The 64,216-nt window shown below is 51.8% G+C and overlaps 3 protein-coding genes across 4 annotated transcripts in view; all 3 read right to left on the bottom strand.

Moving 5' to 3' along the window:
* Positions 1-3,786: 3,786 nt before the first annotated feature.
* On the bottom strand, positions 3,787-5,792 carry Chst14 (carbohydrate sulfotransferase 14). The gene has a single exon (XM_021193578.2). The coding sequence runs from the start codon at positions 5,654-5,656 to the stop codon at positions 4,526-4,528; it is 1,131 nt and encodes a 376-aa protein (XP_021049237.1). The 5' UTR covers positions 5,657-5,792; the 3' UTR covers positions 3,787-4,525.
* Positions 5,793-7,831: 2,039 nt separating this feature from the next.
* Bahd1 (bromo adjacent homology domain containing 1) lies at positions 7,832-30,541 on the bottom strand. 2 transcript variants are annotated; one of them, XM_021194334.1, is made up of 7 exons: positions 30,237-30,541; positions 15,024-16,445; positions 12,772-13,154; positions 11,897-12,056; positions 11,421-11,497; positions 10,595-10,695; positions 7,832-9,954 (listed from the first exon to the last, which is right to left on the bottom strand). In XM_021194334.1, the coding sequence occupies exons 2-7, from the start codon at positions 16,429-16,431 to the stop codon at positions 9,765-9,767; spliced, it is 2,319 nt and encodes a 772-aa protein (XP_021049993.1). In that variant the 5' UTR covers positions 16,432-16,445; positions 30,237-30,541; the 3' UTR covers positions 7,832-9,764. The 2 variants fall into 2 exon arrangements, with proteins under 2 accessions (XP_021049993.1, XP_021049994.1); XM_021194335.2 differs by having other exon boundaries at positions 7,840-9,954; positions 10,595-10,686; positions 30,237-30,401.
* Positions 30,542-50,348: 19,807 nt separating this feature from the next.
* The window catches only part of Ivd (isovaleryl-CoA dehydrogenase), a 20,528-nt gene continuing 6,660 nt past the window's right edge, over positions 50,349-64,216 (bottom strand). The window contains exons 3-12 of the mRNA XM_021193373.2: positions 64,125-64,176; positions 59,728-59,897; positions 58,423-58,516; positions 58,101-58,237; positions 56,585-56,681; positions 54,907-55,000; positions 54,357-54,438; positions 53,812-53,916; positions 53,633-53,705; positions 50,349-51,247 (exon numbers count right to left, since the gene is read on the bottom strand). Of these exons, the coding sequence (XP_021049032.1) occupies positions 51,114-51,247; positions 53,633-53,705; positions 53,812-53,916; positions 54,357-54,438; positions 54,907-55,000; positions 56,585-56,681; positions 58,101-58,237; positions 58,423-58,516; positions 59,728-59,897; positions 64,125-64,176 (1,038 nt within the window). The 3' untranslated portion in view covers positions 50,349-51,113. The remainder of the gene's footprint in view (positions 51,248-53,632; positions 53,706-53,811; positions 53,917-54,356; positions 54,439-54,906; positions 55,001-56,584; positions 56,682-58,100; positions 58,238-58,422; positions 58,517-59,727; positions 59,898-64,124; positions 64,177-64,216) is intronic.

The raw sequence follows: 64,216 nt of genomic DNA, 5'->3' as shown, positions 1-64,216 counted from the left end.
TCTTGTTATGGCAGCATAGATCCACACCTCACACACACAAATCTCTCTCTCTCTCTCTCTCTCTCTCTCTCTCTCTCTCTCTCTCTCTCTCTCTCCTTAACTGAATTAAATATTTACAAAGCAAAGGCTGCAAAGGCTTGGTCGGGATGCAGCTCACTGGTAGAGTGGCTGCCTAGCATGAGCAAGACCTCGGGTCAACACCCAGCACTGCTAAGCAAAACGATGTCAACCGGCATGGTGGAGTACCAACACTATCCCATAGGGATTGCCTTCTAATGGGATTTCCCTTACAGTTCTGCCATAGTGGATTCAGGATTCCTTCTGGCTTTTCATCTCACAGGTGTAGGCTCTTCCTGACTCCCTGTTCCTTACCTGGCTGTATATACATCAGCCTGGTTCAAAATCACAGCAGTGTGCTGGGATCATGAGCTACCATGCCTAGCATGTTTTCCTTTGTTTCTCTCCCCTCTGTCCCTCCCTTTCTTTTTAAACCCAGATCTTAGGAAATCCTTCTGTCTCAGTCTCCCAAGTACTGGGAGTGCAGGCTTACCTACAATGTCTAAGTATTTTCCGTAAATTTCTAATTTCTTGCACATCAAATTCTTCTTTATTTGTTTTTTTTGTTTGTTTGTTTTGTTTTTTTTTTTGAGACAGGGTTTCTCTGCGTAACCCTGGCTGTCCTGGAAGTCACTCTGTAGACCAAGCTGGCCTACAGAGTGAACTCAGAGATCCACCTGCCTCTGCCTCCCTAATTGTGGAATTAAAGTAGTACATCATCACTGCCCGGCACATCAAATTCTATATTCACAACTACTTGAAAAATCTGAACAGATTGCATTCATGGTCTGAGGCTAGCAGCAGCCAGAAAGTTGACCTTTAGGGTGGGCAAGCCTGGGGAACTTTGTCAGATTTGGAGAAGCCCATGGATAGACTCAATTGTACAGTGTTAGAAGACTGGAAAGAGTCACAAAAACTCAGGAGAAAACAACTGAGCACCTGCTCACAGCACACACAATGGACTGGGTCACCTACAGTGCTCACAGACTAACTCTCAGGAGGCAGACACTGAACAGAGCTAGGTTTGAATTCTCAGGCTTGCCCCCTCCTCCTCTCTAGCACAGAATCAGGGCTTCTCTAACTGAAGCAAGGATGGCAAAGGATACATATCACACACTAGTCAGGCTCTCACGCCTTAGAGCAGCCATTGTTACCACTGTTTTTAGAATCTCAAAAGCAGGTCAGGTAGAAGCTGGCTTGAGAAAGAAAGGCTCTGGGGTCCATCCTAGGAGTGGGCTTGGGAGTCTGGGCCCTCTGGTGATTGGATCCCCTAGGAGAAGCGGGTGAGGGTTCTGTGCTCTCCCAGAGAGGTGAGTAGGCAGCTCTTCTGCCCTTATGGCTTTCTGCGGGGTCCTGAATGGTGTGGCCTCCTGCAGGGATGGGAGTTTCTGTACTGCTGCCTCAGACAGACAGAGAAACAAGCACAGGAGCTTAGAAATGGAATCAGAGTCCATACTCAGAGAACCAGACCCCATGGGGCCTTTCCCCCTTTCCTCTGTCCTTGGCCCCCAACTGTCACAGGAGTTAAACAATGCTTAAACAGCTTCCTGCTGTGTCGGGGGACCTGAGTTGTCCTGGGTAGAGCTACTTGTAAAGGGGCCCCTAATCTCCTAGGGGCCAGCCTAGAGCACAGGGTTTGACTGAGTGGGAATCACAGCTGACCCTGGGAAGGAAAGGCAGGAATTCTCAGAAGACTTCTCTTCAGATCCAGCCCTTAGAAGTCCCTTCTCCTGGTGATCCAGAGCCCGTAGCACCCCCACTCTGGCCTGGACATGGAGGGAAGGTCAGTCCCCACTAGGATCAGCTGGGCCCCACAACCCTCTGTCACTTCCCTGTGGACCTTTTTCAGAAGTTCATTTCCTGGAAAGAAAACTTAAGTAAAAAGGCCCAGCAGTGCCTTTGTCTTGTTCTCTCTCTGTTCGTCCCTTCATTTCCCCTACATCACTGCTGTCCACCTCTGGCCAGCAGGACGCTCTGTGGTCCAGCATCCCCTTTCCTGCTAGGTGGACAAGAACCAATGCATCAATCAAGGACTTCTTTTGCCCCTCCCCCTTTCCCTTTGGAGTAGTGTCCAGGGCCAACCAGTTAGGCTGGGTTCAGTGCTTTCCAAATCAAAGAGTGGAGACATTTTGCAAAAGGCCTCTGCCCACAGGCCCTTCAGTAAGTCCAGCTTTCTCATCCTTGTCTGTCTACTCCCACTTTCCACAAACCTTCTCGATCCCCAGTGTGGTCAGCTGGCCCATCTGTCTGTGTGTCTGTCCTTTTCTTTTTCCCTCCTACGTGAGAGGCGCGTACACCTGGGGTGGACTCTTTGGATGGCTCCTCACCCTCTCTGGGCTGATTCCCACCTGTGTAAGACAGGATGCCACACTGGGGAACAGAACTCCTCAGTATTAAGTGGAATGGGCCTCACATTCTTGGGACCTCCTAGGTTGCCTCTGCACTAGTGGCACCTTCGAGGGCACCCTTGGCTGATACAGGTTTGGAATTGCTATAAGCCCCAGGTAAGAAACAAAGAGCAAGGGGTGGGCTAAGAATGGAGGACTCCTGAAGTCCTTGAGGCTCACGGGACTTGTTGACAGTCTCTTTTTGTAATTTTCAATTCTCCCCTTGCTCACAAAGCAATTCCTTTTTTGTTGTTGTTTGAAAATATTGGCCTGGGGTGTGTGTGTGTGGGGGGGGGTTCCTCGATTAAAAGGTATTCCTAGCTGGCACAATGATAGTCACCTATAATTCCAGAGGCTAAGGCAGTTGGATTGTACGTTTAAGTCTAGCCTAGGTATAGTAAGACCTCCCTCCCCATTGCATCTCAAAAAATACAGTGAGGCCACCTTACCTTTAAAAAAAAAAAAAAATTAGTCAGGCATGGTGGCTCATGCCTTTAATCCCGGCACTAGAGAGATAGAGGTAGGTGGAGTTTGAGGCCAGCCTGGTGTACATATCACATTCTAGGGCAGCCAAGGCTACGCAGAGTCAAGACTCTATCTCAAAAAAACCAAACCAAACCAACCAACCCACCCCCCAAAACCAAAACCAAACCAAGAAAAAAATCAACCTGTTCCTGCCTAATCTAAGATACCAAAGAGCCCATGCCTCCTAGCCATTCCCTTGGGTGCCACTCTTCTTTTAATCATGTGTAAATGTGTACATCTGTGTGAGTGTATACCACGTGTGTATGGGTACCCACAGAGGTCAGAGCCACTAGATCTCCTGGAGCTAGAGTTATGGGGGCAGCTGTGAGCCACCTGAGGTGGGGGCTGGGAATTGAACTCGGGTCCTTCTGAACTTAACACTAAGCCACCTCTCCAGCCCTCATTCCCTTTAAGGACTAATCCACTTAGGTGTGCTATGTGCCTGATGCCACATTGTGTATCCCTCTGGTCTGGAACTCCCTGTATGTACCAGGCTGGACTCAAAAGCACAGAGACTGGATTAAAGGTACGCACACTCTCTTCCCCTGGCTGGTGCCATTCTTGACAGGCCTTGCCTTTTAAATGGCATCTTAGAAACTGAGTCTGTGAGCATATTAGAAGCCCCAAAGGACTTCATGGTGTGACAGGGGCCACTGGACCTGTTTAAGCAGGTTTAGTTACACTGTCTTATTGCAAGCTTTCTCTTTTGACCTGGGAAAACAAGCATCTAGAAGTCTCCCAGCACCAGTGGGAACTGCAGGGAATTACAGAGATGCTCATTTTGTATATGAAAAAGCTTTATTAAAAGTCAGCCCTTACAAGGATCCTATCATTAGACAAGTGACAGCCAGATATATGGGCCATGCACAGTCCCACATAGTCTCAAACGGTGTGTAGGGAAGGGAGGCCTATTGAAGATGCTCCAGGAGCCCTAGGAAGAGGTCAGGCCCAGGTGTCTCTGGACGCTTGAGGGGCGGGCTTTAGAGTTTTGAGGTAAGGGCCCCACTTCCGTTTCTCTTTCCTTAGAAAGATGATTCAGACCTAGCAAGAGGAGGAAATGTAAAAGTCTGGAGTAGAAATGCACACATTTCATTTCTAAGGCGCCGCAGCTCACTCCAGTCCTGAGGTCTATGGGATGGGTGAATGGGGGTCACAGCCATTGGTCCTAGGCATGATCATGTGCTTGGCTAGTGTCATATTTGGGATTTGGCCACAGGATAAATTACAACGGACCATGTGAACTGCATAGACCCAGCAGCCAGGGCCCTGGAGTCAGTCTTTAGATCAAACATATGGCTTTAATAACCACTGGTGCCCTGCAGACAAGGATGCCACAGGCCCCTAAGAGAGTCAGTTCACCAGTGAAAGCAGCAGGCCTCCTTTCTAGCTCTGTCCTCTGAGTCACTGCGGACAAGGACCTCCAAGGGCAGTCCTTACCACTGAGATATGGAGACACCTAGAGAAACCAGGAAGACACCCAGAGCCAGGTGTTTCTCTGAAAGACATCCCAAAGCTGGTATCATTAAACCCAAACTCTAAAAGGTGCTGGGTCACTGTCACTGGTGACAGGCTTCCTTGGTGACATTGGGCAGTGGGTAAGCAAAGAGGGAGAAGTCCAGGATATACTTAGGTAGTACATCTTGAAGCAGGGCCCGTGGGGCATTGCACAAGTGGTAATGCAGACTTTCTGGGCTGGCTGGCCGGTACCAGGCCTGGCGAGCTGGGAACCGGACATGGGGTGGGGCCCGCACCCACTCCAGCACCTGGTTGGCATCAGCCTCCAGCCTCTCATAGGAACCCACAAAGTCGTAGTGCACAGCACATGGTTGGCACAAGTGGTACACAGGCATCCAATGCTCATTCATATGTTCAGGATCCTCATCCACCAGATATCTCAGGAACTCTGGGAAGGTGACATCGTCCCCTGCAGGACTGGGGCCAGCTCCAGCCCTGTAGCGCCTGACAATTTCGGCTCCATAGCGCTGCTGGTACTCTCGGATCTCTCCAAACTTGTTGCGGTAAGCAGACAGGAGGCGTTCCAAGGGGTCTCGCACAAACAGGAACTTGAAGTAGTGCTGCAGACGGTAGCGAATCTCCTCAGGCCGCAGGTCTGCCAGAAACACCAAGTCACTACGGTGGTCCATCTTGAGGCGGACATCCACATTGTTCAGGACGCCCGCCAGCACCTTCAGCACGCGTTTCCAGTTAGAGCAGGCCACTTTGGGGACGTAGCAGTAGAGGAAGCGGTAGCGGTCACTTACGAGGATGTGGCGCAGCAGGGTGCGCCGCTGTCCCACCGGCAAGTCCCAGGGGTCCCGGGGCATGCCTGGTTGTCCGCACACGGCCCTCAAGGTCCGGTTTCGGATATCCTCCCTCACTTGCAAGTCCGAGTCCCCAGCATCCAAGGATAGGCCTCTAGGCTTAGGATCTGTCCCGCTCCAGGCCGCGCCTTTGTGGCTGGGAGGGTGCAGGGGAAGGGGTTTCATCTCCGATAGAATGCCTCGCTCGATCATGAGCAGCAGTCCGCTGGAGGCCACGATTACTGCGAACATCAGCATGGACGGCAGCAGCAGGGGCGGCCCCCCGAGCCCAGTCCGGGCCCGGCCCAATGGGGCCCGCCTCGGCGTGCGGCCCAGGGTCTCAGCGCTTTTCGGGGCAGCCAGTGGGGTCAGAGGGCGGGGAAACATGGTGCTGCGGCCAGACCTCGCCGACCTCGAGGCTGCAGGGGAGTTGACTGCAGCAGGGGCTGGAGGTCTCGGGAGGGGAGGGATAGAGGGTGGCCGGCTCCCGGGGTGCAGGCAGGGACCAGGGCCGGATGTCCCGCCCGGCCGCTCTCCTCTCCCCGCCCCTCCCTGATACAGGCGCGAGGGCGGGCCCACGTCGTGGGGCGGGGAGAGGGGCGGGTGCCCGAGTACCAGGAGCTGGTTGCGGGAGGCCGCAGACGGACCCTAGCCCGGGAGAGGACTCATGAGCCTGGGCCACTCCAGACAAAATGAGACCTGGAAAGCGGGAGCTACTGAGGTCCCGTGTCTCTTTAACACGTGTCCTCTTGGTGCTGGGTTTAAGATGTGCTCCCTCCATCCTGCTTTAAACTACTCTAGAACCGCTGTCCCTCCAGCTGTGACATGAATGCAGGACAACCCACCACTCAGTGGGTCTAGACATAAAGGAGATCTGTCCTGATTGGAAGCATGGTCCTTAGCCGCCTGTACCGGTCCCAGTCCAGGGCAGGGCCACTCTGTCAAGCTCTGGCTAATGTCTCCATGGCGACATTTTGCTTTAGTAATTCCTAAGGACTAGTGCTTATCTACTGAGCAATGTTGATCTGTCTGTAAAAGGAATCTCCCCTCCCAAGTCAGAAGCAGTAGGCTAACTGGGACACTCTGATCAGCAGAGGACAAGTACCTCGGGACCACGTATGGCCAATATATACTGCAGGGCAACCTACAAGTATAAGGCAGCAACCACAGAAAGCCTCTGCTTGGAGCCGATATACCCAGTGGCACCAGATTGGCCAGAGTACTTTGAACAGCAGCATACAACCAATCCCTAAGCACTACAGCTTGACTTCGTGTGGGGGCCCCCCACAAGGCTAGGGGACAACAGGATTGGGGAACAAATCTACAAGGTTTGTTTTCTTGTTTTTTTTTTTTACTACTTCCTTTAGTCATCAACCACTTGACAGTAGATTCTGTGGATGTTCACATTGTGTGGACTCGGCGGTTGCTGTGACTGCGGGGTTCTTGTTTTGCTCTTAGGTATGGGTTTCACTGCATAGCCAAGGCTGATTTTCAGACCCATCTCATTCCCGAGTGCCTAGGTTATACGCATGTTCCACCATGTGCATCTCTGGCGATCTTATGCTGAAACAATTCCTAGTCATGACAGCACACTAGATGGGAGGAGGGAGAACTGAATTCGGGACAGGTTATGCCCAGAGGATGATGCAAGGATCGGGTGGGAACGGTGAGGCTATGAAGCTGATTAGGCAGATGAGGGGGTCTGAGGGATAAAATGAAATGTGTATGTGTGTTGTTGTTCAGAGAGCCTCCAAACCAAGCACACAGAAAACACAGGGTAAGGGTCTGAACGGGGGGGGGGGGGNGTTCAGTGGCTTTAAAATTGGATGCTGGGTGCATCTAAGGCCACTTCTTTCCAGTCAGTGTATAGATTTCTGGTGATGGGACTGCTTGGACCATCTGTCTGTAGAGTGACACCTCTTAGAACTCTTATGGGCAGCACACTGATGACTGTCCATACCATGGGATAGCCTACCCATGCCATGAAAAGAAGCATTGGGGACAAACTCTGCCCTCACCATCACTTTTCTTCCGCCATGGATTTGGACCGAGCTAGCAGGTGGGGGGACCGCAGCATCCCAGAATGAGAGGGCTCTAAAGAGGTCCATGTTAGTCCACCAGTCAAATCCTGAAACTCAAGATGCAGTCCTATCCCACACCACAAATGGAGTGCCAGCTGCAAGAAACTAAAACAGAAGTTTCTACCCAGCCCCAAGGTTATGATAGCACTGTCTTCATGCATCTAGATTAACTGCCTCCCACTTAGCTCACTGGCCAAGCTAGTGCTGGCCACCTAAGAACTTCACAAACCCAGACGTTAGCTGTGGCCACCTTGACGTTACTTCATGCTCCCATTTCCTGTCTCTTTTCCCTTGCTCTTTTTCTGGTTTCGCACCTTCATCAGCCTTAATAAGCACTTCTGCTGCAAGGAGTAATTAACCAGGACTCCTGACACAAGACCAGTGAGCCCCTCCATATTTACACACTAAATACAAACCAAATCCCCAATATAAAAGCACCAAGCCAAACCCAAAACAAGACACACAGAAAATAATTCTTTTCTAAATCAATACAATTTCTCAAATTTATTTATTTTTCTTAAAGAAGTACTTCTAATCTCTGTCAAAAGGGAGGTTAGGGGAGGGACCCCTCCCTTGTAAACACTGAAATACAGATCTGGGAAACCAGGATCGACACACACAAAAAGTGCATTTTACAAAATATCAACTAAAATATATTTTACATGGATTATACTTCCATTGAAATTCTACCAGCTGCATTTTCATGTTCGAAAAAATATTTCCACATCTAAAGAGATTTCAAAAGCATTTAACATCTGGGCAGCAGCCCCCTGCCTCCTAGGAGGGCCTTTGCTCCTCTCCCGTGGGTGAGGCTGGGCTCCTTGGTAGCACCCTAGAATGAGCAGGCTCCAAAGGGTCCATCTCCACTATTGACAACTTCTTTCTCATGCCCTGCTCTTTCAGACTGATGACTTCCTCCAAAGAGCTTATTCAATGTGAAGTCTTCCCTTTGGGTTTAGGACAGGGCTTCCAAAACTAAAAATTAACCTGCGAAGCCTTCAGGCCTACCCAGCCTAATTACCCATCAGGAAGTTTATCTTCTAAGGATCAGGGTCTGGACCTGGGGTTGCCGGGTCTTTGCCTTCAGGGTTCACTTCCACCTCCCAATGCAGCCTGCATCAGACTATCCTCACCCCAGTGCTGTGAACCCAGACTGGTGGACCCATGTTTCCCCTCTCTAGGGGACCCAGTGCCATCTTCCACAGTGCATGCCCCCCCTCCCCGGAACATGCTCTTGTAGAAGTGCCTGGGTGGCAGGTGGGGCAGGGCCCCAAGCACACCACACTTCCCAGCACTGCACCCTCCCTGATCCCATGCTCCTCTTTGGTACAAACAAGGTACAAATAACCAGGCTTCAGCCCCTCAGCCTAGGCCAGCAGGGGACTGAGCCTTTTGATCAATCACTGGTGGGGAGCATGAGGCTACAACAATCTCTGGGCATCAGGAACGAACTGAAAATGCAGGGCCTTGCCCCTAGAGGAAGTGGCTGCAGCTCAGGTCTGTGGTCTGATACAGTGTTGATTCTCACTGGGATGTAAATTAGTGCAATCTACGAAAGACTAGGGTAAGGGGCGGCAGGGCAAGAGGAGCCACAACTCTCCTTTGGTTTGATTTCAGGTGGGTGTGGCTTGAAGAGTCACGTGTGAAGTTCTGCAAGAGGTTTCCCAGAACCTCCAAGAATAAGGCAAGAGGAAAAATCTTCAGCGAATCAGGTAGCAATTTTCCTTGTCCCCTGCCCCCACCCTCTCTCCCAGACATGATAAACTCCATGTTGACCAGTATTCTGGGAAGCCAGACCTGCTGGGTGACCCTTAATGGCAAGCTGACATGGGTGGGCAGGGTCAACTTGTGCCAGCACCAGAGGCTACTGCAGCGGTGAAGAAAGAAAGCCAGGGAAAAGCCTCGAGTCCAGGAAGAGGAAGTCAAAGCTTGGCTCTCTTATTCACTGGAACAAGCCAGAGCTGTGCTAGAATCTGCAGAGCCTGGTCCCAGGCTGACAGGGAAGCAGAGGGTCACAGTGGGTGAGGTAAAGCTGGCTCCTGCTCCCCTTGGAAGGCCTTGGGGAGGCTAGAAAAGGGCCTGGTAGGCCTGGTTCTGGAAGGACCTTACCCCTTCTACTTGTCCCTGCCCTTCCTTGGCCATGTCCCTCAGGCCTGGCCCAACCTCAGGGAAGACAGAATCTTCGGGAGTCTCCACCCTGGGGTGCACAGATGGGCACCCCAAGCCAAGCTGAGGGTTTAGATACCTTTCTCATATCCTGGCCTCCCTTTCTCCATAGGGCCCCTGCCCCCCCTCCCCCCAAGAGAACCACAGGCCAGCAACCCAGGGCTCCTGACCAAGTGCTGTGCTTCAAGCAGTGCCCCTGCCCCAGGCCCCACTCTCCCGAAGGCAGCCCCACTGTGAGCATCAAGAGGCTACTGGGGGTTCTTCAGGATGCGGCCATGGCGGAAGTCATAGACATGGCGGCAAAGGAACACCAGCTCAGGGTCCGTGTCCTCCGGCACTGTGCGGTGTGGTGGGGTGGAATAGTCTGCAGACGGGGGCACCAGTGCTGTCTTGCGGCTGGGAAGGCCCTCACCCCGACGCTTGGCCATGGCACAGAATCTGCAGTGACACACCACAACTGCCTTTAGCACAGACACTTTTTCAAGGAAACCAATTTCTTCCCCACCCTAACACTGAGCTGGAACTGAGAGCTGACCAGAGGCCGCCCGCGCGTACTCTGCCAACTTCCAGGTGACTTCAGCCCCTGGACACACACCTTCCAGGTGACTTCAGCCCCTGGACACACACCTTCCAGGGCTTTCTCTCTTAAATACATCTCATCTTCCTAGACTTCTCTCAGAACAGCAGTGGGCCACAACATGATCATGAGGGTTGGGTTAAGCTGTGCTCTCTAGTTACCTCAGCAAGGGGTAATTCTACTAATGAAAAAAAATAATCCTAGCCAGGTGTGGTGGCACACGCCTTTTATCCTAGCACTTGGGAGGCAGAGGCAGGAGGATCGCTCTAAGTTCAAGGCCAGCCTGGTCTATAAAGTGAGTTCCAGGACAGCAGTCTCAACCAAACCAAACCACAACAATAAAAAAGGTATTAAAGGAAGGTTTTAGAAAAGAGCACTCTGAGTCTGTAAGACTCTGGACCTAGAGCATGGTTATTTCCTTGAAACTCCATGCAGTTCCCCCAAATCACTCTAGCCAAATCTGAGGGAAGAGGCCAGGTACTGGTGCAGGGTACTACCTACCTGCAGTACTCAGCAAAGGTTAGCACATAGCACTTCTCTTCAATGCAGGCCACACTGTTCTGGTCCTGATGTCTTGATGCAAAAACTTCATTCTGCAAAGGCTCAAAGAGAGACAGGAGCAGCTTAGTTGGTTATGGGAGCTAGAAAGAGGCACCTAACTCTAGGAACCTGCTGGCTTTAGCCACCTTCAGCAAGTGAGGGAGTCAGTGTAGTCTACGCCTTGACCTGACTGCCCACGCCGGCCCTAAGAGAAAAAGAAGCTGACCCCTTTCTCCCCCATGAAATGAAAGGTCCCACCGATGGGGCAGTGCACTGGTGTATGCCTTTAATCCTGGCGGTGGTATCTCTGTGAGTTCAAGGACAACTTGGCCTACCCTATCGAGTTCAGGCTAGCCAGAGCTATATGGTGAGACCCTGTCTCAAAAACAAGCAAAGCAAAGCAAAGCAAAGCGAACAAAAAAGAAAGGAAAGGAAAAAAAAGAAAAGAAAAAGAAAAGTCCTTGCAAAAGGGAAGGGAATGAAAGGCATGCTCAGCTTGCCCTCAGCCTGTAGGGCTTCAGCTCTGAGAGTCTGCGTGCTGCAGGTACTAAAGGAGCTGGGTGAGTGAGCTACCTCACCATCCTGTGGTTAGAATCCAACTGTTCACTCCCATTTCAAAGCTCCTGGCCCTCAAGGGTCATTTATTCCCATTTGGAACATAAGTTGAGACAGTGTTTGGGAGAGGCTAAACCCCAGGGGATTTGGCTGCCTGCTAGCTGTCTCCTCCCCGTGCGTGTTTTAATGCCACAAACTCTTGTTCTGCCCCTTCCCCTGTCAGGCAACTCACCTCATGCATGCTGGGGCTGCGGCCTCCCTGTAAGTGCTCAGGCCTGTAATACCACAGGAGGCTCATCATCAGTTCTCCTAGGGGACAAGAGAGGAGGTCGTGGCTGGAGCTGGCCACCTGCCCGAGAGGTCTGTCCAACCTTTGCTACTGGCCCAATCCTACAGGCTCTGGCCACCTGTGTCCCCTGACCAAGGCCAAGCATTCAGCAGCCTGGAATGCTGTTAGACGTGGGGAGATGGGAAGAAGGCTCTGGCAGATGAGGTATGTGGCAAGTGCTCAGGCTCTGGTGGCTAACAGAGTGAGTGCACAGATTCAACCACAAGTTACAAGGTCGCTACAGCCTCCACAGGAGACAGACCCCAAATGAAGGGTAGGCAGACCCTGCCAAGAATGGTAGTCTTGTGCCAGGCCAAACTCTAGACAGGGGCCAACTGAGGGCAGCTGTTCCTTTGGTTCCCAGTCTGAGGAACAGGTACCTGACTCAGGGTTCTCCCAGAGGGCAGAGATCTTGGCCACATAAGGTGTAGACGTCTTTCTTGGGCCTGACTTGAGGAGGACAGTGTCTCGGACCCGGATTGTCTCTCCATGTCGCTCGACTGCCTGGTAACTCTTTCGGATGGCAGGTTCTGGCTCATCCTGGGTGACAAACCAATGACACAAGTAAGTCTTCAGTGTCACACTCAGAGTGAGAATGGAGGGAAGCAGGAAATAAAATCCACTCTCTTCCATCAAGGCAGTCAGGTCAGTAAGCACAGCACAGGCTGGGGCCTCCTCCCCTAGCCTGGCTTCTGGGAGGACTGAGGGTGGGGAAAAAAGTGACTCTGGTGGCAATGTAGCTGGCTCTCTGAGCATCTGCACTGATGGTGCAGTCTGAATTTGAACCCTTAATCATTTACATGGCAAAGCCTTGGTCAGGTTATCTAAGCCTCAGTTTCCTTCTCTATGGAAGAGACCGTGGAGGAACACACGACACATGGTAGTGGTGAGGACTACAGAGCACAGGGCATGCCAAGTGCTTAGCTCAAACGTCAAATTTCAGAAGTGCTCAACACATTTGGCTGATATTGCTTCTACCTACCTCAGTGTTCCATCATCTAACTTTCTGGGTCTACCAACTCCTCCAAAAGATCCCCATTTTAGTGTAGGGCGGAAGGTGGATTGAACAGGGATAAGAGGCTGAAGACTTAAGTGACAAACAGAAACCACCAGGGCACATGGTACAGGACTGGGGGAGGGGAGCTGGGAGCAACATGATTGGTCCCTGAAGTGAACCGAGTAGCCAGACCGGCTTATTACACGTCCTGTGTCCTATGGCCCCACCTGTTCCCGTCAGCTAAGAGCTGTCACTCACCAGGACATACACTGCCTTCTCACAGGCAGCACCTACAGGCACCCAGCCATTAGTGCGGCGGCGCCGGCGGCGGCGAGGACGTGGGCGCTGGGCACGCGGCTGTTTGGGGTGGCTGGGCCTGCGGGCAGCCTTGCTCCTCACAGTGTGCCGGCAGCTGGAGCCTGTGCGCAGACCTGACTTGGAGCCACTCGGAGGCTTGGCGCTCTGAGGGCACGCCCGGGCTACTGTCTGGGGCTCCGAGATGGGCGTTTGAAGATGGGGGATAGGCTCTGCAGCAGGTGGCACACTGGGCACAGGGCATCCCAGGAGGGGGTGAGCAGGTGAGGCTGGGTGGCCAGCTTCTGGGAGAGGAAATTCCAATTGGCCGAGCGACCTGCAGCCTTCTAGAAATAGGAGAAGTGGGTCAAGGCAGGCAGGTAGGATGAGCAGTGACCCTCTACAATCTGCTTTCAGGTCTCAAGCCTCACTTAGTTTCAAGGTGCAACTCAAAGGCCAGAGGTGGCAGATGGGACAGGGCCCTTTCTTCATCTTGGAAACTAGACTGCAGACACTTATGTGTCCCTTTCTAAATGGACCAAGTGACAGCCAAAATATCTTCATTAGCTCTGACTTAAGCTTCTCTAGGGGTTCACAGTACTAAGGAGCAGGGCTTCTGGAGTCAGACAGACTGGAAGATGAGTCCCACACCTACCACTCACCAGCCATGCGACCTCAGGCAAGTCACTCTGGCCCCTCTGAGAAATGTTAAGTAGTGCTTTCAAGTATGATGCAGAATTTCCTGACTGTTTTCCTTATTTACATATTAACTCATTTCATCTTTTCAACATCCCTGAGGTAGGTACCATTACTACCACTTTACAATGAAGGAAACAGACAGAGCAGTCACTGGCCTATCCAATGGTCATGAGGAGGGGGGCACACATTTCAGTTCAGGGAGTCTGGCTGAGTCTGCCTTGAGAGCTGTGTGTCGAGCACTGAGAACAGCTCTTGGCATACAGGGCTTACTGGCGGTCTTACTTACCAGGGTGAGGGTCTAAGAAGAAAAGCCAGGAAGCAGCCTGCTCTTGTTCGTTAAGACTCCAGTTCATGCTAGAACCTGACAGAGCCGGTCTGGCCAGAGCCAAGTGGTTTATAAAGTTGTTTTATAGACCCCTACATGAAGGGGTGTGGGGAGAGGGAGGAAGAACGTAGAGAAGGCCCAGCCCTCACCCCTCACACAGGGCAGACCTGCTGGTCAGGATGGCTTTAGACTCCTCATTTTGACCCAGAGGCTGGAGAAAACACCCTGGAGAGACAGGTGTGGACCACCTTTCCAGTCTGATGCTGTTCGTGCTGGGCATGAACCATTCCGGTGTCTGCGCCCACTGTGACCACAGCAGAGAACACTGTTGCTCTCTTCTCATATGCCCAGCTACCCTGTCTACACACAACTATCCACACATGCCATGTCTGTGCACCTTGTCTACTAGAGCAAAACTCCCACTACCCCCGGTATAGCTTCCTGAGCCCATAACCTTCCCATGAAGGCTAAACTCAGCCAGCATGTAGACGGTCTGGACTCCTGGAACAAAAAGAATGGCAGCTTTCCAAGGGGAGAGGGAAAGCCTAGGTCAGAAGAAGGCTCAAAGGAATGGCTTGGTTCACCTTAGTTTGATTCTTTCTCCACCAGGACTGGGGGTTGAACCCCATGCATAGACACTAAGTTGACATTCCTATCATGGCTAAGCCCCAAGCCTTTTTCTATTTTTGTTAGAGACGGGGTCTCTTTCTGTAACCCTAGCTGGCCTTGAAGCGTGACTCAGCCTTCTGCGTAGCTGAGCTTATAGACTTGTACCACAGGGCTTACAAAAGGCCCTAACTCCTATGCCTAGGGGTCTAAGGGGAATTCCAATATGAGAGGAAAGACCTTCTTGTCCTATTCCACGGCAATGTTATCAACATCCAAGCTGAGAAATCTCACTGACAGTCTAGGCAAAGCAGGCCCTAAGAGCTAACCAAGGGACACTCTCCTGGGACTATTCCTAGGCAGAGAACAATGCCCAAATGAGTAGAGACCTCCCTCCTCCGAGGTCCCTGCCTCCCAGGTAGTACATAGATCCAACAGAACCTCCTGGGATGCCATGTCTTGCCCCCTCCCCCCCCCCCCGGGGCCCCGCCCCCCAGGGTGTAAAAAGACCCAACAGAACCCCCGGGGGTGCCATGTTTTCCCCCCCCCCCCCCCCCAGTGTACCATGTGTCCCCACAAGGCTTACCTGCGGTAAAAGGCATTTTGTATGGGCAGCCACCACAAGTAGTGCCAATGTGTGTGAGAGACAGAGGCAACACTCCACAGATGCTGTAGCCGTTCGCTCCAGTGTCCTCACTGGAGCAGTAGCGAGGTGCGCTCCAAGGAGGGTGCTGGAAAGGGACGCTGGAGGGCACTGAACTGGGGGCCATGAGCAGCCCCTCATTGGGGGCTGCCACCGGGGACAGCTTGCCTTCTGGGAGCATGGGGCAAGGGGAGTAAGCCCCACATTGCAGCCCATCTTGGCCACAGTACAGGTAGAAGCTGCCCAGTGCCGTGAGCTCAGGCCCTCCACACGGACCACTGTAGTCGGCTGGGTTGCCAGGCAGCGGCAGCGGAGACAGCTGAGGCGCAGGGAAGGAGGGCTGATGTAGTTCCTGCTTGGGGGCAGGTGACTCCTCGCCTGGACGCCCAGGCTCTGGCTTCAGGGCTGCTTGCCCACCCATCAGCAGCGGCAGGTTGGGGCGCAACGGGTTCTCCAGAGTCTTGCCTGGGGCCTGGTGAGAAGGCTGGGTGGATGGCCCATGAGGAGGATCAGATGGCCAATGCTCATCGGGCTGCTCTTGCCAGTTGGGGAGCCCTGTAGCCTCCCCAGAGCCAGCCCCTTGCCGAGCCTTGGGACAGTTCTTGCCGTTGACCTTCGGCCGCAGGATCCTGGGTGCCAGGGGCTCGGTGGAGCGCCCATCTGCTTCTGCTTGGGCACGAGAAGGTCGAAGAGGTAGCTCCCGCTCCTGGCTGAGTTTTAAGAAGGCAGCGGCGTTTAAGCTAGCCAGTCTCTTGGGAGCCGGGTCTCCATCTCGACGGGCACCTTCATCTGGAGCTAGCTCTGGGGACAGGTCCCTACTTCCTTCTCCAAGATCTCCCAGCCTAGGTCGCTTCTTGGAGAAAGACCAGGACCCCGTGGCCCGGTCCCGGCTACGGTGAGGGTCCCCGCCTCTGCTTCGGCGGGCACCTGCCAGGCTGCTGCTGTCCTCCCTCTCCAGCAGCAGATTATTAAGGGCCTCTGCGTTAAGGGAGGCAAGGCGCCGCTTGCGGGGCTGCACGAGACCAGCATCCTCACTGGATGGGGTTGGACTCGGGGGCTTGGGCAGGTCGGGGGGCAGCTCATCAGCCTCATCTGCACTTCGCGGGCCAGCCACATTTTCCAGGCGAGTCAGCAGCACTTTGCAGGCTTTGGGCTTCTCCGGAACCAGTGAACGTTTGCGCAATGGGTAGTTCTTGCGGCGCCCCGTGAGGTGCCCAGGGCTCTCAGGCATGCCCGGCTCCACGTCTTCAGTCCCCTGCTCCATATTGCTGTCTTCCATCTGCAGGGGCTCCCCTCGGCCAGTAGGGCCAGAACTCAGCATAGGAAGGGACTTCCTCCGAGTGTGTGTCATGGAATCCCTCCAAGCTGCAGGACAGAAGGCAGGCAATGAGAATACCTGGTCACTGCCCCCTCTTCCTCCACTGCGGCCCGCCCACCCACCCACCTCTATCCAAAGTTTCTCTGGCTCACTTCACTCCTGCTCTTGTCCTCCAGCTAGTAATTTCCTAGGACCAGCCTTCCAGAGGCACACAGACTCTCAGTAGCTGTTCAAGGACTGGCTCTGCTTCTCTCCTTCTAGCATAGAGTTGCCATGAATTAAGTCCCTACCAGCCTGAGAAGTGCTGCAAGTAGCAGTGCCAAGGCACAGGAGGAGGAAAGTGACAACCAGACCTCTCCTTTCTCTCCACTAGACACTCAAGAAGAGGGGCTCTGAGAACACAGCCAGAACGGGGTTAGGTGGTAAGAGCATTTCAGAAACACGACCAAAGAAAGTACTAACCAACTCCTCCCTCAACCCTGGGCTTCTGAGACTAGCCACGGGAGGAAAAAGAGACAGGCAGAGAGGTGTTGAGTCGGAGAACCTGCCTGCAGGGTAGGGGAAGGGCAAATCCATTCTCTCATGATACTTTACGTGACACATAAAGCAGGAGGGCCATAACTGAATCTTTCTAGAAATGTCCTAAGAAAGGGGAGGCCTAAGTGTGCCCTAGGAGGCAGCCCCCAATAATTTGGTTCAGATTCTAGGAAAAGGCAGCTCAGAACGCCACTATAGGTACAGAACATTAGGCTAGGATCAAAGCCAGCAAGGAGACAAAGCATTGGTCCTCCTAAGGTTTGCCCTGTTCCTCAGCTTTCCTTGATAGGCTTCCTTGTCAGGTAGTGGGCAGAGGGCGAGGGGGTGACCCAGGAAGCCTGAGGGTACCCATCACCAGGCACGATCCCTTAACTTCGGCTCTATAGATGTCCCCTGTACACATGTGGGGCAGACTGATCCCAAGTTCTAAGTGACAAAGGCCAGAAAGAGCTGCCTGAGCTGTGCACACTTGTATGTGAAGACAATGCACAACTGCAGGGGTGAGGGAGGGTGGCCAGACTACAGAGCCGTTCACTTCCCATCTAGTATCCAAAGCACAAAGGCTGCCAAGCGAGGTGCCAGACAGTGCGCTCCTCCTCAGGCACCTCAGGAGCCTTCCCCACCCTGCAGGCTAGGCTTTTCAGCTCAGTTTCCCCACTGTAGTCATTCATTCTGGGAGAAGTCCTTGATGGGCCGAGGCTTAGAAAACCCAAGCCTGGGGATTTCCCCGCTTTGCCAAGTTTTTCCCAGTTACTTCTGTGGTCTTAGGCTAGTGGCGGGGCTCATTAGGTGCCTTCTCTGGACAGACACAATGCACTAGCATAGAAAGGAAGCTGAGAAAACTCAGCTGACAGTGCAGCGTAGACAACCCTCAAGGAGAAAGCACTGGGAAGACCAATGGCCATGCATGGGGACCTGCCACTGTCCAAACCCAGGCCCCAGGGACTGGGAGCACAGGAAGCAAATCCTTTCATTCCTAAATGGCAGAGCTCCGAACAACCACAGGCTGCATGAGGCTCTCTCTTCTGCTTTGAATCAGCGAGCACAGTCGTCTGCTCAGCACACTACCAGCACGTCCCTTTCACTCTCCAAAGCACCCGAGCGCAGACAACCCAGACTCTTCTCAAACCAGGGCGCCCTGAACCGGCGCTGGGTCAGCCAAGAGCAAGCGCCACCACCACAACCATATCTGTGTTCCCGGGCAAAGCCAAGTCCTATGTCCCCATCCCCAGGAGCTTAGAGATGAAGGATGAGTGCTCAGACAATACAGCTAAACATGGGCTGAAGCCCCTCAACTGGCCCCGTGTTGCCAGAGCAGCTGGGCCTGGGAATGGCTGGGGGCCAAGGGTGAGGTCACCTGGTCCTGTGGCCTTTGAACACAGGATCCCAAGTACAGAGCATAGGGGGGTGGGAAAGGGCACGAGGCTGAGCAGCCTGGCTAGTGGAAGGGCTGTGGGCGGGGAGGAGCCCGGCTGCCTGCTTCATGCTGGTTGCACCGGTGTGCTGACTGTCCTCGGATATCTGTTAGTACTCCCGTCTTTCCCTCTTAGCACCCCTAAAGGTTCCAAGCAGAGTGGTGGGAAGAAAAAGCAGCAGCCACTTTCAGGAAGCTATGCCTAGACTGTGTGATCCTGGCAGACATGGTTTCACTTTTATCCTCCCATTCAGCACTCAGAGAGCCTCTGCTCCTCCCTTTCCCCCCAGGGCTGGATATCAGGGAGCAAGTCGTTTTTTAAGCCAAGCACAGGAGCCTCCTGCTAGCCTCCTCTGCATCTGCCAAGCCTCCTGTCACTGGCTAAAGGCTGCCAGGGCCATCAAAGCACATTGTGCAAGAACCTCCTCTTTCATGCGGTGCCTCAGTGGCTGTCTTGTGGAGAGGCTGGGGTCTCTACTGCCAGCTCCTGCTGCACTTGGATACTGGAGAGCTTGTGTGAGTCATGTTCTGAGGCACCTGTGAGAACCTCAGCAGCAGCTTTTCCCTGCCTGGGGTGGGGCTGGGTGGAGGGGCCTGCAGCTTTCAGAGGAGGGGGGCTCCAACCTGAGGGAAGAAAATCCCAGACTTGCAGTAGGCCTGACCCCCCACCCCCATTCCAGGAGGACAGATGTCCTGGTGGCCCTCTCATTTACACTAATTCAACCAGGAACTTTCTACTGCTGACAAGTGGTGAGGCGGGGTGGGGGTGGGGGGACACAGACGGATGGGGTACTTGAGCACTGCTCTTCTGCTCTCTGGAACAGCCTACCCTTGTTCAATGATGCTGGCCCCTTGAGAGGAGGGCCTGGGAAGGAAGCCCCAGGGCGATTACCTTTTACTGAGCTGGTATCAAGCGAGTTCCCACTGGGGAAAACCAGTCTGACAGTCATCAGCTCTCAACAGCTTCCCTAAAGGACAGTGGCTGGCCAGAGGGCTTCCAGGTCAAAGACCCCACAAGCTGAATCCAAAATCCCCAGGAGTATACACAACGCTGGCAAGCCAGTGATTTCCAGTCTAGGTCCATCAAAGGCTCCACACAGAGGGGATCTGAAGTAAGGGTGAGTGAGTGCGGCTAGGCTTCGGTGTGACTCAGATCTGCCTGGGGCTGGCAGAAGCCATCCCCCAGAAGCAGAAATGCCAAGACATTCTGTCTCTCCTGTATAGATCACCACACACTATCCCCCCATCAACAGAGGTAGTGTGCACGAAAAGTGCTACGTGTCCAGCTGAAGGCTCCAGCAGCAAAGGAGGTCAGGGGCCTGGGCTGAGGTCATATGAATTACTCCCATAAACTAAATCTGCCCCTGGGTAGGAAGAGATCCTTAGAGCTGACTCCTGCTCCCCTTACTACAGTGCCCCAGGTCTCAGCCTTGGGGCCAGAGCTGCTCCACCCATGAAAGGAGTAACCAGTCAGAAACACTGGCTTTCTGGAATCTTCTTACTGGAGAAGAGCAGTAACGGCACAAAGGCAGAGTCTCCCTCCCAAGTACCTGTGTGGTGGCACCTAGGCAAGCAGACACCTCTGCTGGGCCACCTATGGTAAAGCCAGGCAAAGGCGGCTCCAAGACTGCTTGAACCTCTGGTCAAAGACAGCCAGAGCGCCTACAGAAGGTAGACCCCACTCTGAGACTGGGACGCAGCTCCACAGTAGAAGGCTTGTCTAACCAAGTATGAGCTCCTGGGTCCTACTTTCAACTTTTGCAAAACAAAACCTGGTTCTGTCCCAAATGCATACCTCGCCTAACCGTCTCTGAACTGGAGGTTCCTTGTCTGAAATGGACATAGCAAATTAAACCTTACTTCCCAGCGTTGATAAGGATGGCAAGGCATTGTGGAGAACAGAAGTTTTCCTCTCCCTCCCAGCCACAGGCAAAGAGGCACCAATCATTAGTTCTCTCTAGCAGGAGCCAAGAGCAGCCTGGATTGACCATCCAAGCATCCAGACTGCACTTGTCCATCCCGAGGAAAGATGGGGTCAGTCTCTTCTCCCTCGTGAAGCTACTATGAGGTCAATGGGAGGTGGGCAAGCACAGGATGGGGTCAGAATGGCAGGTGTTCTGCCACAGTATCTGAAGATCCACTGAAGGTACCCCCAAACCCTGCTAACCACCACCTCCTAGGAGAGCAGTGGCTCTGGTCGCTAGCCCTGCCAATTTGGCCTCACTTGCTGCAGGTACTCAAGTCACCTTGCAACTAAGCTTAACTATAGAAACACATGGGCAGGAATGTTGTTAGCATCGTGCACAGCCAAAGGGAATGGGTCCCACCCATCTGGGCACTGGCAGGAGTCACATCTGCCATCGAGAGGCACCAACACTGTTGAGGCCCTGAAAGACCACACATGCTCCTCCAAGGTCACAGTGTGGCTTTTGGGAACCTAGAGACACGGAAGAGCTGCACAGCAAAAGGTTCATGCCCACTCCCGTTAGGCCAGCTCAGCTCAACCTCAAAACCAGGTCTGACTTTTGCCAATTCTGATGACCCCAGCATGAGAACCCACAGGCCAAAGGCAGCCAGCCCCCTTCCAGTAACTGTAAAGGCATACAGATCCACTGCCCGGGAGGGGGGAGTCGGTGTGTGTGTGTGCAGACTCCCCTGTCAGAGATCAAAGTTTAAGGTAATAACAACAGAAATGGTAAGCTCTTGGTGGTCAGAAACTGCCAAGCCTCAGTATTGAGGCAAAGCCCCAACAGGCAGGGGCTGAAGATGGGAGAAAGGACAACAAGCACCTTGTTGTACAGATCCCTACACAAGGAGAGCGGGCAGAGAGCACTGAGCTTTAATAATGTCTGTGTTCTGCTCCACGGAACTGACAAGTTAGATGGTAACCACAGGCAGCACCGACTAGTCTCTAGGGGTTTCCTTTAAACATTTTTTTGGCATGTGCACATGTGTATGAGGGCACGCACCAACAGAACATGTGGTGGTCAGAGGACAGCTTATGAGGGAGTTCGCTCTCTCCTGCTATGAGGGTTCTGAACATTGGACACAAGACGGATCAAGCCTGGCAGACAATGTCTTCTCCCGCTGAGCCACACTGTTGGCCCGAGGGGATTTGTTTAAAGGTCCAAGCTTCTACCTTAGCCAACTTACCCTCCCCTAGCTCTTCCTGGTGCTCCTGTGAGCACCCAGAGCACCCACTGCTTATACCCGGGCATCTCTGACAACCTTTGCCCCCAGTCAGCCCCACACAGCAGAGCTGAGACCTGATCAAGACTGGAAGAGTCTGAATTCCATGCCTTGATTGGTTTTCTTTTCAAAGCAAGGCTTTGTTTTTAGGATTCAGAACATGTATCGACTGCACACACACATACATGGACTTAATACAAGCCCATTCTCCCCCCCCCTCATTTTTAAAAATTACCTTTTGTGTGCTTTGACTGCATTTGTGTACCATCTGTGTGTGTCTGGTACCCAGTAGAGTCAGACAGGGCATCAGATCCTCTGAGACCTGAGTTACTTTGTGGGTGCTAGGAATCAAACCTGGGTCTGAGCCACCTCTCCAGTCTTAGCTCATTCTGCCCCCACCCCCACCCCCCAAGGTACCAGGCTAAGGGATGGAAATAAAAGTTCGAAAGACAGAAACTGAGCATGGGCGTGGGCTAGAGGGATGCGGGGAGCTGGGGGAGGGAGGGCCAGCATGAGAAGGCTGTGGTGGGGAGCCTCAGAGCTGAGAGGTCTGCAGAAGGCTCTTCTGATTCATCAACTGAGGGCCAGGTGTGTCGAGAGGACAAAAGCCCAGCAGGGAAGGCAGTGCTGGCCATCCCTAAGTACCCGGATGCAAGAAGGCAACAGGCAGAATAAACTTTCCCTAGATTCTGCCTGGTGGGTTCCTAGGTGGGGGTAGAGGATCTCCAAACCAGGATCCCTCAAACCCCACTAATATACACCACACTGCCCAGGCGGGGTTAGCAGAAGCAAACTTATGCTTGGGGCACAACCCACTGCTCTGAGCAGCTGTTTGGAGACAGGAATAGGGACAACACTTCCCATATCTCAATAACTAAGGAGAAAACCTTATATTACTGATGCAGCACTCCTTATTAAGAGTCCATAGCTTACCGATCTGTTCTCTGAGCCTGTTCAGGAGTTTATGTGTACTGGCCCAGCCACCAGGACAGTGCTCTGGATGGACTCAGAGAGAAAGCAAGCGCTGCCTAGCCTAACATTTGCAAATCCCCAGCATCCATTAAAAAAGGGGGGGTGGGTGGGTTTTAAGCCAGACTCAGAGTTTCAAGTCAGCCTGGGAGAGCCCAGATGCCTGCTAGCTACCTCCAGGTCCCGAACAGAAGTGACCCACCAAATTAGGAGAGTCCGCCCGAGACCTTCCCAACAAAGAACCTCCTGAACAAGGCTGCCCCCCCCCCCACACACAAACAAGTCCCAAGGCCAAGCCTTCCAAACATTCCACCAAGGGAGGGAGTCACAAGGCAGGCTGCAATGCTACCTCAACAGGTTGCAAGCCTGGGGGGGGGGGGAGGGTTAGGTAGAATCTGACTTCCCCACTGCGAAATCCCAGCCACAAGGCTTCCCTGCTGGCTTACTGGCTTGACTCACAAAGGTTGAAAACCCCTTATTCAAAATGCCAGGATGGGTTAACTATTTCAGATTTCTGGATATTTTTTCCCGGTCCACTTTGGAAAATGCACACACACATACTTTACCAGGTACACATCTGGAACCCCAGAAACAAGAAATATGCTCCCAAACAGCTTCTGAAGGACTTCACATGCCTAGATTAGGGATCCCTCTGCCTTCAACGATCCCCCCCCCTCCACTGTGGGAGAGTCCACTGTGCCTATTCAAATTCACATTCATATATTAATTTGTATCTATTCAACTCTTTCACCACAATCCCCTTTTCTCTCCCAATTTGCCCTAGCTACCTCATGGAAAAAAATTCTACTTGTCACCTCCCACCAACCATTAGTGATTAAGTGCACACACATTTATGACAAAGAATGCCCAAGATAGGCTGGGAGTAAAGCTCAGGGCCTGCCCAAGGCGGCATTGATGGGTTTGGTCCCCAGCACTGTATACTACAACCAGGCAGGGTGATGCACACACAGCTTTATCCCAGCATTCTGGAGGGGGAAGGAGGAGAATCACAGGTTCAAAGTCATCCTTGGCTACATAGTCAGTGTGAGGTCTGCCTGGGTTGCATGAGCGGTCCTGTCTCTCAAAACAAAATAAGCAATAAATCCAGAAAAGAGAGTAAGGCAGACTCAGCAGTAAAGATCCAGAGGGAAGACCCGTCCTCCAAGATCTCTAAGAGAGCAGAGAACTTGATTCACCAGAGCCTCCTACTCCATCAGGAATGCTGTTCTGTATAATGGGTACCCAGTGCCACCCAGCACATGACAATCACTGCATCTATCCTCACAATAGTCCTAGGGAAAAGTTGTTACCGTCACATCTTCAGCAGATGGAGAGATACTAAAAGTTCATTAAAATAAAAAAAAAAAGGAGGAAGAGGAGGTAGGGAACAGGTTGGGGGTGCTCTGCAGGTAAAGGCATATACTGCCAAGGTTGATGTTCTGAATACACACCACACACCACACACACACACACACACACACACACACACACCCCTCCCTCCATCCCCCATCTCACCTCCTAGTACTAAGATAAGCAAGGGCACAGGTAGGGCGTCCAGGCGCGGCTCAGAGCCCTTCTATGCTATTACCTGGCTGCCATTCTCTAGAGCCTGGGTCACAGCCCAATAACAAAAGTTTTTCTTGAATTTTCAGTTTAAAGAACTGTTTGTACAGAACTGTAGTCCTAGCACTCAAGGTGAACAGAAGGATAGACAGGTCCAGGTAGACTGGGCTATAATACAGGATCCTGTCTCAATAGGAACCAACCAACCAACAAGCAAACAAGCAGTTGGCTCAAAGTTCTAAAGAAACTCTTAGAAGCAATTTTGAAACAAACCCATTTTATTACCTAGAAAGCTGTGAGTGTTCCAGAGAGATCGAATTTTACAGTAAGTCCAGAGCACCAACGCCAGTCTATAGGCCTGAAGGAAATCCCTTTCCCCTGGCTTATATTGCAGTGGAGACTGAGGGTGGCCTATCCTGGTGCAGACGGACACCCACCTTAACTTACAGACAGAGTAACTGCTCCTGGCTTCCTTTCTTCAGAGCAGACAACCGCTAGTACTTTCGATTTTCTCTAAAAGATCATTTCCTCTCCATAGAATTCTTTTTTTCTACATTCAGTGGAAAGTTATAGGGGCAAAGCAAGTGACACCAAGCCAAGGTTGGGAAGGCCACAGCTGACTTTGATGGCAGCACTACTGTGGTCCTGAACGTCTCAGGATCTCAGGGCATCAAGCAGCACCCGCTAATAACTATCCTAAGAACACTTCTAAATCACCTGGACACACAGAAGTTACCCCCAAACATCTGGACAAGTGACTACATTTGAAGGGCCCATTCCTCTCTCCTGCAGCAGGAAATGGAAAAAGATGTATTGGTAGAGGCAGAAACTAGATACATTCCTTTACTAGGGAATCAACGTATCTGTCCTTCCCAAATCTCACAGAGAAGGAACAAAGGCAAGAGAAAATAATGAGACCCAAGTAAGTCCTTAGCTAGTACTGCTATCATTAACTATGAAAAGTCACCTGTCTTCTCATTCAAGTAACTTAAGTTCTGGTGCTTTGGAAGTTAGCAACTCATAAAGCCAGACTTAGAGACAAACTCTCATTCTTCCCTGGCAGATCAAACCTGAAGAGGACCCTCCACATTGAGTCAGGTAAGTAACAATACTTGCTGGTATTACCCACTGAGCCAAGAGAAATGGAGTACACTACTCTAGGACAGCGACTACACTCTGGGTCCTGTTCTCCAAACCCAGTGCCCTCTCACTGAGATGCCTGGGATAGATACCCAGACCCATACTGGGACCCCAGGAGCTGGCAGCCCCAAGCAGGATGTTTGAAGCCCATTGCTTCTTCTACTTCTTTTAGCCATCTTGTACCTCATTAGCAGGCAAAACCAGGAGATGGGCTGGAAAAAACATAATGAAGTTGACATTCAAACCAGTCCATTTTATTCCAGCTATGCGCCTCCCATAAAAGTTAGGCAGGATCTCATCACCTAAGACCTCCCAGGCCTGACATGGAAGATTTAAGCGGCCCGAGGGGTCAGGAGCTGCAGAACCTCTGATCACTAGGTGTCAGGAGCCTTTGCTACTAATTTTCATAAGCTCTGGCGCACATGGTATTTCCCATCTCTTAGAGAGCTCAAGGACAGGGTGTCGGCCACCAAGACAAGGCCAAGCCCACAGAGCTAGAAAGCGCTGGCTGCATCAGAACCAAAGTCCCTCCAAAGTCACAAAGGCACAAAGGAAACAAGCCTTGCCAGACTGTGCTAGCAAGCGCCCGCCCGTAAATACTTGGGCCGGGGTAGTGTTGCTTATGTGAAATGCTTCCCCATTGAGAGATGCTGCTTTGTTTACACTCTCCACAACCCATTCATAAAAAGGAGGCCCTTTAATGTCGGGACTGTTCATATAATGCTCCATAAACCCGGCAGCTAGGACTGGCAGCTTTGGTTCAACACAGGCTACTTTCCAGCTCTGGGGACTTTCCCCCCCTTTGGATTTTTTTCTTCTCCTTAGTGACTCACCTTGCGACAGGGCACTGAGGCCAGATGTTGCCTGAGCAAGGCCAAGAGGAACGAAAGTGGATAAAGTGAAAACACTGTAAGTCCGCTTAGATGCGAAGATGGAGTGGTGGGGAGGAATGAAAATAATCAGCCAATTTTCACTAAACTCCAATTTCAAGTAGATATGCTAGGTTGAATTTCTTTCGGGTCTACTGAAATTTCCTTCTTGACTACTACCCAATTCACGCCTCTAAACCCCGGAGCGTAAGGAGGCACTTCCTCTATCTCTGCAGAAGAGAGAAGAGAAGGGCTCTTTCTGGATTGTAATTTGCATCATGGTTGAATAAATTAAAAGGTTGTTTCCTCTTCTGAGGGTTCTAGAGTTGCTGGCTCCAAGAGGGGCAACATTTGTTCAAGGCGAGGAAACTCAGGCAATGTCCCTGGAGGGAAAGGACTGTGTTCCAGGATGCACACTGCAGACAGCACAGGCAGATGAGGAGAGCACTCAGGAGAGGCTTTCCGAGGTGGCGTTTCTGTTACAGTAAGAGAAGCAGGATTCTTTTTTTTTTCTTTCTTAATTGACAGGGGAGAGGTCTGCATTGCCATGGCAACTGTGAGGGGTGGCCTTTCCGACTGGAAGGTAAATGCTGGTTCATTAATCATCAAACTGGGGCACAACTGAAAGGTTTGGGGGGAAAGAGGATGGGTGCAAGAGTATGTCTGTCTCTTCACTACCTAGTTCCAAAACAGTCATTTAGTCTTCTCCCATGTCCCCTATGGTGTAGGCTTGATCGTCAATACACCAACTTCTAAGACAGTTGGAATGATAGCAGTTTTTCCCCAAAGCTCTACCTTGGGACAGACATAGTTCCTGAAGTCAGTAAAAAACACTTAATATAAAAGGAACCGTACAAATCCCATCCACAGGGCTGATCCAGGGTTATTTGTCTGAGGTTCTCCGAATAGCGTTTTCTCCCTTGCTGACACCCAGACGGGAAGAGGTAAAGCATATGGTAGCATAGACAACAAGTAAACTGCAAACACACAGCAGAGCTGGCTACAACAAGAGAATTGCCCCGTGGGGACAGGGGGAGAACAGGACCACAGCCCCTTTCCAACAGTGTGCAGTGTCTGTCATGTGCACAGTCTACAGGACTGACTCTTCAGCAGCAGATGGATCAGAAACAGCAGTTAAACATGCCCATGGCCAGAGCCTCACAGACATGCCCTATTTATACACCTTTCACAGAAAAGGTCAGAGACCTCCAAGGACTGCATCCATACTGAGCATTTCTAGAAGAGCCAAAGGTTCCCCTCCATCCACACTGAATTCCACATCACACAACACAGAGAGGAAGATTAGACTACACACAGACACACACGTTTAACTCATTACTCCAATCCCTAAGAACCTTCCAATCTACAAAGCATTTGAGAAGATACCATGTTAGACAATCCATTTTCCCAAGCTCACTGGTCTGTCTGATCAACGCCAAGACAATGAACAAGTGGGAGAGAAGGAAGGGGTAGGAGCTGGACGCGAAGGGCAGGGAGAGACAAGAGTGAATGGCAGGACTAGCGAACAGCCTTACGGACACTGCCTAGGCACAGACTGCAGCAAAAAAAAGCCAGCACAACTGAGTAAGAAACTGACTTGTGGAAGGGGTGCTTTGGAAGAAAGATCTGGTAGCTGTGTACAGACTGAACCAGAAGGGCCAGAGGAGGCAGGAGGAAGCTGACCAAGGAACATGGCAAGAGAAAGGGAAGGAGGGAGGGAGACACCAAAAAGAACAAACCAAGGCCAGCAATGGTAGTGCACACTAGGAGGCAGAGAGAAGACTTGCTGCCAGTCCCAGGCTAGCCTCCGTTCTAGAGTGATAAGAGATAACAGGAGAGAAACAAGGGAGGAGAGGGACAGAAAGAGATGGAGAGCAAAAACATCTCCTTAATGGCTCAACTCCCCAGGACCAGCCCTCCCAAACACTGATCTGACAGACAAGCATCTCCCGCCAGGTTAACCCCTGCCACAGAGGGAGATGTTATTTTGGCAATTCCCACCTTCCAGCAGCCAAACCAGGTCACCCTTCTGACTGCCACCAAAAGAAATCACATACAGTGCAGCCCAGCAAAAGGAAAGATTCTCCAGCCTTCTCTGGATTTTAGACATACAATTAAACTCTCACAAAAAAACTTCAGTCTCTTGTGTGAGGTTAATACCCCCCTTTCCCCACAAGCCTCAACTCCACCCAAGCTGGGGTCCAGACTCTCCTGGAGAGAGAGATGGAATGCTATGAATGAACTCCATACCCTATGCCTGCTCCTTTGGCAGACAGCAGCTTTCTCACGGTGGGCTTAGAGGCAAACACAGCCAAGTGCTGCTCTCGACCAGTCCCATTGGTGTGCCACTCCAACCCAGATTTTTCTCAGCATAAGGCCATGTTCTCAGCTGTTATCAGCCTGAGTCTCCTCTCTTCCTGTTCCCAACTTAATCACACGAGGAGGGGCACTGGAGCTGGGTGGATTGTCTCAAAGGGGTAAACAGCCTAGAGCTGCTCACCCGCTGGGGTTGGCGCTCACAGCTTAAGCCAGAGATTCCAAAGTGTCCTGGGACAGTGGTATCCCCAAGAAATGTGGTCCCTCTGAGGCTCTTTCCTTTTTGGTGGAAGATTATGGAGGTGTAGATGGGGAGAAACGTGTCAGGTGGTACAAAAGAAAGCTGGAAACCTCATTTTATGTCATCAAATTTCTGGCTCAATATATGGACTCAGCTTATCATGTCCCTATGTAGGCACCTTCTTGCCCAAGGAAAACTGCTACAGCAATAGTGAAGGCATCGCCTAGCACAGTGGGTGTGTGTGTTGGGGGGTGGGGTCCCTCAGTCCCAATCCAAGTATCCGGCTGTGCTCTTAAGACTGCCGACAATGGGCCACTAGGAGACATCCCAGGTGGAGTTAAACCTCTACGGATAGGCAGACTTGCTGAAAGCCTCACTGCTAGCAGGCTCCGCTCGCTCTGTGAGTCCACCAGCCCATTCGCCACCGGCCAGGGCACTCGGTGCGCACACCCCTCAACCCTGCCCCTCCGCCTTGGCTAAGTCGACCCCACTCTTCCCGGAGCCGCGAGGATATCTGCGGCTACAGCCCAGAGCCAGTGCCGCAGCTCCTCCCGGTGGACGCCCCGGCCCCCGCAGTCCCCAGGGCAGAGTCCGGCCCCGTGCCCGCCCCTTGGGGTGGGTGCCCCGGACTCGCTCCCCTCCCCGATACCACTACCTGCGCCCGCTCGGGCGCCGCCTTTGTCCGGCTCTTCACCGCCGAGCGGGCCCCTTGGGCCCGACCTGACCCGGCCCCCGGCCCCAGAGGAGAGGCGGCGGGACTGGCAAGGCACAACCAGGCCAGGCCTGGAGCACCGGGTCCCGCTGTCACTTGGAGGCGGTCTGACAACTTCGATTCCCCCCGCCCCACCTCGGACTCGGCCGCCGCCCCGCACGGTCCCCACAGGGCCTCCCGCGGCCCACACTCGCTGTTCGAACCGGTCCCCTTCCGTCTTCGGCGCCTCCCTTCCTTCAGCCCGACCCGATCGAGTCCACACTACCCCTCGCCCTGACGCGGCCCCCATCCCCATCCCCCCTCCGGCAATTGCCGGTCAGCTCCCAACCCGGGAGGGCGCCCCCCCACCCCGAGAGGGCGCTCCGGCGGCGACGCCCCCAGCCGCGGCCCCTAGCCTCGGGGACCACGATGGGGGAGGGGGCTTGGCGGGGGCCTTGCCGCCCGCGCACTCGGAGGCGAGCCGGCTCCGCCGCGGCGAGGAAGCACCCCGCGTCCTCCCGCCCTCCGTAGCCCGGGACGCCCGCGCCACCGCCGCCCGGCCAAGCTGCCACCCTGCGGCCGCCACCCACCCCGCCCCCGGCCTGCGAGGCGGGCGCCCCCCGGGGGCTGTCACCTCGAGGCGCGCAGTGCTCCCCGATGGCGGGACCGCAGCGCCGGACCCGGGGGAGGGAGGCGGCGCGCGCGGGCGGGCAGGCAGCCGCACCTGCTTCTTGTCGTCCGTCCGTCCCTTCCCGGGGCTGGCGGGGGCGGCGGCGCGGCGCGCTCGGCGGGGCGCGCTGACGGGCGGCCGGTCCTCTCCCTTTTGCTAGTCCGCCTACCTAGCTCGCTCGCTCGCTCTCGCTCGTTCGCCCTCCCCTTCCCCCTCCTGGATCCCGGCTCCTAGCTCACCGGGACGAGAGGCGCGGACGGCGCGGCTGTGGGCGCCCGCAGGCCCTGGCCGGGCTGGAATCCGGCGGCTGGAACCCCCCGGGGGCGCTCAATTCCCGGGCTCCACGCTGCTGCGTCAGCGCCTCCTCCTGGGGGCCGGGGCCGGGCGGGCGGAGCGGGGGCCGCGATCGGGCGGGGCCGTCGGGGGGGGCGGGCGCGCCTGGCCGGGGCGGGCGGACGGCTAGGGCCGGACGGGCGGGGCAGGCGGCCGGACGGGCGAGCAGCGGGGGCCGGGCTCCGGGATCCGCTACGCCGCTCGCGGTTCCCCCACAAACTCCCCGAGAGCGGAGCCTCCGCCGCCCTCCTTCCTGCTTCCTCGTCCCCAGCCAATCAGCGGCGCGCCCCTCGGCAAGCTCCGCCAATCAGCCGCCCCGCCCTGCGCTGGCCCCGCCAGCCAATCCGGCCCTCGGCTCCCCCTCCCGGTCTCCAACCAATCAGAATCGTGGGTCGGTCGTCCCGACGCAGGGGGCAGCACGAGGCGGCCGGGGGAGGTGGTGCGGGGAGTGGTGGGGCCTGGGGGGAGGGGTACGGTGCCAAGGGTGGTGGCGGGGGATGATTTTCTTTGCCGGCTTCTTGTATTTTCTCCTGGTCTCCTGAGCCAGTATCCCATGGTGACCTGACCCTGAAGCCCCAGCACCTACACTGCAGACCCCCACCCTGAAAAATCTTAGCGCGCCCCCGCCCTGACCATCACCCTTCTACATCCCTCTTCCCTCGTAACCTCTCCAGCACCGGCTACAGTAAACTGAGAGTCGAGGGGGCACCTCACCCTCAGGCTGCTGCCCCCATGGCAAAGCTTGGAAAAGACCAACCGAAAAATTCAAGCAAGAACAACACCCCCTTTCCTCCTGAAAGGGCCCCAGACTCACGCGAAAGGGCCCCGACTCCCGAGAAGCCCCTCCCGCCCTTGCCTCATCTTTCCGACTTCCCTGCTTGCCACGTCTCCTTTCCTTCCTAGCAAGGTCGGTCCTGGCTCGGTAACCCCTCACCCGCATCTCTTTTTCCTCTTTCTGCCCTTCACCTAACGCCCCCCACCCCAGTTCCCAATTCGCCCTCTTCCAGAAGCCAAGTGTGGAACCCTCATCCATTTCCAGCTGACAGCAGAGCCTGGTCTGTGAGTCCTTGACACCCACACACCCTCTTCCACCACCGCGGGGGAACATCAGAGCTCTCCGGGAGAGAGGGAAAGGGGCGGGCAGCCCAACAGGCGCGGCTGGACACACTCCTTCGCGTCCCCAAGCCAGAGTAGGACCAGTGCAGACACTTACCTAGCTTCCCCATAGTCGCCTTATGCTGTGGCTCCGTCTCTCACACCCACAGACGTGCTTTTCCAAGCCTGAGCACGTTCTCGGGGTCAGCTGGGTGGGTGGGCACAGCAGGCTGAGGTCATACGAAGGGGTGGGAAGTCCCTGGGAGGTGCGGGAAGGGGCTGGGTCCTGGACACCTTGTAGCGCCAGAGCCAGTCCAGGACTTCACTTCAAGGAGCTGTAATGTGCACACAGTAGGTTCTTGAGAAATACCGAGTCCACCCCTGAACAAAGCCTCATTCCCAATTCAGGCGGGGGAGGGGCGCTTTGGGAGGTAAAGGAGCAGGAGCAAAAAAAGGGTAGTGTCAAGTCACCCGAGCCTGGGAGCAGCCGGGGAGGGGCTGGGCCCTGGAACGCCTAGGGCAGAGAAGCGCCCAGAGTGCTGAAGAAGCCTGGTTAGTAAGCAGGAAAAACCGAGCCTCGGAGAGTGGCTTAGGGGCTCCTCCTGCGCTCTATACAGTTCTATACAGTTCCCCACCTTTCCTAGACCATGCTACTGACGCACTGACCCCGGTAGCTTTAAAGGTAACTAGGGCTGCCAGCCTCTGTGGCTGGGCGAGAGAGAGAGAGAGAGAGAGAGAGAGAGAGAGAGAGAGAGAGAGAATGTGAATGAATGAATTCATTTGCCTCCAGAAGTGCCCCCGGGGTCTCCCAGACTGCCTAGCTAGTCTACAGGACACCGTTTACCAAGGCGTGCGCCAACTTCTCAAAGGGCCAAAGCCTCTTAGTACCTCTGTCCTTCTATTTCCCATCCTTAGGGAAGGCAAAATCCCAAACCTTGGAAAGTAGGGCACTGAAGGGCTTCTCCCTTCACTGAGGCTCCCAAGGCAAAGGTACTCTTCAGTGCTCCCCAACACATACAGGCCAGCTGTACTTCCCATCTCACAAAATTAGCCCCTCTCCTCAACCAAGTTCATTATCGTGTCTCATGGTAGACCCCGGTCCACAAATTAGGAGTAGAGGGTACCTCTGGCCACTTAAGTGAACAAGGTAGGAGAGCAGACTCTCTGGTGATGGGGGTGGGGTAGTTTGAGAATGTGAGGATCAAGAAAAAAATTTAACTGGTCACAGGGAAAGAAACTCAAGCGGCAGCCCAAGTTTAACTTGGGAACTGACAAAGCCAGAGCAAGATTGCTGGAGTGGGCTTCCCCCTGGCACCTTCAAGTAAAAAACCCCTGTGGTCCCGGTACCAGGCAAAGTTGGTTTATTTGGGACCCAGGTGGAAGGCAAGAGAGACCCTGATGGTGGAGGACCCAGGAGCTACTTAGATTACCCAGCCTGCTCAATAGTCAAAGAAACTGTCCTCAGAGCTCTCCCTGTGGGTGGCTGGCTCATTTGCCCCAGGAGGCTCTGGCTCAGTGGGCTTATGGCTGGGGGTGGGGTCTGGAGGGAAGAGTGCAGGCTTTCTAAAGGCACTTGATGTTCCACCTTTACCAGCCCATTGAGCTCCTGGGTCCCCTTCTCTTTTACTTTTGAACGCTGGTCCACCAGCCAGCCAAGAGGAGGCCAGGGTTTTGGACAGGCTGCATGTACCCCAAAGGGAGTTTTTGGCCTCCTGTCCTCCTTCACTCCATTTTCAGAAACCCCTGCATCTGGAACAATCCTCCTGCCCAATCCAGAGCCTTTCCTGTTGTAGAACTAGTTAATCTCAATCCGGGGGGTTTCTACCCTGCCTTTGACCATTACAGTCCCGGATAAAACACACACACACACACACACACACACACACACACACACGACCTTTATCTTTATAATAAACCTTAATCAGCACATCTGGAAAAGGCTCCTGCTCCCATGATTTCTTCCTTAGTGCATGCAGCTCCCATCCCACTCCACCAGAACAGCTGTGCCACTGCCTGGGGGCTGTCACCTTTCTCTCTCTCTCTCTCTCTCTCTCTCTCTCTCTCTCTCTCTCTCTCTCTCTCTCTCTCTCCAAAAAGGGTTTGTCATTTGATCTAGAAATGGATGGATTCATCAGGTCTCCACGACTATCCCCCTCGGCTTGCTGTCTCTACCCAGGCACCTCCAGACCAATGAGTAAGGAAGGGTTAGCTCCCTCGGAGCAGGAGAGCCGAGAAATCCAGGCCCGGAGAGAACATGCTGCACACCCTTCCCCCACCACGTACAACCAGACTGACAGCAGGGACAGACTGGCTGCTCTGTCATCCCCAGTTCAGCCGAGAGGCACCTCCCTCCCCCTCCCCCGCCCCCCCACTCCACCCCCCCGCTGCCGCAGCAGTCCCAGCAGACCGCCTGCCCTGCGATCCAGCCACCGGCACGGGGCGAGGCACCCAAGTCCGCAGCACAGTTTCTGTGAAGTTGGCACCGACCACTCTCACCTGCCTCGATGTCGTGCCCAGGTGTCTCCTTTCTGGGTGTGGGCAGGCAGCCCTCCCCTGCCTCACCTCAGACGGTCCAGATTCCAGGTCCCAGAACACTGAGCAGCCTGGCTCCTAAGCCCCACTGGAAGAGATGAAGTAATGACTCTCTTTTGGAGGGACTCCTTGCCATAGATTAAATTCATCGCCCATACTTGCTCCCTCCCCCATCAAAGGAAGCCCCCCCCCCAGGGGTGGGGAAATAAAGTTAGACTTTTATAGTCCTTTTGCTGGGACCTGCTCATTCTTAAAGGGATCAGAACACCCACTCCTTAAAGGGACCTCCGGAAATTATTTGCCCCAAGGCAACGCCAAGTGTATAAGTCTGGTTTTTACCTGCTGTGGCCTCTTTCCCTAGGGATGGGAGAGTCAGAAGTGCTCTCTTTGTACCTAAGCCAAAAGGGTTGGGCCCCCTCCTGCTACCAGGGAGCCAGTTGATGAGCACCCATCAAAGAAGAGGATCATTTCTCTTCCCTAAGGGCCGCAGGATGGGTCTGAGGGATCAGGGTGATATAGGGGTCTGTGTAGGACCAGTCTTCATACAAGCCGCCAGCGCTTAGACTTCGGGGATTGCATTCCATGATGCTATGTCCCAAACCCCCATCTGTCCAGCGCTACCCTCCAGATTGCTAGCCAGGGAAGTCTTTGCAGGCTGCCCCTCCCAGCGAAAGCCCTTTCTGTATTCTCCTTCCCTTTGACACAGACTTCGCCTCGTTAGGTCCCCTGTCCTTCCCCTTAAAAATGCATTCTCTACCCCACACGCGAGTTGCCTCCCTGCAGTGCCAACAACTGCTGCTTAAACCTATTTCAGGCTCCTTCCAGCCCTAGTCGGCATCCCTGGGGTCCGCCTGCACCCCCACCCGTCAAAAGGCTGGGGGATGGGCACACCTCGGCTCCCTAGAGCGCAGCAAAGCAGCATCTTCTCTTCGCCGCTTACTAGGCACATAGGTTCATTCAGCCCTCAGGGCTAGAAGGTGGGGGGGGTCATAAATGGCGGAGAGGGGCCCGAGGGTGCTTCAGCCGGAGAGGGATAGTCACAAGTCGCACTCACTAAAGCCACCTCTTCTGTATTCTCCCTTCGCCAGTGGAGGGTCGACACTGCTGGGAGAAGACTGTCCTGACGCTTGGGAACCCGCCAAGGCCGCCCACCCTTGCCACTCTCAGGAGGAGACTCCCCCCATGGGCTGGAGCAGTGAGCCCCCTCCCCCTCCCCCGTAGCTGCAGCAGCCTCCGGCTGAGGTCAGGCTCCACCTCCTTTCTCCGGATGGAGAGCGCAGAGGGTTGTTTGTTGTTGGGGTGTGTGAGGGAGAAGGTTCGAGATCACCTGGCTGGGTGGGCACGCCTTTGGGAGTCGGAGCTGAGCCGGGTGGGCTGGGTTAGACTGGAGCCTGCCCTAGAGGGCGAAGTACTAACCTCCCCCCGCCCCCATCCCAAGGTTCGGGCTGGGCTGTCGGGTCTGCGGCAGCTTGGGTTCCGCACCGGTCCACGTCCCCCTCCCCCCCCTCTGCGCTCCATCCCTTAGGGAGTGATCTGAATGTCCCAAGGCAGAGGCCAGTAGGAGAGTGACTTCCTACTTTCAAGATGCTTCCAGTCCGGCACCCGGATGGGTTGTGGGTAGAGGGAGGAGGAGACTGAAAACTAACTTTCTGAGAACATCGTGTAATGGCTGCTGGGGAGGGGCAGGTGCCGGGGTCTGCTCCCGGGTGTAGGATTGGGAAAGGTGCGGGTGTTCTGACGAGAGTCCACGACGCGAGCTTACTTTGCAGAGGATTCGGCTTTTTTTTTTTTTTTTTTTGCTTTTTTTTAAAGACTGACCTTCGGGAACTGGAAAGATGAGGACACCCTTTATTATAGGCAGGGAACTGTGAGACGGCTGAGAGTAAGACCCGAAGCTGGTGAGCCATTGGGGCTACTCAAGTTTTCTAAGACACACCACGTCCTGCCCCAAAGGCGTTGGGGGCACTCTAGATCATTTAAGGAAAAGAAAATCTAGTCCAGAGATCCAAAATGCAGACTGATCGAACAATAAGATCCCTTCCTGCAGGGGTGGTCGGGTTGCCCCCTCGATTTCCTGGTAGTTTAACTTTTGGGTCTCACCTTTTCTCTCTCAGGTAAGAATTGGGGTGGAAATGGTTCCTTCTGGGGTACAGTGCCCTCAACGATGCTGCACCCTTACAGCTCCTACTACTTCCCACCATATCTGGGAAAGGTATGGCAAAAGCGACTCGCTTTTATTCTCTCCACCAGGCAGCCAGTCTTGCCAGCCCCCAACCCTTGTTTACTGGAGCAGCTACTGAAAAAGATGCCCACGTGGAGACCAAAAGTGCTTCCTCCTACCCGACTCCTTTTGAGATTAGATCTTCTCAGGCTATAAAAATCGTGGAGACCAGGATGGTGGCAACTATAAGCCTCTAACCCTATGCCTTGGTAGGCAAAGGCAGGTGAATCTCCTCGAAGCCAGCCTGGTTTATATAATGAGTTCCAGACTAAATGGGGTCTGTACTGGGGGAGTGGGTCGTATGTAACTGGAGAAAAGTGAGTTAGTTTCTCATTCTTACCACAATCCCACTTGGGATGCAGTTACTGTGAGTGATTCACAGATGAGGAAACCCATGATTAAAGCAGTAAGCGCCTATTCCTAGTTAGAAAGGAACTTACATGTCTCTTGACCTCAGCGGCTACCTGGAGTTATCTCATTTACCCCAGCCCACAGCACTAGTGCCTTCCAACTCGAAGGGCATGTAGGGCCTTGTTTGCGGGATCTCCCCACACACCCCCAGCTGGCTTCATCTCATTCCGGAATTTAGCCATGTGACGGTGTGTTACTATCAAGGAATCCCCATGCTATATTGATGCATTTTCCATATGGATTTGAACCTGCAAACATGTTCTCTGCACACAGGCCGTGCTTACTCATCTGTTCATTTGGTGAGAACAGGTCTCACTAGATAGTCAGCCCAGGCAGGCTTCAAACTTTCTTTATAGTTGAGGCTATCCTCAAATTCACCTTTCTGCCGCCCCAGGCTCCAGAACTCTCAAGTTACACACTGGTGCTGTGTTACTTCGGCTTCTGTTCAGTTTATTCACCGTCCATTCTAGAATTCCTGCCTCTGGAATGGCTATCTCAGAGTCCATCCTGACTTTCTGGAAGGATCTTCTAAAGCTCAGAGTTTTGGGAAGTCTCCACAGCTTGCTTCTGCCTTCTGGGCCTTCTGGTGCTTTATCTGGGTCTCCATGATGAGTCTTAGGAACACCTGAAGGGCAGGTCTATGGCTTTCACATCCTCTTTTGAGATTTCCTGTGGGTCTCGCACAGTTCTGGCCCCACAGATGTGACCATTCACATCCCTCAGCTTTGCCCCTGGATACAGCCCTTCACCTCTATACCCTTCCTCAAAACCACATAGAGTTAAATTAGTCTCCAGGAACAACCCAGCAAGCAAGTTTGCTGGTTTTCACAGGACATTCAGAAAAGACTAAAATTAGAAGTCAATACTGACTTTTTTTTTTTTTTTTAAGATTTAAAGGAAGCCCCAACTTCTTTTTAAAAATCAAAATATTTGCTACTGTGGGCTCCCATTCTACCTGCAGTGATGGCTGATGGAAAGTAGTAAGTGCCATCTTTATGGGGTGGGCATGCTCTAATTTGCCTATAGTTCCTGCTTTCCTACTTGGGGTACTTTTGAGATGTCTTAACCCCTGAAGGTTTCAACATTATGATTCATGGTCATGGACTAGCTACCTGCGTTGGACCTTCTCAGAGATCCTTTTGCAGCCTAAAGTGGCTATCTCTAGAAGTACCTTCATTGTTGCCCCAGGAGCAGAGGAGTACTAAGCACACCCTGTCCAGTACCCACACTCTGTCCAGTACCCACACTCTGTCCAGTACCCACACTCTGTCCAGTACCCACACCCTGTCCAGTACCCACACCCTGTCCAGTACCCATACTCTGTCCAGTACCCACACTCTGTCCAGTACCCACACCCTGTCCAGTACCCACACTCTGTCCAGTACCCACACTCTGTCCAGTACCCACACACCAGGCTGCTGAGAGAGGAGAAGACCATTCCAAGAAGTGTGAAGAGTCTGTGGTGAGTTAGATTCGGCTGCTAGCCTGCCTGGGTCAGCCCTTCACTCTCTGCAGACACCTTGTCTGTTCTGATATCACAGTGAGTGTGTCAAAATGAGACCCCCGCGCCCCCCCCAAGTACCTTCACAGAGGCTGTGGAATAAAAAAAACAAGGTGCAGACCCTGTGGTAGTCCTTGGAGAGAGCAAGGCAACCCGGAACTGGAATGGACATTCTCTTGACAGCCTCCAAAAGCAGTGGCTCTACTGGAGGCATGGACGAGCATTCAACGGGGCTTTTTTCTTTAACCCTCAGCAATCCTGATGGGTGAGTATTCTGCTCAAATTTACAAGTGAACAAGAAAGCGGAAATTTAAGCCGTCTGAATAACTGCTAAGATCACATGGGTTTGGGGTGGCTCCAAAACATCTGGTTTTGTTGCTGTTGCTGTTTGGTCGGCTTTGATATGGCACTGGACATAGAGGGTAAGCCGAGATCTAAATACTTTATAGAGCTAAAACCTTTATTCACATCTGTATTTCACACAGTGTAGTCATTAAGAATGACTACAGAACTAGTACATGGTCCAGCTCTTTGTCTCCTTAACATTGAAGTGTTTTGAAGAGTGGCTGACCTTAGCCAAGTGCCCCCAAAGCATTAGCGATTGTGAATCTATTTATCCTGTCTTCATCCAGCTATGCCTACAGCCTCCTCTGCTTCCACTGAGTCCAGACCTACATCCTCTGTCTCTACCCTATCTGGATCCCCAGCTACATGGTACTCGTGCCTGTCTTCTGTCCACCCAGATGCAGCATGGCCCCTTTTGGCCTCAGTCAGGCTGAGTGGCTTCCTTTGCTGGGTATCCGTGGCTTCTCTCTGGCTTCTTTCCTCCGTCATCTAACACCCAAGACTAGTTTCATGGCCTCAGATACTGTCCTCTGCGTTTGGGAGATTCTCAGTGACAGCCCTAATCTCATTCCTCAGAAGAGGTGATTCCTCCTCTTGGCTTTCCCACCAATCTCTCCAGGCCTCCAAAACCCAGAGCAGAGGGAGAATCACCCGAGGGTTTTTTTTGTTTTTTTTTTCCTCTTCCCTTGCCTTCAGTGTGCTTTGCAGTAAGTGCCAGGAGCAGTTCCTGCTGGTAGAGAAGAGCTTGGGCCACCAATACTGTGCTAACCAATGGGCCACTTGTGCTCAGCACTGCCTGGGCACTCTGCTCCCAGCCTCACCTCTTTGACCCATTCTCCCATCACTTTTTCCTAAAAGAATTTGCTCAACAGTTCCCCATTCTTTTGTTTTCCAACGGTCTGTTAGCAACTCATTTGAATTTTACATGTGAAGTTGCTGTGAGCAACCTTCCTTTCACTATGAGATTGGGACAAAATGTTGCAAGTGGGTTGCCCTATTTCTTTATCAAAAGAATATTCCTTTGGCAAAACCTCATCAAAAGTACTCTCTCCCCACCCTCTGCACTTGCTTTGACACTGAAGCAACAATGGGGCTTTGAGGAGCTCTGATACGCTCACCCAACTTCCCACTGCAGGAGAACCAAGGGCCCTCCAGTCGTCTTTGGCACTTCCCTCTTCCTCATTAGACATTGCCCGTCTGTCCACTGGGACTATGGTCGTCATAGCTTATCATCCACCTGTATGAATCAACCTCTCCTTCCCTCCAGCCCCTGTGACACAAAAGTCCTGACCTCTGATTGCTCTCCCCAAGCCAGATCGATCTCAGCTAGTGGGATCTTCTCAAAGCACACCACTTGGTCTCCTCGGCCTGCTTAAACCCTTCAGTGGCTTACACTATGATCCAAATCTGGAGCTGCCTTCGCGGCTCACCAGCTGGGGGCTCTCTAGTCTTATCCCTGGGCTCAGTCTCACTCTTAAACCTGTGATGTTTGCTTGTTGTGGTTCCTCGGGGCCACCAGTCTTCTGCCAGGTACTCATGCCTGCTGTCCTGGGTTGCAGGGCACCTGTACATGGTGGCTGTCAGTAGGCAGTTACTCAGAGGCTAACTGAGCCTGGCCCCAATGCTGGACTGTCTGGTCTGACAGTGCTCGTCCAGGTAGATGTAGCACTGGATTTCTTTATCAACACAGAAGCTAGCTGGTACAGCCACATGGTGCCAGGCTCTATCTACTATCCTAGGCTTGTTCCTCCTGACCTGATCAATAACTTCGATTGTTTTCTAAAGTGGAAGCAATGTTATTAAGGCTTCTGAATTGCCTTTTGTAGTTTTATCTTTGAAGACTGGCACATAGTTTTTGCTTATAAAATTAACTGACTTCATACACTCAACAACTGGCTTACAAAGTCTGACACAGTGAAGGTAGTCTTGTTGAGCCTGAACACCCAAAGTTACAGTTTGGGGTTGAGGGTCTAGTTCAATGATAACGTATGTGCATAGCTGTTCAAAGCCCTGGGTTCCATCCTCAGAACCAAAAAAGAGTTATGATTCTGGCTCTGCTTCTCCCAAGAAGGTCGGTGCTGTGAACAGAACCTACTTTTTAAAGCAACTACTAAAAGACCAAAAAGGGAGAATTTAGTTCAAGGCAAAGCCTTGAGCGGTCCCTTGTGTACCCCCTCTCTCTCTCTCCCTTCTCCAAGGCTGCCCTTGACGTTTCTGCTCAGTCTGATTTCATTTAGATAAGCTTGCTGGAGGGCCTTGGGTAGAGAGATGCTCTGACCGGGTCTGCAGCACCCTACCACCACATTTATTATGCAAGTATTTATTGCAGAGGTGGCCCATGCCTGGAATTCTAGTACTCCGAGGCAGGAGAATCAAGAGTTCCAGGCTAGTCTAGGCTATATAGTGAGACCTCCACTCAAAAATCAAATACATTAAAATAGATCGTGTTTTTAATTACTTATAAGCGTATGTGTCTGTGTCACGAGTCCACGTGCCTGTGGGACCAGAGAAGTCACATACCCTGAAGCTGGCGGTACCTGACCCGGGTGCTGAGAGTCTAACCCTGGCAGTCTGTGAGAGCAGTAAGCACTCTCAATGAGGGGTTTTGGTTTGGTTTAGTTTGGTTTGGTCAAGGCAGGGTTTCTCTGTGTATCCCTGGCTATCCTGGAACTCACTCTGTAGACCAGGCTGGCCTCGAACTCACAGAGATCTGCCTATCTCAGCTTCCTGCGTGTTGATATTAAAGGTGTGCTCCCTCACCACAGGCAGGCACTCTCTTTATACCGTGTCTCATTCCCAGACCAGCATCCTGGTGGTAGTGGCGCACGCCTTTCATCCCAGCACTTGGGAGGGAGAAGTCTCTGAGTCTGAGGCTAGCCTGGTCTACAGAGTGAATTTCAGGACAGTCAAAGCTACACAGAGAAACCCTGAATTGGAAAGACAAACAAACAAACAAACAGATAAATATAAAGCAATAGATTGTATGGGCAACTTTGTTAAGCCAGGAGTAAGTGCTGGAGAGGCAATGTTTGGAATAGTGTCCATGCCAGCTTAGGAAGAACAGCATTAAAATGGATTGAAGGGTTGGTGGCTCAGTTTAATTACGAGCAAGGCTCTGGGCACAGTCCTTAGCACAGCAGTCCCAGAGCACAGGGGCATATGCCTGCAATACCAGCACCCAGGAAGCTGAGGCTGGAGAATTGCCACGAGTTCCTTACTAGGCTAGGCTATATAGAACAAGTACCAGGCCAGCTACAGTTACATAGCAAGAGCTTGTAACAACAACCACAACCAAAACTACAACCACAACCACAACACTGATGAGGGTGAATGAAATAAGAAATGATCTTTGCAAATTTTATTATTATTTTTGTTTAAATGGCTCTCTTGCCCTACCTTTTAGGCTCTGTCTACTTCATAACTAATACCCGTCTTTGCCATCTGGCAACCCCTACACACAGTGGGCACGAGGCAAATGGCAGTTGATCTTAAACAGCGCAGAGGATTGGTGGAAGCTGGGCCAAGGGCAGAGCACAGGGAGAAGAGGATGGGCAGGAAAATGCTTCATGAGCAGGGTGGCGGGCATAGGAGACCTCGGCACATTCCCTGAGGTGTGGAGTGATGGTGTCCCTATGGGAAGCACAGAAATGAGCTTACTGACTGCCCTGCATGGAGCGGGCTTCTCAGAGGACAATTGAAAAGGAGGCGTAGGATGGCCAGTGGAGTATTGGGGAGCTACAGTGGAGTTTCTCAGCTTGAGGAGGGGAAAGAGATAATGTGGAAGAAGATTGTGAAACTAGGAAGAGGTACCCTCCAGTGAGGGAGCTACAGTTGGGATTCATAGAGTAATTGCCCTTATAGCTTTTTTTTTTTAAATTAATTTATTATATATGAGTACACTGTAGCTGTCTTCAGACACACCAGAAGAGGGCATCAGATATCATTACAGATGGCTGTGGTTGCTGGGATCTGAACTCAGGACCTCTGGAAGAGCAGTTAGTGCTCTTAACTGCTGAGCCATCATCTCTCCAGCCCCCTGAGGAATTGCTCTTATGTCTCAGGCAAATGTCCCTGGCAGGCTGAGACTGTTCTCTGGGGAGACCTCACAGCCTCTCTCACAGAAAGCAGTCTTGTCACTTCTTGGTGACAGCCTTCACATTCTACAGAACATCTAGAACTCTTGTCTCAAACCCGTGGCCTCGCCCCAGACTCAGGAGTGCAGAAGAGGTGGGTGCTGCGCCTGCGAGTGACCGGGTGTCAAGATGGAAAGCCACAGCGATGTGCAGGTCAGAGAATGGGGCACAGTGCTGTGTACCTTGGGCATCCTGGTCCTATGACAGGCCTCAGTTGCTTTCCAGTGAGGGCTCCTCCTTTTCCCTCTCTGGTGCTAGGCAAACCCCCGGAGGGAGGGTATTTTTCACAGGTGCTATGGAGTCCTTAAAACCAGACTGCTCCAGCCTCAGTGGACCACAGTCCAAGTTCTGTCCGGAGGCGCTGGAGAGGGAGGCTGGGGAGGGAGAGAGTTGCTGAGAGAGGCTGGGATTTGCTGAGTCTTATTTTCTAAGTGGCAATTCTTTATCCTGAACTAGCCAGCTCGGGGCCTTGCAAAGAGTCAGGATGGGGGAGCAGACCTCAGCCACCGTAAAAACCACAGCCGTCTAAAGTTGACTTATGACCAGGCTGGCAACCTTGCAATGACCCCGACCTCTACCCTTCCACTCTTGGCCAGGACGCAGCAGGCTGACTTTGGAGCATAGTGTCCTCTCTGCTCTGGCTTCTTGCCCGATCAAAATTCTTCCATTTTAAAATTCCTTTCACTCCTCTCCGTTCCTTTTCTCACTTATTTTCTCTTATTTCATTTTGTTTTTCACAGAGCCAGGGATCAGCTGAACCCAGGGCCTCAAGCAGGCTAGGCAGGCATTTTATCACGGAATTACACTCCCGGCCCCGAACCTCAACAGCAAATTTCATTAAACTTTTCTTCAACAACTAACGGAACCCATTGAATACCCGATCCTGTTTAGCTCGCCAGCATCAGCCACAACCCAAGTCCGACCGAGAGAATTTGCTACTCCATTCCTGTAAATAGAACAAGCCCTTGAGGGTGGGGCAAGGTGCCCAGGCTGTTCTGAAACACTGCACTTTGCAGAGGCTGCCCCTGGGGAGCTCAGACAGATGCATAAGGTGGCTCGCCAGGCAGGCCAGGCAGGCGCTCCCCCCGCCTCCCCCCTCTCCCCTCCCCTCCCTCCTCCCTCCCCCATCCTGAGCTTATCTCTCACTGGCAGCTGCATGTTCACGCTAGTTGCTTCTGCTCCTGCAGCGTGTCTGACAGACTCTCCGGTGTGTGTAGCGGCATGCATGTCCGTATGTGTGCTCACCCATGTCTGCTCAAGACAGGCACAAGGCGTGCTTGGATGGATCTGGTGGTGTGCCCTTCTCTGTCAACACGAGTGTAGACCAGGTCCTCTGCAGTCCCGTACCTGCTATACTTGCAGTCTCCGAGGAGGGAGCTTTCTCCTTCCTGAGCCTGGAATAGCTTTCTTCTTTTCAAGAAAATTCCCCACGTACCCATCCGGCCCTCCTCTCCCCCTGGGTAAGCTGATGCGGGGCTGACTGGCAGAGGACATGGGTACATCACTGTCCTTCTCAGATTGGTCTGGGTTGACTTGTCACTATCCGCACATTCGTGGCCCAGGGCGTGGCGCTTAGTAGATTGTCCAGAAAGCTTTGCTGAATGTGTGGGTTATGGACTTAACCAGGAACGCAGCTATGTACATTCATAAGTACACGGAGTTGGCTGTGGTCTGGCATGCTTGCCACCTCTGTTTTGAGTCATTTCTCATGGCACTGTTGTAAGAAAATTATAGACATGCCACTCCTTTCCTTTAAAATTTTAAATTACATCTTCATTCTGTACCTGTGCTGCACATGTGTTTGCGGGTGCGCATGCTCTGCTTTGTGTACGTGGAGGTCAGTGGAAAACTTTTGGGTGTTGGTGTCCTCTACCGTGTGGGTCTCAGGGATTGAACTCAGGTTGTCAGAAAGGGCAGGCAGCAGTTGGGCAGTCTCACCCGACCCCAGACCACTAGTGTGGGAAAGAAGCTCTGACTTCCTGTTTCAGTTTGGTTATATGCGTACCCTACCACAAAGCAATTCCCTCCGTGAGGATGTACCCGAGGAGGTATGCGCGCACCTGGAGGAGCATCCCGCAGCAGTGGCAAACTAGAAATGCCTGTCGGGGTAGACTGGACATTAAATCACACAATTTCCACATGAGGGAGCACTAAAGAAAACGTTGAGCAGGTTATAGTTCTGCTCATGAGTCTGGAAGGAAAACCAGCAGTGGGATACAGTGATGAACCATAGAAGCAATGCACACTCATGTACACACACACACACACACACACACACACACACACACACACAATGTAAGTCCAACTATAAAAAGTTAAAAACCTAGCATGTTGTGTAGAATGTTGTGTAGAAATATACAGACAGGAAAGAAGTCACCTTTTAAAAAAAATGTACACCCATGGTAGGCTTAGGCAAGAGTCCAGCCTGAGCCTAGAGTTCATGGATAACCTAAGCAACATAGTGAAACTGTCTCAAAGCAGCAAATAAACAAACAAAAATAGAATTACTGAGGGCTGGTGGTGTAGCTTGGTGGCAGAGCCCTTGCGTGGTATGTTCCAGGCCCTGAATTCTACCCCAGCACAATAAAATGAAGCGAAATGAAATGAAATAAAATACAATGATCAGGGGCTCATTTGGACTTGTTTACAAAACAAAGTAAAACAAAACGAAAATCATGATCTTGTTATGTAGCCCAGGCTGGCCCGGAACTGGCAGTCCTACAAATGACAGGACCGCAGGTTTAAGCCACGGAACTTGCTTCTGTCTCTTATTTTCGACATTGCGTGTATGTGCTTGCTTATGTGCACATTTTACCGTGGAAGGGAAGAGCAGCGTGTGGTCCTCCTCTGCCCCCCTTTTCCCTCTACCCCCCATTCTGTCCCCAGCTGGCAGAGGAGTCGGCCAAGGTTCCTCTCTGAGTGGGTCAGCTTCTCTCTGGGTGGGTCAGAGGAAGATTGGGAGTGAGGGCCTCCCTCTGCAGCTGGGCCCTGGCTGCTCCAGGGTGGGAAGGGATTGGGAGAGCAGGGTCAGGCGAAGCCGGCTGGCTCTGCTGTTTGTGCCAACTCTGGATTAGGTCAGGGCTCCGGCCCACCTGTTGTTTCCTTCATCCAGTGTGAACTTAGCTACTGAGTACCTAAGCACCGGGCGCTGCTGCAGGGTCGGGGAGCTGGGAGGGTTTGTTGTTAATGTAGGTTTTTGTTTGCTTGCTTGCTTGTTTTGTTCTATCTCACCACAATGCCCTGGCTGGCCCCAAACACAAAATCCTCCCGCCTCTATCTCCTGAGTGCTGGGACTATGGACACATGCCATCAACGATATCTGGCAGGAGATGATTTTTGACCTCTAAAATCTAACAGTATTATAAGGTGACCGTAGCACAAGTAACTATGTTATCAGCAAAATATGGGTCAGGCATCACATTACGCTGCTCGTGATGTTCACACACAGACAAGGGCAATCACGGAGCTAGCCCTTAAGTTTACAGCCTAAAGGCAGAGAAACGGATACATCAAATAATAAAACCCACTCCCACTGTGCAGGATAGGGGGCTGCCTCCTGCTGAGTGCTCTAGTTAATCTAACAGCAACCAGCATCCAAGAGATACTTGGGAGAAATGAGGCTAGCCTCTCTGAGAGTGGACAGGTGTACTCTAGAACTGTCGGGACAGTTCTAGAATTCTAGAACAGGAGAAGCTGTAGTCTGGAGCTGTCCCTTGCTAGAGGAAACAGGTGGCAGGCATGAAGAAGAGAATGCCCACTTTGCCCTTGAACGTGTTGTGCGCCCTTAGATGTGCATGTGCCAAGGTGGGAGGAAGGTGAGTTGGCTGTGGATGAGGTGGGGAGAGAGGACTGAAGAAAGGCTGGAGAGTTTTTCTGAAGGCTTTAGGGATGGGAAAGGGCACAGCTCAGGGCTGGAAGAACTTCCTGGATGGAGAAAGCAGCTGGAGCAAAGGCCCAGGCCAGAGTAAGGCAGGGAAGACACCACAACGCTGCTGGGCTCAGCACTGAAGAGGGGAATTGCAGAGAGTCAAGATGGACCAAAATCGTGTTTGCTTTGCTAATCCTTAGGTCCCCCTCCCCCCAAGACAAGGTCTGCAGAGCCCTGTGTGACCTGGAGCTCTCTCTAGACTAAGCTAGCCTTTGAACTCACAGACACCTGCCTGCCTTGCTTCCCAAGTGCTGAGGTTAAAGGCACACAGCACCATGCTTCCTTTTTAACACTGGGTTTAGCGTGTTGCTCAGGTAGCCTCAAGTTCCTGGGTCCAAGTGATCCTCCTGCTTCGGTCTCCAAAGCATCTGGGACAAAGGTGCTCTGCAGAAATGTTAGGTTTTTATTTGGGGGGCACTTTCCCAGTCTGTTTTACTTCTGTAGTCCAGGCTTGTCTTGAACTGGATATATAGCCAGCTCAGGCAGGCCTCAAACTCACCGTAATCCTTTCCTTCAGGCTCCTCCTGAGTGCTTGGGAATACAAGATGCCTACTATGCCCAGTGTAACCTTTGACCTTAAATGTGCTGGGATGAATGGTTGGCTCCATTGGAGGAGGCTCCATTGTTCTCTCTGGCTCAGGGTAGAGGTGCGGCTCAGCGACCTGAACTAGAAGAAGGGAGGCAAGTTGGATTGGTGTGGAGAAGTCGAGAGGCTCCTGGTTAGGGGAAGTAGGTAGAGCACAGCAGAGGAGAGCCCCCACCTTGCGAAGTGTGGCTTTGAGTTCCTGCACTGTGGGGTGGAATATAGGCAGAAGCAGAGGCTGGTAGTGTTTCCGCCCTGCTCCCCCCCAACCCCCATTTATCCAGGGGCTTATCTAAATGCCTGTTGCTGGACAGGACTCACTTGGATAGTGAAAAATATGAGCATATAACAAGGTTGTCATAAATGACAGTTATGCACATTAAAGCACTATCCTTAGGAGGACCTACCATCGAACCAATCAATCAATAGAGCACTTAGAAGCATGAATCGCCGAAAAGAAACTCCTTACAGATTCAAAAGAAGTTTTGTCCTAGGGGAATGGTACAGGGAGAAGGAGGGGGCAGGTTTTTCTCTTCGATAAACTTTTAAAAACTTATATTGTTTTGGAGGTTGGGGAAATGGCTCTCTGGTTAGGAGCACTTGCTCATTGAGAGGCCCTTGAATGAGTTTCCCACTGCCCACAGAGCAACTCACAACACAGTTCCAGGGAATCCAGCTCCTCTTCTGGTCTCTGCGGGTATCAGATTCACAGGCAGAACACATACACACGCTCAAGCAAAATACTCATACACAAAAAATAAGTTTGGGGAAAAAATTAGTTTTTTAAACTGCGACCATAATTTTTAAAAGAATACCACACTCATCTTTGCTGTTTATGGTCTCTCTATTTTTGTTTGGCCTTTTTGTATGAGATGGTGGTGATAGAGGACGGTACTCTTTCAATGTTCTCATTTAGTAAAATACAAATTCAGGGGAAATTTCAGTCTTGGTAACCGCACAGCCAAAGCACGCCCCAGAGTGGGAAAGTGGAGCGTCCAGAAAGTCAACGCGCCTGCGACTCCGCGGATGGCCGGTAGGGGTCAGGCGAGCTCCACGCAGCGCTGACTGAACGGGTCCCGGGAGTACTCGCTGCGATCGGCCGCCCGCAGAGCTTTAAGGCAGGAGTGGAAATGAGAGCACTTTAGACCTGGCATAAGCAGATGATAACCGATGGCCATACGGATTCCAGGTCCCATCAGGGCACGCGGTGTGCTAGGCGCTCTCTCCACCCTGTGTGCTGTTGCTTTATTCCGGCTGTGGCCCCACCCAGTCTCACCGGCATCGGAGCGTGGCTGGCTCACCCGTCGTTCCTAGGTTTGAGCAACTCACCCTGCAGGGCTTTGCATCCTTAAGCAATCTTGCCTTGAGCACCCAGTTGGTTGCAAAGGTCAGGGAAGGAGTGAAGCAATATTACAAGGGACTACCACTGGGATATGGGGCTAAGACTCAGTTCCCTGGAAAGAAACTTTCTCCAGGCCCAAGTTAGGGTGGGTGGGGGTTGGGGTGGGGATCCAACCCAACCAAACAACACCCTCCCCCCATGTAGCTGCCTTAGGCCAGTGTCACTCCCTAGGGAACCCAGATGTTTGTCACTAGATCCTGATAAGGAGCAAGACCTGGCCACACTTAACACTTCTCATTAGCAGCACCCCCACCCCACCCTGCCCATCCACTTTTCAGACATAGTTTGTTTTGTCTTTTATTTAAAAACATTTCTTGTGTGTGTCACATTAAAAAAAAAAAAAAAAAAAAAAAAAAACAGGAAAACAATCCCATTCTTCTTTCTGTTGCTATAGCTGGATACACACAGATTGGGTAATTATAGCCCATGGTTCCAGAAGCTATCAGAAGCACTGCGCACCCATCTCCAGTGTTTTTCTCTTGCCTGATAACATGGTAGGGGACCTGACACGACAGAGCAGGCACACTAGTTTAAGATTTCCTTTTATAAAGCCACCAAAGTCATGAGGGTCTTACTACCTAAACCATTAACAAATGGCTGGGATCGAGGTTTCTAACAGGTGGACTTCTGGGGGCACACTCTCCTTGGTAGGACTCCTATGGCATGACTGGGTGACATGTTGCCTTCTGATAACTTATGGAGGTCAGAGGACAACTCTCCGTCCACCATATGGGTTCTAGGACTCCAACCCAGGTTGTCTGACTTGGTGTCAATCTTGCAGGCGGCAGGTCCTCTGCCTCATTTTGATCATCTTCTGTGGGTTATTCCAGGGATCTTCCTCAGCTGGTCAGCATATCTACTGCATTCATGAACACGCAGTACCCAGATGGGGAAAGTAAAGGGGAGCCTCATGCTCTCTCTGGAACTTCCTCTTAAGATGGGACTGAATTGGGGTTGCTAAGGCACCGATTCCACCTGTCTCAGACCTCAGCACTTGGTTTGGGCTAAGCGTCGTTGGGCTGGGAGCCAGGAAACCCAGTTTTTATTTTTGGGAACTTGGATGAATGTGGTAATCCACAGCCTGGGTGCTATCTATGATGGCCCAAGGTTGGGATGTCCCTGCTGCTAGCCCATTTGGATCCTAGCTCCACTTCTGACCTTGAAAAAGTCAAGTATTAAAAGAACAAAACAAAACAAAACAACCCTGTAGAGTTCGAGCTGGGTGTGGTGGTTGCAAGTGACTTTAATCTCAGAATTTGGGAGGCAGAGGCAGGAGGATCTTTGAGTCCAAGGTCAGCCTGGGCTATATAGCTAGACAAATGAAACAAAACTCAGAGATATGCCAGCTGTGGTGGTTCATGCATATAGTTTTGGCAGTCAGGAGGCAGAGGCAGGAGGATTCTGAGTTATAGATTAGACTCTGAATCAAAAGCAAAAACCCAAAAAAACTCTCAAAAACCTCCAGAAACGTAAGACTCTCCCCCTGTCTTCCCACACTTGACAACCCCCCTCTCCACCTTCCTTTAAGAAAAAGCACAGGGTGTTGCCTGTAATCCCAGCAAGAGATAGGGACAGATCTATTGTTCAGGGTCTTAGTTCAAAGCTAGTCTCAGCTACAGGGAGATTAAAATAAAACCATGGACAAGCTGGTAGGGTAAGGAGCTGGCTTAGTGGTGCAGTGCCTGCCTAGCACAGCCTAGGCCCAATTTCACACACAAGAAAAGGAAAAGTCACCAGGAGGTTCGGGTCTGAGACTTTCTCTTCCTGCCTCCTGTCCCATTCCCAGAGGGCAAACTGAAGGGCAGGATGCTTCTCTGGATGCAGACAGGACCATAGCAAGTGGCCCGCTTCTCCTGCAGAACACTGCTTTGGGCGCAGGGGGTTTATTTTGTAGTGTATTTAATACAAAATGGCAACAGTCGCTGTGCAGTTGTAACAAAATTAGCCACAGGGTGTCTAGAGAAATATACAGAGGCAGCAAGGCTGGAGCAGAGCCAGGCAACCATAGGACCTGTGCCTGCTGCCCAGTCAGCTGCAGAAGGTCACATGAGCAGGCCCCGTGCTGCATGACAGAGTGATGCAGACAGGCTCAGGTACACCAGGGAACTGATCATCTGTGTTGTCTGGTCTGGACTGTGGACTCTGCCCTTCACGGGTCTGCCACATAGGCATTCTGGAGCTGTCTAGCTCTTGGAGAAACAGCTAAGAAGGACATGGCTTTTGCCTTTTCCTCAAGAAAAGAGACCACAAGTATCTGACAACTGAAAGAGGCAATGCCTCTGTTACACTTGAGCAGAAAGGGCTCCCTGGCAGAGGCGTGCCACGAAAAGGAGTTGGGTACCTGTCAGATGGTACCCAGAAGGTGAGGTTATCCCATTCAGAAGTAGAAAGCAACGGCACAGACACTGTCGCCCTCCCCACAAGCCCCAGAAAAGCCAAAGTCCTTTGAGCAGTCATTTTAGGCTTTCCTGACAGACTGCCCAGCACGGCTGGAGAATCCGACAGGGCAGAGGGCTGGCAAAGAAGGGCAGCTGAGCAGCAGAACTTCCTTAGACAGGTCAGAGGGCTGTCCCGTCTCTGCTTCCAAAGAAAGGCTTCTCGGTGCTGGGGCTAGGGGCGATGGGCCGCGGGGCTAGCGGAAGTCTGCATTGAAAGCTCTGCCGATGATCAGCCGCCTCACCTCACTGGTCCCAGCTCCGATCTCGTACAGTTTGGCATCTCGAAGAAAGCGGCCCATGGGGAAGTCATTGATGTAGCCATTTCCACCTGTGAAGCAGATGTGGGGAGAGAGACGTCGGAACTGAAGGCAGGGGGTGACGTGAGGAAGCAAACAGATCCTTCAGAACCGTCAAGGACTGGCTCCTTCCCATGTAACCTCTGCCGCCCTGCGATGCCCTCCCCGCTTCCCCTCCCAGTCTCTCTTTGCCAGGGACTGAGCCTGGGCCTCATACTCTCTAGGCAAATGCTCAACCGCTGAGTTATAACCCCAGTTCATATTTTCAATATCTCTAGGTTATTTTTATATCTAATACAACATAAGTACCATTTAAACTATTGTTATATTGGAATGCTTAGGGAACATCAGGACAAGAAAAGGGGTCTATGTGCAGTTCAGGTACAGTTTTTCTTTTCTTTTACGGTTATTTAATTTGAGTACATGTGTGTGTATGCACATGTGCCCTGGCATACATGTAGAGGTCAGAGGACAGTGTGTGTGGCGTGTCAGTTTTCTCCTTTCACCATGTGGGTCCTGAGGGCCAAACTTGGCTGCCAGGCTCGGTAGCCGACTCCTCAACCCAAGGACCCATCGTGCTGGTCCTTTATCCAGTGTGGCAAAATCCCAAGATACAGATGTAATTCTCTTTTCTGAACATTTCCTTCTTTCCTCCCTCCCTCCTTCTTTCCTTCCTTCCTTCTGTTTCCTTTTTGAGATAGGGTCTGCCATATCCTAGGTTGGCCTACAACTCACTATATATCCAAAGACGACCTGAACTTCTGACTCTCTTACCTCTAACTTCCTGAGTTCTGGGATTAATTTGTAATCTGGTTAATACAGTTCTGGGCTGTGGGCTTTATGTATGCTTGGGGATACCACACTGAGCTACTGCCCAGGTTGGTCAAGAAGTTACTATGTAGCCCAGGCTGGTCTCAAGCTCACTGCAATCCTCCTGCTTCAGTTCCCCAGGTGCTGGGATACAGGTATGCACTACCATGCCCAGCCTTTTCCTAATATCTTTGGTCTATTGATTGAACCAATAAGCACCCCAAGATATACAGGCTGTGCTGGAGGTCTGATTAAACAGAAGCAAGGCTATCAAGGGAACCTTGTTGGGGTCAGGAAGGCACAGTAGGGCTGGCCTAGAAAGTCTCCCAGATGCCCAGGACCCAGACAAAGAGTAAAATCTGGGGCTGGGGTTGTAAAGTGTCCCCCTAGCACACCCAAAGTTCTGGCTGGATTCAATCCCCTGGATTCAAAGCATTATATAAAGAGGTGTGTTCCCAGTCCTCAGGGGGTAGATGCAGAGGATCACAAGTTCTAAGTCATCCTTAGCTATACCATAAACTCACATACGTGAGACTCTGCTTTAAAGAAAATGCAGGGGGAAAAAAAAGTCCGGGCAGTAGTGGCACACACTGTTAACCCCAGCGCTCTGGGAGGCAAAGGCAGTCAAATTTCTGTGAGCTCAAGGCCAGCCTGGTCTATAGAGTGAGTTCCTTAGGACAACCAGGGCTACACAGAGAGCCCTGTCCCCACCCCTCACCCCCCCAATTGCAGATTCAGTGGCTGACATGAGCAGGAGAGGTGGGATTCAAACCTAAGCCTGAACCCTTCACCACTAGCCAACAATGAGGCTTCTCTCTCTGGTGCCCTTATGCCAGGCAGGGGAGATAAGGGCAGCTTGTAGCCTCTTCCCCACCCTTTCCGAGACAGGGTTTCTCCGTGTCACCCTGGCTGTCCTGGAACTCACTTTGTAGACCAGGCTGGTCTCGAACTCAGAAATCTGCCTGCCTCTGCCTCCCAAGTGCTGGGATTAAAGGCCTGTGTCACTACTGCCTGGCTATTTTTCTCTTTCATATATGCTCATATGTGTATACATCATATGATATATGCCTGGTATAAGGTCACCAGGAAAGAGAAGCCTTGGGTGGAGCAGCCACGTTCATTGTTGGCTAGTGGTGAAGGGTACAGGCTTAGGTTCGAATCCCACTTCTCCTGCTCATGTCAGCCACTGAGTCTGCAATTATATATATTTTACTATAATGATTTTACGTATATGGATGTTTTGCCAGCATGTTTGACTGTGTACCACATTCATGTCTGGTGCTCTCAGAGGACATGAAGAGGGTGTTGGTTCCCATAGAACTTCAGTGACAGATGGTTGTGAACTGCCAGGTGGGTGCTGGGAATAGAACGTGGGTCCTCTAGAAGAACAACCAGTGTTCTTAACCACTGAGCTGTGTCTCCAGGACCTACCCAACCCCCCCCCCCTTTAAAATAATAAACATCCATTTATTTATTGACTCTTAGGAAAGTGTCCCTTTCCTCTTCACAGTGGGCAGATAACCTAAAGGTGTCAGCGTGGGTGTGGCTGGCTTAAACAGGGTGAGGAGTAGAGAGGGAGCCCAGGAATCGAGCTGGGAGCCACTCACCTAGACACTGAATGCCGTCCAGGGCTACCTGTGTGGCACACTCGGCTGCATACAGAATCACACCGGCACAGTCCTGTGGAAGGAGGTTCTTTCTGCTCAGCAGGGTCCTGACGAGCCCACTGACGCCCACCCCAGGAGACCTACCACCCCACCTCTTCTTCCCGAAGAGTCGCCCTCACCTTGGGAGTGATGTGGCCCTCGTCGCAGGCTTTGGCGACATTGTAGACGTACTGTCGACTTGCCATGAGGCGGGTGTACATGTCGGCCATCTTTCCCTGCATCAGCTAGCACAAGAGGAGCCAACAGGTCAACATACTGGGACATTCTAATTGTCAAAAGCGGGTCAGCGGCAAGGCCAGCCTGGCAGCCGGGGATGAGGGACAATAGGACAAAGAAGAGACGGGACCCGCTTAGGACCACGGAGCTGCCTCTCGTGTGGCTAGCTTCTCACAGCCTCCTCCAGCCAGAAAGCTCCTGTTCTCCTAAGCCCCAGTGTGCTGCATGCCTTACCTTCCAGCCTTCCAGTGCTGGGTTCATTCATCCCCAATAGGACGTGATGGACCTTCAGAGCCAGGCTGAATGGGAAAGCAGCTGTGTTCTGTGACCTCAGGCTCATTTTGTAAGAGGAGGACAACAGCTATCCCACAGTGCTCGACAACCTCCTCAACCCAACGGAAAACCTTAACCCCGCAGAAGTAGACATTTCAGCAACTACTTCACTTACCTGGAATTGGCCGATCTTCTGGCCAAAGGCTTCCCTCACATGCAAGTAAGGAATGGTGTGGTCCAGGACAGCCTGCATGATCCTGCCAGAAAGGAGGAAGCCTATGGAGTCGTGTTGTGGGTTGAGGTGGGAGGTAAGGGACTGAAATCCCAGAGAAAGGTAAAGGGACCTGAGGGATGCCTCCCTCTCAGCCACAGCACCGCCTGCCCAGCTCCTGTGCGCCTTTCTCTGAGATCAAGGTGTGGTGGGCAGTGGGCAGCTGTCAGAGTCTGGGCCTCTGGTTTCACAAGCACAGCCCTGCCATCTGTCACCTCTGTCCCCTCATGCCATCTGTCACCTCACACCATTTCCCTTCTGGGTAAAGAAATTAAATGTAGGCAGAGATTCTCTAGGACAGAGGCTAGAGCATGAAGTACCTTTCCTGTGTCTTCGCTGGATACCAGGGCGAAGCTGCTAACCTTACAAGGGCTGGCGATCTCAGGTAACCCTCAGCCTCATGCTGGTGAAGTGTTGTGCTTACCCGGGAGGCCTGCAGCCCCTTTACACTTACCCAAGGGGCCCGCCCGCCAGCACCAGGCGCTCTAGGTCCAGCCCGCTCATCAATACGTAGACACCCTTACTCTCTTGGCTCAGGACGTTAGCGGCTGCAGGGATAAATGCAAGTCAGAGAAGACTGTTCATAGCCTCTTTACTTGGATAAAAGGTACTATGTCACATAAGGCACAAAAGTGAGTCACTCAACCTTCAACTAGGGTTTCAAGGGAGAGGAAAAGATGAACTTTGCCACTTCCAGGCGGAAGTGGAGCTTTAGGACACCCCCACCCCCACCACACACACACACACACACACACACACACACACACACACACACACACACACACACACAGCATCCACAACACTACAGAGCCCCAAGCTGTTAGATCTTTCCTTTCTTGTCCTGGACCCCTAGGATGAGACAGAAGAAAAGCTGATTGGTTTAGAAGTCACCCTGCCCCTCTTGGCTTCTTTTTACACCTGATGTCCTACTAACATAGAAATCAGAGAACTCGGTGCCTGAGGCTGTCTGCAGGGTCACCTCTCGATGACGTCCATGAAGCGCCTTTGTCGATGAGTCAGGGTGTTGGTGACAGAAGCTACTGAGCACCCACTCCCTCTAATAAGGACTTGGGAGGGGTGGGCAGAGCATTGGGTGTGGAAGCCTGTCGGCCTACCTGGTGGATGGATTTTTTTCCTCTTTACAAAGATGAGTTTGCATGGTCTCCCTTTCTAGAGACCCCTGCATACAGCACACTCTTTCAGGATGGTTTATGGCTGATGCACAAAGCAGTCCTAATTGATGGCCAGATCCTCACCCTCGGCTCTCCAACAGAGCTACATGGTGTCACGTTTACAGATAGAGCACAGGGAGAAACTATTCCTGCCAAATCAAATTACCTTTCCTTCATCGAGTCTGGCTTCTGTCAATTTATTCAGATGGGCTTTTAGCATCATTACTGGGTGTAATTCAGAGCGGTAGGAAATGCCCTGCTGTAGGCTGGTGTGTGCAGAAGGCCTGGCTCTTGCTGCAGCAGAGTTGCAAGGTGGGGGTTTGGGACGTGACTGGATTGTGAAGGCTGACCTGCTCAATGGATTCACCTGATGATGGAGTCATAATTTGATGGCATCAGCGGAGACAACAGAAATGTTCAGGGGAAGAACCTCCAGGGAAAACTGGCCACTCCGTGAGAGTCTACAGGGACTCTGGCCTCTTCTGTCACTGCTATTTGACCTCCACAAGATAAGCAGTTCTCCCTCGCCCCTTTCCCCTCATTCTCTGTCTCACCATAGGTACAGAAGCAATGGTGCCAAAGGACCATAGGCTTGACACCTGAAACCATGGGTCAAAATAAGTTCTCTGCCTTTAACTTATTTTCGTCGGGTTATATATGACTGTCAGGCTAGCACGTGGGTTGTGCAGTCAGTGCACAGGAAGTCTGAGGGATGCCAGTAGATGGGGCTATGCAAGGTATGGTACCCACAGAAGAACCCCATCGTAGGCAGGCAAGCCAACAGCAGCAGGGTCTGTGGCCAGGACAGACAGCTAGCTGTTCAGCAGCTGCAGGCCCACCGTCCAGCTGCGTATCACAGGACAGATGATGACAGCAAACCTCTGTAAGGGTGCGGTGGGTTTTCCCAACTTGCAAAGGAGTCAGGGCAGGCAGGGACTACCTTATTCCCTGGACACTTACCAGGAACCTTGCAGTCTTCAAAGACCAGCTCGCAGGTGTTGGAGCCCCTCATACCCAGCTTGTCAAGCTTCTTGGAGGTACTAAAGCCAGGCATACCCTTGACAGGAAACCAAAGGAGGCCCTGGTTAGACTTGCCCCACGGGAGGCAGGGCTCATAACAGGAAAGCTCGCTTTACCTACAAATGTGGCTACCTGCCTGGCATGCCAGCATCTTACTCCAGAGATCCTTCATATTCATTCATTCTCATATTCTCTCTCTCTCTCTCTCTCTCTCTCTCTCTCTCTCTCTCTCTCTGCATAACTCCAGTCTTCACACCAATCAACCTTGTTCCTAACTCCTCTGCCACGAAGCCTGTTTCTCCCTGGTCTTCAGGGGAGCGGTTTTCTCAATGAACAGTCCCCAGGTCTCCCCACTCTCCCAGGGATATCACTCTGAAGATATTCTCATAGCCCATGCCAACCTGCCCCTCGTTCTTTTCCCCACCTGTCTCTAAAGGAACCCGGACCCCAACCACCTACATGCTCTGACCTAGACGACTCAGATACATTGTTGCCAACTGCCCGGAAGGCACGGACATGCTGCTCTGTTACCTCCAGGCCTTTCCAGTCCCAACCTTAGTTAGCTACCCCCCACCCCTCATGGAGTGTGCTGCCAACCTTGGCACCGTATACTTAAACTCTCCAGTATCCCCCTGCAGTGGACCCCCAAGCTTCAGTGGCACCTGCTTTCTGTCTTCATCATCATTAGAGGCAGATGGCGTGGAGCCAACACCTGCTCGCTAAAGTTATATAGTTTAAACTTTTCCAGGGTGGGGCACATGCCTTTAATCCCAGCACTTGGGAGGTAGGGGCAGACGGACCTCTGTTAGCTCAGGGGAAGCCTAGTCTATATAATGAGTTCTAGGCCAGCCAGGGCTATATAATGAGACCCCGTGTTAAAAAAAAAATTGAAAACAAAACAGCAACAACAAAAAAAATCTTCCTGATTTTCTTCTCTCTATACTGAAAACTTTGCTCTTTCTTACTGTTATTCTTCGAGGCAGAGTCTTGCTAGATAGATAGCTTTGGATCTCACTGCACAGACCAGGCTGGTCTCAGGCTAGCCCAGCCTGCCTGCCAAGTGCTGCTCGGATCACAAATCATGTCACCCGTGCGGCTGGGTTTGTTTATAACAAAACTAAACCCCAAATGGAACCCTCGAGTTTTAATCTAACTCCTGATGTGTCTTGTCTTGTCCTTACTATCAGAGGTCTGGAGGTCTCATTCACATTCCCACCCATGCCTCAGCCTCCCCCGCAGTTCCTGCTCCTGGCTTCTTTTCCATTTCCCTCTTCCTCAACTCTGTGGACAGTTTTACTGTCTTCAAACTTGACCCAGCTTCTCTGGCTACCTTCTTCAGTCTCTGCTTACCCACTAGCTCCTGGGGGCGGAGCGCTGAACACAGATATTAATCTTAGTTACCTCTGTCACTTCGGTTAGAGGCGGAGTCTCTCTGGGCCACACCCACCACCCTCACCTTCTCCACAATGAAGGCTGTGATGCCCCGCGAAGCTGGCACAGCGGTCAAATCTGTCTTGGCATAGACGACTAGGATATCAGCATCAGGGCCATTGGTGATCCAGAACTTGTTGCCGTTCAGTACATAGTGATCTCCTAAGGGCAGGGCAGGAATTGGCTGTTTGCCAAGTCTCTCTTGTCCTGCCTCGGCCAGTCAGTCCACAGAACTGCTGCCGCCCCGCGGGGAGCCAGCAGCGGAGCCCAGCAGAGGCCACTCCCGACTGCTACTCCCTTACACTGAGTTTGTTTTTCTGCCTTTTCCAGATGCCCCGTGGCCTTACCTTTCTTTTCTGCTTTTAGCTTCATGGAGACAACATCAGAGCCAGCATTGGGTTCACTCATGGCCAGGGCTCCGATGAACTCACCACTGATGAGCTACAAGGAAACCCAAACCCGTACTGTTAGGACTGGGACGTGTCCTGCAGTAGCTCCAGGGGCCTCTTCCTGCTCACGTCCAAAATATCAGTCCCCCACCCCCACCCCAGCAAATGGAGCTTCTGCAAGGCCTCTCTTCTACTCTTGCTTCCACCACTTTATGCCAGTGCCTGGGATTGTCTCCAAGGTCTCACGCATGCTAAGCAAGGAATTTACCATTGAGCCCCCCCTATGGTCTTTATATTTTAAATATATTTGTTCTCTGTGTGTATGTGTACACATAGGCTACTCTGTGTGTATATGTGTGTGTCTATCAGAGGACACTTCGTGGGAGTTGGTTCTTTCTCTGTCATGTGTATCAAACTCAGCTCATCCAGCTTGGTGAGGCAGGCACATTTATTTACCCACTAAGCCATCTCACTGGCTCCTACTTGTTTTTTGAGATAGGGTCTTGCCAAATCCTCCAGCTTCTGCCTCCAAAGCAGTTGAAACTCCACATATGTCACAAGTCACCACATTGATGGCTGAAGGTTTCTTTCTTTCCTTCTTTCTTTTGTTTATTTTTCAAGACAGGGTTTCTTCTGTGTGGCCCTGGCTGTCCTAGAGTTCACTCTGTAGACTGGGCTGGTATAAACTCAGAAATCTACCTGCTTCTGCCTCCTGAGTGCTGGCATTAAAGGTGTGCACCTTTAATTTCTTAAAGTCTTCGTCAAATGTCAATTATCCAACTCACAAGTTAAGCTCTGCCCTTGTTTCATTTCTTTTCTTTTCTTTTCTGTACGTTGCATATTTGTATGTGCACATGTATGTGGAGGCTAAGGGTCAGTATTATCTTCCTCTATTGCTTTCCATCTTACTTATTTCACCTGCATGTATGTCTGTGTACCAGATGTGTGCAGTGCTTAAAGTGACCAGAGGGGATTAGACTATGGGGGAGGGAGCCACCATGTATGTGCGAGGCATTGAACTTGGGTCCTCTGGGAAGAGCAGTCAATGTTCTTACCCAAAGAGCCATCTCTCCAGCCCTTTGTGCATTCAGATTTTTTGACTTAAGTATTTTATGGCAGTATCAGTCCCTTTTCTAGTTATATTTCGTTTATTTATGGCAGCAAGTCAAGAATGAGGACGTGCATGGCTCCCACCAAGGGGAGAGCTTGTGAAATGGTGGCCGTGTTGAGTCCACATGTGTGAGCGCATCCCTGTCTCCTCACCTTGGGAAGGTATTTCTCTTTTTGTGCCTCATTCCCATTGCGAACAATCTGGTTGACGCAGAGGTTGGAGTGAGCACCGTAGCTGAGCCCCACTGCTCCTGAAGCCCGGGATATCTCTTCCATCACCAACACATGTTCTAGGTAGCCCAGGCCAGAGCCACCATACTGAACTGGGAGTGGGACAGTGTGGGAAGCAGAAAGGCAGCCAGGTTACATTGGAACACAGACAGGAATCTTACACTAATTGGCAGAAAAGAAACATCCTGGAATCTATTGCGAGTCCCCCTGGCAAGGGGAGGCTGTTGCCAGGGTCTCTGCTTAGGTCACACAGCTGCCCGTGGGTGAACTCTAGGTCAGAAGACCATCGTCTCAAACACTGGCTTTATCCCAGGCATCTTCTGTGAGTACAAGCAAAAACCTGAGCACCCACTCTTGTAGAAGACACAGAAGGCAGAAGCAGATGGATGAAGGAAGAAGGCAAGGGAACACAGAGGGGCGGGTGGGAAGGGGGCTGTGCCCAGAGCACCAAAAATTCAGTTACAGACTGCATGTGCAGAGGCCTCAAAAAGATGAGACTTTTAACAAGACTAATCGTGTTTTTTACTTACCTGTGTGTGGATTTATGCCAAGTGTATGGGTGCCCTCAGAGACCTGAAGAGAACCAATCCTCTTGGATCCCTAGAGCAGCAAGCAGTTCTTAACCTGTGGGTTATGACCCCTTTGGCAAACCTCCATCTTGAAAAATATTTACATTACGATTCATAACAGTAGCCAAACCACAGTTACGAAGTAGCAACAAAGATAATTTTATGGTTGAGGGTCACCACAGCATGAGGAACTGCACTACGGGGGGGGGGGGTTGCAGCATTAGGAAGGTTGAGAGCCACTGCCCTAGAGGTAAAGTTATAGTGGTTGTGACTCACCCAAGGTGAACAGCAAGGACTGAACTTGGGTCCTCTGGAGGACCAGGAAGCACCCACTCTTAACGATTAAGCCATCTCTCTGGCCCAAAGGTGAGATTTCATGGCATAGCTTTGGGGACAAAGTGGAACTGATACATATAGATGTAGCATACATACACAGGCATGTACTCAGGAATGCATAAACACACATGTGTGTGCACACACACAAACATATATACAGGATACACATACATAAAAATAAAAAGCCAAAAAAAAAAGAAAGAAAGAAAGAAAGAAAGAAAGAAAGAAAGAAAGAAAGAAAGAAAAAGGTTTTCAGGGCAGGCACAGCAGCACACACCTGTAACCCCAGACTTTGGGAGGCTGAGGTGGGAAGATCATGAGTTTAATGGTATCTTTGACTACGTAGCAAACCCAGAGTAGGCCTGGGCTATCTGAGGCCCTACTTCAAAAATTAAGAAGGAAAGGAAACATCAAAAAAAGAAATTGAGAAAGAGAAAGTATGTTTTCTTTGACAGCTGTCCCAAGAAAATCCCCCGGTCCCTCAGCTAGCTGCCTGTGTCCGGAGCCCGTAACCAAGCTCCTCTGTCTGGCACTACAGGCCGGGAACGCACAGCCGCAGCTCCCGGAAGGGAAGCTGGAGAGCAGAGCTCCTGTCTGGCTTTCAAAGCTTGTCCTTCAGGTGAGGCCATCAAGTCTTACCTGGCTACAGGGTGACTTCAAGGGCAATGGAGTGAGGCCCAGTCTCAAGATAAAATAATAGGAAAAGGGTGGGAGCATAGAGAGGGTTAAGACTAGTCTGGCCTAAGCAAGGCCTTAGGTTCGATCCCCAGTACAAACAATAACCCTGGCTTTCTTTTCTTTTCTTTTTTTCTTTTCTCTTATTCTTTCCTCCCTCCCTCTCTCCCTTTCTTCTCTCTCTCTCTCTCCCTCCCTCCCTCTTTCTTTTCTTTTCTTTTTCTCTTTTCTTTTCTTTTTTTTTTTGTTTTTGAGACAAGGTTTCTCTGTGTAGCCCTGGCTGTCCTAGAACTCACTCTATAGACTAGGCTGGCCTCATATCTGGTAGCCTCTGCCTCCCGAGTGCTGGGATTAAAGGCGTGTGTCACCACCACCATCCTGCTCCTGGCTTTCTTTTTAAAGTCTCCACTTGAAAGGCTGTTATCAGGTTTCTTTCCTGGTTTTTAAGCGCTGGGGATCAAACCCAGGGCTTCAACCACACATACATCCACAAGCTACACTCTGACCTCAGATTCCTTTCTTCACTTTTTTCTTTCTTTCTTCCACTTTTCTTCTAAAACTTTTGTTCTTCCTGCCTTACGTCTGAGGACTGGGATTTCAGGCACCACTTTGCACCATGTTGGGGACACCTGAACATTCTAGCAAATGACCTACATCCTCAATCTCTCCCTCAGGGTCTCACGCGCTTCAGATGGCCTCGAACCTACGTCCTTTGTACCTCTCTCCTCCAGATGCCAGTGTTACAGATGTTTATCACACAACACAACCTAGCCTCAGCCCACTGATTTTAAACTGCTTCTTTGTTCCATTTAATATATTCTAAATCAGAAACACATTATGTTGGATGGGATCATAAACCCTCAAAGCAAAAGTTAATCTTGTTTGGGGGTTCCCAGCAGGCCCTCCCCCCAGAGTCCCTCACATTGACATGGCTTAAATGAATCCTTATACTCATGTAACTTCCCAAGGCCAACTCAAACCCCAGGACCTACGGACTCCAGGAGGATACAAGGTGAACTACACAGACACCAGTCATACCATCACCTGCATCTCTGGTTTCCAGACTCATCCCAGTTACCAAACCCAGTCATATCTCTTACATAAAACGCCAGTATAATTTATACACACCTGCCCACATCCTCTAAACCCCCTATATATCATTCACTATTATAAACAGTAAATGTTTTATACAAAGAGTTGCTAGCTTATTTTCTCTTAACATTTTTTAGATTTACGTTATTTTGTGCCTATGAGTGCTTGCCTGCATGCAGGTATGTGTAAGCCTGTACCCTTGCTTGTCAGATCTCCTGGAACTGGAGTTGGTGGATGGCTGTGAACCACCACGTGGGTGCTGGAAACTGAAGGTGGGTCCTCTGCAAGAGCAATAAGTACCCTTCACCCACTGAGCCATCTCTCCAGCCACACCGCCACAACTGCTTTTTTGACCCAGGGTCTTAGCTCTATTGTCTAGGTTAGCTTTGGTCCCCACTCTCCCTGCCTTATCCTTCCAAGTATGGTATTAGAAGCAATTGTTCTTTATTGTGTAGGAAAGAATAAAAGGACAAAAAAATGAATTGTTTTGCTCTCATGCCTCAGGACTGTGGCTGAATGAGGCGGCCAGCAGCTCAAGCACTGGTGCGGCAACCCAGGCAGGGTCTTTTTTCTAGAAGGCACAGAACAGAACACACCAGCTCCCTGCCTTTCCCCACCTCAAACAAGTCATAGCACCCACAGAGGATATTGGGCAGGCTCAAGAGTCTATTAAAACACATCATGTGACCACATATCCAAGGACCCAGACCTCCTTCTTAGTCCCATTTCTGACCCCCAAATGACCTGTGGGGACAAACTGTAAGCAGAGGACCTAGGCCATCCCTCAGGGACATGCCTTTTCTGGTTCCTGTCTTCAAGCCACAAGTTCAGTAGAGCTTAGGAATCACTGAGAGAAAACTGATCTACTAAGGCAGTTGTTTGACTTAGAATGTTCTAAATCCCCCTAAGACATATAGGGGAGTCTGGAGAGCATGCAGATTCCACAGGAAGCAGAGAGTCTGAGAGACCCTGCCCTTGGCCATCACTAAGGATGTAACAATGTCTGCTCTTACTGGTTCGAGGGTGAGGAAGCTCTTTGGGAATGATTTTTCCCTTCTCTTCCTGTTTAATTTCTCTGTGTGTATGTATATGAGTATATGTGTATGCATGTTGTATGATGTATGTGCACATGTGTATGTAAATGCAAACACTTGTGTGCAGCATGGGAGCTGGGGAAAGATACTGGGTACCTTTTCCTCAGTCTCTACCCCCTTCCTTTTGAGGTAGGGTCTCTCACTGAACCTGGAACTTATGTTTTTTTGGCTAGACTCATAGCCAGTGAGCCCTAGCAAGCACCCTGTCCCGGCCCCGCTCAGTGCTGGGATTACAGGCGTCAGGTGGAACAGGCCTGGCTTTTACATGGTGCTGAGATCTGAGCTCTAGCCTCATGCTTACACAGCAAGCTCAGCTCGAGCCTTCTCTCCAGCCCCTTGTTTTTGTTTTTCTGAGTCAGGGTCTCACTCTGTGGCTTAGGCTGGCCTGAAACTTACTGTACAGCACAGGCTGGCCTTGAACTCAGTGCAATCCTCCTGTTTCAGCCCCCCTGAGTGTTGCTGGGATTACAGGACTGTACCACCAGTCCCACTTCCCTTCTTGTCTATTTTGGCTACAGAGAGAGTTCTCTTTAGGGAAAGAAGCCAAACTCACCGGGGGCTGTGATGCCCAGAACGCCCAGGCTCCCCAGCTGTTTCCAGAACTCCTGCCAACAGAACAGTGGGGTGGGTTATGAGAAGGCAGTT

Source organism: Mus pahari, chromosome 3, assembly GCF_900095145.1.
Source record: "Mus pahari chromosome 3, PAHARI_EIJ_v1.1, whole genome shotgun sequence".
Taxonomy (NCBI): Eukaryota; Metazoa; Chordata; class Mammalia; order Rodentia; family Muridae; genus Mus; species Mus pahari.
The sequence above is the reverse complement of the archived record's forward strand: the minus strand, read 5'-3'. Positions and strand labels throughout refer to the sequence as shown.

Bases quoted from the DNA above. Each gene is read 5' to 3' on its own strand.
- Chst14 (XM_021193578.2), bottom strand. From the start codon at position 5,656: ATGTTTCCCCGCCCTCTGACCCCACTGGCTGCCCCGAAAAGCGCTGAG.
- Bahd1 (XM_021194334.1), bottom strand. From the start codon at position 16,431: ATGACACACACTCGGAGGAAGTCCCTTCCTATGCTGAGTTCTGGCCCT. The intron at 12,057-12,771 runs GTGAGTGACAGC...TTTGTCACCCAG, and splicing joins AGAAGGCAGTGTATGTCCTG to GATGAGCCAGAACCTGCCAT. The intron at 9,955-10,594 runs GTAGGTAGTACC...GTGTCACTGCAG, and splicing joins ACCTTTGCTGAGTACTGCAG to ATTCTGTGCCATGGCCAAGC.